Genomic DNA, 72,089 nt, shown 5'->3' with positions numbered 1-72,089 from the left:
ATGGTTTCTAATCGCAACCAAATAACCAATTAAACAGCCGGTAACCTTAGATCTGGCATTAATATAGCTCGTATCTTCTTCTTTTTGTTCCATCTTGTCTCACAGATCTAGATCTGGGCATCTTCTATAGCCAATCCGATCAATGATGAATTGAATCTTTTAAAAGAGTGAAGATGATAACCAGTTGCGGATGAAGACGCTATTTATGTTTTGAGTGTATGTAGATTTTGATTTTTTTTTAATTAAAGACTAAAAAAAATGGATTTACCGGTTCACCCGGTGGTTCACCGGGTCCGGTTCGACCGCGAACCGTTAAAACCGTCCTGGTTTTTAGAAAACGGGTCAAATACCATGACCCGACCCGGTATAGGTCCCGGGTCCCGGTCCGACCGGCCGGGCCGGGTTTCAAAACAGTGGCAAGAATCTTTTTACAAATCTTTTAAAATAAAGGTATTTGTTGCACTAAAAAAGAGTAAAGTAATATGTATATTTATAATAATTAATAAAATTAAATGTTATTGAGACAGGGGTGCATTAGAAAATGATTTGAGTAGTTGCACATTTACTTAATTGCAGTATGGTGCTGCAGCTTTATTGCAAACATTTATTACAAAATTAATTTCTAGTTTTCTTATTGACAAATATGGACCGTTCATATATGCTAGGGTTGTAGTCTCCCACTCTCCCTCTGCTCTATCTTCTTCTCCATCTCATATCTTCCTATTTGTTTTGTTCATGGACATACTCTCATCATGGTTTCCGGGTCGGGTTGGTTTTTTCTAGACAAAGACCGAGACAATATAGATAGATTCGGTTCGGTTTTGGTCTTTTCTAGGGTCGGGTTTTGGGTTTTTTCGGTCTAGACCGAAATGTGCTCACCCCTACTACCAAATCAGGGGACTGCAATCATCGGAGCTTATGCCATCTGGCCTTCAAGCGTCATCGAAATCCAATCATTATCGACCTAGCAGGTTCTTCTTGTTCCTTTCTCAATCTCTGCTTCGTTATTTCTGTTTATTTATCTGCAAATAACCAGGTTTTGATCAAATTGAGATTAAGAATTGTTGACTTTGTTTAATTTAGTGACAGAATAATGCTGTGATTTGGGAGATATGAATTAGGGTTGGTTGTTGATTTATTTAGAAAAGTTTAATTACATACAAGAGTATTCACTTGACAATGTAGAAAGTAATATAAAAAAACACAAATAAGCCAGAAGCTAACCAAAATAACTCCAAATCAACCCGAAAAAAAAATCCAAGACACCAAAATTACTTATATCAAACCATTGCAATTTGTACGAACTTTCAACCCTAAATTTCCAAACACCCTTGCAATAAAAAATGTAAAACTTTTTAAACCAAAACTGATATTGTACTTCAAACAACTTCTTTGACCCGTAGTCAAAATATACACTAACTTTGTTTCATTTTTTCTAAATGCCCTTTTAATTCGAATGCAGTGACCCGAACTAACTGCATTTAATGTGAACCCAAAATATCAAAATCTTGGAAAATACCCAAATCGCCCTTTGTAGTCAAATTAACCCGTATTAGCTTTGACCAGTTTGTAACCTGCCTGAAATAACACAAGATAACTTTTTTAGACCCGTTTACTTTGACCCGTATTCAACTTCTTCAAAATTTTGAGCCTTAATATTTACCCCATATATGCATCTTTCATTTGTAACTACTAACATTAATTTCTATGGAGATATCTAAACAGAATAAATAAAAGAGTAACTATATATCAAGTAACCACAAATTAAATTGATGGTCGGGTATTTTGTATACATATTAGTGTATTAATTATGTAGTTTTATTGATTATATTGTTAGAACTTTGGTACTTCATACGTGCTTTTGTATTTCAGGTAATTGATCGTTAAAGGTGCTAAATGCGAGACCTGTACGAGCATGGAATGATATCTCGGGAAGACCGAAGCATGATTTGATGTCTTGGGAAGTGTTACAAGGATTCGGGAAGAGTATGGATGAGAAATCATAAGCCAATGCTAAAACTGAACAAGATGGGTTGACAAAATGCGATCTTGAAATAAAACGAGCATATCCTGAGCTAGAAAATGAGTTACAGGAGCCATAATATATGAATTTTGGGTTTCTCGACGAGAGGAATCCAAATATGAGGTTTTCTTAGGTCGCGGTACGCGACGGGTAGGGTCTATGGCCATCGCGATACGCGATGGTCTTAAAAAACGTGAAAAAACGGATTTTGACCTATATCTTCTATTTTCCGAACCCTAATCAGGATTGACGACTTCCAGCAGCTATTAGGTGATTTTTGGTGAATTCCAGGGCTACCAATCATCTCTTGATCAATCCTAATGGCCTCCCTCATCATAATTGAAGATCTATCGATTACGATGCTCGGCTAGTCTTCTCCGAATCATACCCGGGATGTATAGTTTGTAACTTTTACAGTTTTTCTCATGTGATTAAGAACACTATGTATAATTGTTTATGGTTGATATATGATTACTGATGTTTAGTTTATCTGTGTGTTCAGTCGGTTTAGGTTTACGTTGGTCTGAACGATTTGTTACCAATTGCTAGATAATTGATCATATGATTGTTTGATTAGATTGAATACGATAAAACATATAATTACCCTTAACTGAGTCACACTGGCAAGGACCGTTTGATAACCAGTGCCGTGTGTAAAGCGATTATTGATGTCTAAGGTTTTGTCTGATTGATCAGTCTGTAGTTAACCAGTAATAATTAATCTGCTAGGTTGCATGAGATTACAATAGGTTGCTTACTTGAATTCCTGGGTGTGATTTGCTTTGTTAATTGATTGAAACTTCTTTACTCGTTTGCTTGTTTAACTCTAAATTTAAATCATTGCTTGTGTGATCAGCACTAAATCTGTTACTTCATAATATTAAAGTTGCTTACACGAATCACATTGACCACATACTCCTGGTGGATACGATACCTTACTTATCCTATCTAGATAGTTTAATTAGGTTTTTGATTGACTCAAACGACGGTCATCATAAATCACCGGCCTTTTGTTTATAAAAATGAAAAAAATTTCACATATTCATATCTTAGAAAAGCTAGAAGTCTAGAACTCATAAGACAAGGCTTTTCAATGGTGAATTTAATTAGCAAGTCTAAGTAATGAATAATTTTATTTGAACTTTCATTTAAATAACCAATTGAAAACTGCAATATTAGATAAGATCACCTGTTAGCAATCTCATTTCTTCCATTTCTAGCTCTTCCCGTGTTCTTCATTTCTCTAGAAAATGTCTCAACGCTACTTGTTTTCTTTCGACACAGGTCTTTGTCATATGTATTGTGCCAGGTCATCTTACATAGATCTCAGAATTATAACTGATCTGTTTGGTATTAGCCTTCTTAGTATAGCAATTTCACTTAAAAAAACAAAAACAAAGGCTTAATGGTAACCTGAAGAACCTATCATAAGTAGAAAGACTTTAAAAGGTTTCTTTCAACACTATGTCGCTCTGCATCTGTACACAGAATCAGAAACCGAATTGCTTACAAAAATCACCAAAAGTAAATAAACTTATATCATCATTTATCACATTAAAACCAACATAAAATCCACAATTACTTAGAACTCCTGTTTCTACATTCTAAACGCAGTACCTTGAATCTCACATAGAAAAAATAAAAAAAAAAACCTATTACATATTTACATTCATATCAACATACAACAACCAAAACTAAATTGACAAAAATCTTTCTGGTTCTTAGTAAACCATTGAAACACTATATATATTTGCAGCAATCCTTCCTCTAGTCTGTAAATAATGTACCCTTTCCATTTTCACTCATTTAATGACTTACAGGCCATGTCTTTCAAATATTAAATGATTTGCTGGTCATCCCTTAGAAAGAAAAAAACAGCTAAGAATAAAACAAATTCAACTTTGTTATACATGCATAATCAGCACCAGAACATTAATAAATTAAAAGCTCAGTTTCATTTACCTAGCATTCATACAACTCTATTACACCCATGAGCTGGTTTCGTATCATGCCAAATGGCTCATTAACCATGATCCAGTACCATATTATAACATAATTAAATTAAAGCTACCAAATGGCAGAATTAGAAACTTTTCATTAGTGTTGGAATCCATAGTTCATTTTGTTAAACTTTTACTAAAGCTACCAGCCTACCAAACTGCACCATGTAAAAGAGTTCCCAACAGAAAAAAAGCCTGATGAAAGTAGAGAAATTGTACCCGTTAAACTACACCATGTATAAGAGTTCACGTATTCAAAATTTCTATGAAACTTGCACATATACATGTTTGATACAATCTAAATCTAAATACATGAATAACATCGGCTACAACACAACTACAGGAAGAAATTCGTATATGATATATAAACAAACGGATATTTAATTTAGCAAAAGATAATTGAAAATTACCTTCTCCATAGTAATTCAGAAACGTTGGTGTTGTCTAAGAACACAATAGAATTGAAATAGATGTTAAAATGGGAAAGATGGAGATTGATGTATATACCTTGAAGATTGATTAGCAATCCCTTTCAAACATCAGGGATTTTTGGTTGTTCGATGTTTAAAACTGGTAGAAGATTTAGGGTTTTTTTCATGTGCTTCATTGGAGGGCTTTTTTGAGAAAGAATTGTCCAATAAGTTGTAACCACGTGTCAGATTGGGAGCGAATAGAGAAGGTTTGACTGTATTAGCGTAAAAAACAACCCTTAAAATCTCTCTCCGATCAACAAGTGTCCTCTAAGATTTTATTTTATTAGAAAAGTACGATAGGATAGGGATAGGATAGTCAAATTATAATAATAAAAAATAATTAAATAATAGGCCTGCTCAGGATCAAGCTCGTTTAGTGTCCGTTTAGTTACAGTTTGTTTACGAGTCCAAATTATTTGAATCAACATATTATGTGGGTATTTTTCGTGTAATCTACAAATATTATCAGATCAAATGTGTGGCTTGAAGTTTTTTTTTCAATCTCAGGTTTTTAAACAAGGGACGTGTTGTATTTTTTAAGTAGGGGCGGTGTGTAAAGAAGCCGAACTAAGCCGAGCCTTAGCTTGACTATGCTTGAGCTCGACTTGTTTTCACTTATGTGCAAGCGAGCGAGCTCGAAGTAGTCTCATTTCGAGCTCCTTTTCTAAAGCTCGAGTTTGGTTCATCAAATTATTTTTCAAGTATGGTCTCAGATCGTTTATTATTTATTAGTTATATAAATTTTCATTAAATTCCATATAATTTGAGAAAACAATTAAACATGCCTAAGCTCAGCTCGACCTTGGGTTAATATTTTGTTGTGAGATGCACGTGCACCATCAATTGTTAAAGAAGCTAGCTAGCAATTAGTTAAACAAGTATCTCAAACCATAGAAATGAATCTGTTATCATACTCTTTCAACATCACCAACTAACATCAACCACAATCACATTCCTTTAAAACAATTACATATGAAATCGCATACCTTTAAAACCATTCGCCCCCCCCCCCCCCTCTCCCATTCAATTCATATTTCACCATACTCTCTCAACATCACCAACAAACATCCACCACTTGACCACCACCGACGCCACCTGGCCACCGCCACCACCGTCACTACTACAATTGTCACAACCACCTTATCACCACAACTACCACCATCGCCGTAGCTGGCGCCCCCACCACTGTCGCCATAACAAATTTAGTTTGGTATTTTTTTTATTTTGAGATAGATGTATTTTTGTTATTTTTATTTCATTTGTGTGTTTTTTTTCCGACCGTCGCCATAATCCATTTCTTTCCTTTGTCTATTATATTCTTTCATTTCCTTCTTTCCTCATTTCATTACAGCGACTAAATATATCCTAAATTTTGTTTTTTTGTGACTTTGGTCACTTTGAGTGCACGTGCTTAATCCATTATTGCGGATCAAGTCCACTTTAGTAAAAAAAAAGAGTAAAGAATACACAAATTGATGACTAAATGTTGATCTCAAAAAGTATTTTGATCAAATTAAATTCCCGAGAGTTTTGTTACATCTTTAAACATATGACTTAAATAAGGTTATGCTTGCCCCTGATATATAGAAGTGGATGGGAGCTTAAACTTTAATTTATCATTTTAACTTATTTTTATCTTACCCACGTGATAATAAAACTACATCAAACAATCATATTTACAATACTATCAATGAATTTATAACATAGTTAATATAAGATAAAGTGTACATAAAATGCACCAATCAAATGAGACGAAAATAGACTATATTTTCTAACAAGACAGTTGAAGGAAAACATACATGGTCACACCAACTATAAAAAGATAAGAAACACAAATTATGTTTGCATCAAAGTGATTCTTTGTTTCTAAATTTTTTGAGATAGCATGGATCCAGTGTTCATTTAGCAATTTGAATCTAATATTATTTTTTATTATTTATTTCTTTATGAATCTAGCCAATTTAAATCCTTAACTAAATGTCGCATTTCAAACAATAACTGCTAACATTTTGATTGCATATATTTTTCAAAACATAAAAGCACCTTCCTTTATATATTCAAGCCAAAAACCAAACTAAGAAGGAATTGATTGTGCTGACATAGTGTATGAAGTTTGAATCTGCATAATTTTTAATTATAGACATAGTGATCTTAAACAAAATAAAAATTGACATGTTTACAAATTCGCATCAAAGTTGAGACGTATTGGTATCAATTTCCATGGTACAACACATGAAATTTCGACTTATTAGCATTGTTGGCATAGTTATTAAAAGCGTCAGGTGCACTTAAGGCGCATAGGCCTCTCTAAGGGCATAGGCGTTTGGCGCAAAAAAAGCATGGACCTCAAAAAAATTAAGCGCACTTAAATTAAAAATTGGAAAAGAAAATTGTAATGGAAAATGTCATTTTTTTAAATACCAAAATATTTCAAAAACATAATCCTCGAAACAACCAAATTGTTCATACTTGAAAATGAAATTTTAAAATAATAAACATTAAAACAAAAGCCAAAAGATCTTGTTTTGTGATATTCATTATTATTAACAAATGTCATTCATTAAAGTCCTTAACAAACGACATTGCATATGCAAATCACAAAGCAAGATCTTTTGGCTTTTGTTTTAATATTTATTGTTTTATGAAATTTCATTTTCAAGTATGAACAATTTGTTTGTTTTGAGGATTATGGTTTTGAAATATTTTGGTATTTAAAAAATTTACATTTTTCATTACAATTCCAATTTTTAAATTAGTTGCGCTTAATTTTTTTTGAGGCCCACGCTTTTTTGCGCCTAGCGTCTAGGTGCTCAGAGAGGCCTACGCGCCTGACGCTTTTAATAACTATGCCAATACTGCTAATGAGTCGAAATTTCATGTATTGTACCATGGAAATTGATACCAATACGTCCCAACTTTGCTGCGAATTTGTAAACATGTCAATTTTGATTTTGTTTAAGATCACTACGTCTGTAATTAGTAATTATGCAGATTCAAGCTTCATACACTACGTCAACACAATCAATTGCTTCTTAGTTTGGTTTTGACTTGAATATATAAAAGATGGTGCCTTCAAAACATATATGCAATCATAATGTTAGTAGTTATTGTTTGAAAAATACACTATGTGTTTTTAGTTTAGGATTTAAATTGCCTAGATTTTTTTTCATAAAAAAATAAATTAGATTCAAATTCCTAAATGCACATCGGAATCATGCTATGCCAAAAAAATTATAAACAAAAGATCTCTCTGATGCAAACATGATGTGTGTTTCTTACCTTTTTTATAGCTGGCGTGATCATGTATCTTTTTCTTCAAACGTCTTGTTAGAAAACATAGTCTTTTTTCGTCTCATTTGATTGGTGCATTTTTAGGTACACTTTATCTTATATTAACTATGTTATAAATTCATTGATAGTATTGTAAACTATGATTGTTTGATGTAGTTTTATTATCACGCGGGTTAAGATAAAATACTTTTTTGACTAAAGTGGACTTGATATGCAATCATTGATATTAGTGGCAAGTGTAACCTTATTTAAGTTATATGATCAAATACTTTTTGAGATCAACATTTAGTCATCAATTTAGATATTCTTTACTTTTCTTTTGACTAAAGTGGACTTGATACAATATTTATGGTATATTAAGTCGGCTGTAATGAAATGAAAGAAATAATAGAATGGAAAAAGGAAAAAATGAATTATTACAATTTCTTTCTCTTGTTTGTTTGGTTAACATATTAAATAAAATAAACTATCACTTTATGTTGTTTGGTAGAAAAAAAACAAACATAAATGAAATAAAAATAACAAAAATAGATTTATCTAAAAAAATAATTACCAAAATAAATTTGTAATAGCGGCGGTGGTGGTGGTGGTGCCAGCTACGGCGATGGTGTAGCGGTGGCGATGATGTAGCGGTGGCGACGGTGGTAGCAGTGTTGATTTGGTGGTTGTGACGATTGTAGTCTTGATGGTGGTGGTCCAGGTGGTTTTGATGATTCTAGTAGCGATGGTGATGGCGGCGGTGGTGGTGGTGGATGTTAGTTGGTGTTGTTGAGGGAGTATGGTGAAAGATTGAATGAAATGGAAAAAAAAGGGGAGGGGATGGCTTTTCGAAGATATGTGATGATTTCATTTCATTGATAAACCAAACACTTAATTTTTCATCCCCTCACAATGACTCATTCCATTCCTTCATATCAAACGCTATCTTAGTTTTTCTAGAGGGCACACACAATTGTGACGGCTGATTTTGGAGTTTGACGGCTTGGTAGAGAGCAAGGGTAGGAGTAGCAATGAGTTGGTTTGGGAAGGGTTTATGCATTCCCAAAACCCATATTTAGTTAGTAAAGTCCATACTAATTCCTAAACCCGCCAAGCAATTACCTAAAGCGTATTTTTGACCGAAAACTCATCGGGTACTTGTCGGGTTTTGATAAATTATAACTAGTCAATTACATTGGGTAAGTAACTATTAATTAATTACAAAACATAATTGTTATAAACAAGTATTAATGAATAAGACTCCAATTTTCATATGATACTTTCAATTCTACTAAAAAATATAACAGGATCGGGGGTCGGATGCCCCTTGTTTGCCCCGCTAGGCCCTATTTTTTTTTAAATGTATATGTTTTTCTATGTAAACGATATGTATTTTTAATGTTTAAAGTCAATTATATAACCAGTTTGATCTAGTTGCAAAGGTGTATAACTTCCAACCAAAATGTTGTGTGTTCTAGTCTCATTTGAGTCATGTTTAAGCCTATTTTTATACTAAAGTTTTTACACAACTCAAATCATAACTAAGTAACCCCATTTAAAAATTTTAATTAAACCCAACAAAATACTCATTTTACTTAATGCCCAAAATATTTTTCACCTTCAGCCCAAAATATGTTTTCAATTCTCGGAAATGGGCCTTAAATACAATTAAAGGGAAAAACAATTCCACCAAAAATAAATAATTATTTTTAAGGTATAATGTCGTGTTCTTTAGGTATATAATCAGGTAGGTGGGGTTATGTTACGTGTAATAAGACATGTTACAAATCTCATACATGTCTCAAACTTACGAAAATGCCAAACCCGTACCATACCCTGATAATAAATAATATTAAAGAAAAAACTTCACCTATGGCGACAACATGTTGTCGCTGACCCTTGCAGATGCAAAGTTTGAAGGATTTTAGATGAAAATAAAAATTGTTGTTAAACAATTGTATATTATTAGTTGTTTTCTTTTGGTATTGAGACGAGCCACGTCGGATACATATCGCCGCTAAAACCGCTAATCATTCCAATTATTGACCCATACACATTCTAACCCTCTATTTTAAACACCCATCATGACCGGTATCCATCTTGACCCAAACACATTCTAACTCACCACCCAATCCAACCCAACCCATTCGTATTGCCGTATGTAATATATATATATATATATATTCAGTGTTATGAATTTTCCAATATGTATGCAAGCTAAATGAACGTGGGTTTGTGATGAAAGTGGGGATTGGTGACGTATCATATACCTTATAAAAATGAAAGCTGGTTAACAAATCTTCTTCCTCCATTATTTTTACCACAACAGTTACAAGATAGAATGGTAATCAAACAAGATTAACCATGCATACAGATTGAGCTTTGGTTCCAACTTGTGTAACCATTATTACAGAATGACAATAAAAACAACTCCTCGGGTCTACCACCGGTTTCATCATGTAAATATGTTGTGATCAAGCACTGTAACCGACAATAGCAGGATTCCATCGCCCCATTTTGTACGCGCTGCATGCGTGCTTTGAAGCTTCGTTCATGGCATTGTTAGTAACTCCATTGTTACATAAGTTAGCGAATGTTCGAGTATGTTTCATGCCATACTGAGTCAATGATCCACAATATTTCTCATACGTTCGAACCTTAATCAGTCAAAACGTTCAATAAGTTAACAACCAACGTCAAGAAATTAAATTACGATAATATAAAAGAGAGATTTTGTATTTGCACCATAGATTTGAGACATCCCCAATCGTCCACAAGGGCTGATCCTTCGTTTCTCACTGATTGATGTCCGTTACTTAAATAACTTTTGATCATATCGACACTACTATCCAAATGCGCCCTATGTGCCGTTATTTCCTTGATTTGCTTGGATAGTTCTTCCTTTTGTTGTGACCCTTCTGTTAATTTCTTGTGCTACAAAGAATATGAAATGACATTCATCAATCCGATGCTATAAAGGGGTTGATCAGATCGAATAAGTATCACATGTATTTTGAGTATACATACCCTTAGCCACATTGAATAAAGATCCGCATCTCTTTCGTTAATTACACCCATTGGGTCCGAAGATTGAAATGGGTTTGCGGATAAGTTACCAGGAGTAGAACCTTGATAAACCGAAACAGTCTCATTGGTTATTCCTAGTACTGTACCATATTGCATCACATGAGATCCCTCATCAGAACCGTTATTGTAAGTCCTTGTCTTCACCTATATAATATTGTATGCACTTTTGTTTCAATTAAACACTTGCTAATTCATTAACATTAAGTATATAAAGCTAAAATAAAAGCTCTAATATCAACCTTTAAGTATTGTTGTTCCAAAGTTTCTTGCCTTAAATCATGAGAGTCACTAAGAACCAAAAGACATGAACAAGAGGCCAAATCAATAGCATAATTAATAATAACCACAAGAAAATACTACTCATTCTAATGCTAACATTTGCTAAATTTAATAAATTATGTAAGACACAAGGGCCGTCCCTGAAAATCGTTATAATTTTTTGGCCAAGGGCGAGTAGAAATATGGGTCCTTAAGTTCAAACTTTTTTATTAGCGTTTAAAGTTTTAAATGGACTTAAATTGGGACTTATAAAATGCGCTTAAATGTGCGTATTTTTTTAAATGGGCTTAAACTTGGGCTGCGATTGGTTCTCTTTAAAATATACAGATTTTATATATAATTTCTGAAAATGATCTTGGAGATCAGGCCTCGGACCGTCACCTACCCCGCCCTCCCCAGGGCCAGCCCTGCAATCACTCTATATATGTAAAAAGAAACCAAAAAATAATACCTGTCTTCCATCCATGAAACACTGAATAAGTCACCTAAGCAAGTATCGAACCCCGGAGGTGGAGGAGGGTTCATACCAGGACAATATGTGGCCCAGCCGAGTTCATCTGGTTTAGTTGATGTTATCACATACATGTTTATTTCAGTAGGCATCAGACCTTGAAAAATACTTCCACTATCACATGCTTCAACATATAAAACCTACATTCAACATTCAAATTATTACTTTCTTTATCCAGATCAATAATTAGTGTTAAATTAATCACTAGCAATATGCATATCTTACCATCTCATCATATGTTCCCATTGCATGTTTGGTCTCCAAAACACTGATAAAATCATTTGCGTAAATGTAAGGTCCGCTTGGCGTACCTTTGGTAATAATTAACACAGCAATTTTGTCAATAAAGAATAAACATTAATTTTCATATTAGTTAGAGAACCAAAAATGATGAAAACATGTTTACCAAGAATTCCAGGGCCACCATGATCTGTGTAATACACAAATATCCTATCCTCGGGTTTGCTTGCTACAACTTTCCCACTTCCACCCTGCACCCCCGTTTCATTGCCAAGAAGCACAGCATAGAAATTTTCCGCGGTCACACTTTCACCAGTATAATCCTAACATGATTTAAAGAAAACATTAATGCACTTTTTTTAAGTTTTCACAAGCAATTTATGCATTGTATTAAACTGTGTTTAAACCTTTGGCACACCGGCGTAGACATCTGAGCCGTTGGGACTGTTGATTATGACTCCTGGCCGTGGATTGCTTGGATCATTGGCAATATCATCGTACATAAACACAATTATATTTTCATCCTTCAACCCACCACGTTTTAGTATCTGGTATGCGTGACAAACATTTGCCTGGATTGATGTAAGAAGTATGTTATGTTTAAGTCATCTAGTGATTGATCAATCCATGAGGAATGTTATATTTATTAAATGATGGTTTGAGAAAATAAAATAGAAAAAATAATCTAGACTTATATTAATGGAATTATACTAAGGATTAAAGGGCATAATTAGTGTCACAAAACCTTGTATACCACATGATGTCAAGATCCTATTAAGCCACATCATTAAATTATTTTCTTTTCTTTTTAGTATTTTTTCGTGGTCTTTATTAATATGTTAATTTTTAATGTTTGGGTCATTGGGTGTTGGCGAATTTACTTTTTTTAGTTTACCTACAGTAACATCACAAACCTATCTGATATCATCGACATTGTGCTCACTTTCCTTTTTGTAATATGTGGGTTGAACTGACTGAATAAATATTGTTTTAAATATGTTGTAATATTTTTTTTTGTAGCGTGATCTATATGTATTAATGGCATTTATCATCACGAATAACCGATCGACTTAATTATTGTCGCTTTGATCATAAGTTGTACAAGTGTCAATGAACCAATGTGATGGTTCGTGAAAGCAGTGATAATTAGCATGCATAAATACGCATGCAATCGATCGGAACATGTACGTGTGTACCTTTACTTAGAAATACTCACCTGATGACGATAATTTCCGTACCCATTTGAACCCGCAAAAAGAACTGCCCACGTAGTGCTATCGTCTTGTGGTTCATTAGAGAGGAATCGATGGAACAAGCTTGGCCGCGTAGCATTGGAGTGATGCGCAACAAGCACAATTAGTAGTAACAACTTGAGTTGGAAAACTATGTTCGGGTTCGTCATATTGAACAAGAAGATTGCTGATATAAATGGATTCATGTTGACATATATATATATATATATATATACTGTAAAGCTTTGCTTAGGTTTTCTCAAACAAGAAACTCTAGCTGGCTAAAAATATTACAGACAAAAAGAGTGTACCAGAAACAATGGTCAATGATAATATTACAAACACTATATGTTCATTTGGTACGAAGATATCAATGTCCAAACTTTGTTTTTGGCTTCATTAGTCGAAAAACTTCACTTTAATTAATCGAGTTACAACGACATATTTAACCCGAGAAAAGGTAAAATATCCATCTTTAGATTTGGCGTAGGCGTCTATAACAATAGAAACGTTTTTTTAAAGACAAACTCACACACCCATAAATATAGTGGTTTTTTTTTGTCTTTTTAAAATGGTGTTATTGTAAAAAGTATTTTTCCAGTTGGTTTCTTAGAAAATAGAATGATCTAGTGACATGATTAACGTGAATGACATAATTACCAAAAACTCATAGCCTAATATTATTAAGGTGTGTTAAAATGTGTTCGTATTCAAGTGGTTGAATGTTCTAGTCTTATGATAGATTGTTCAGAATTAGAAGCATTTAATTAGAGAGTGCGTGAGTTAGCCGTTATAGAAGAAAATTGACATATAAATAAAAGTATACCATTAGCACGTGTTGGATAGATTGGTAAAACTTAAAGCTCTTCTCAACTTCACAAGTTCGAATCATTTGAGGGTTTGAACAATTTTCAATTTCCTTGTAGCTTCATATTTACATTTTCACTTCTTTATAGAAGTGACTCCCTTTAAAAACTAACAACACACTAACCAACAACCGAATCAACCGTTCAACAATTTAGCACATGTTAACTGGTTTTCTCCTCGCTTAAAATTAATCATTCGTGTTTATTCCATTCTCTTTTAAATGAATTGGTGGTACCTAGTATGGTCTAGTCCAGTTCTCATAATAACTAAAAAGATACTGTCATTTTGATATTAAAGATGATGTATACTTATAGTTTGAAGTTAATGTATCAAAAATGCTTCTAGCTAAAAAGTTTGGTTAAACGAAGCTTTGATTAATTTTATAAACTCCGCCTCGATTTCTTCTGTGTATTGACGATCTGTGTCAAAAGCTCCGATTGAAATAAAGAGTTTTCTTACATTTTCTACCTTATATTAGACATTACATGTAATAATATCGTATCCATTAATCAAATAGAGATATTGTAAAAGACAGTGTTATTGATTAATAAAAATGAAGGTTGGTTAGAATATCTTCTTCATGCATTTATTATTACTACAACAATTACAAGAATACAATAGATCAGTAATCCAACAAGAAAAGGTTCAATTTGATCTTTGGTTCCAACTTGGGCAACCATTATTAATCATTGACAATTTTTAACAACTAAAAAAACAGTTCTTCGTTCCTTTGATGATCAACGAGTGGTTTCAAAGGTAAAAATCAAGCACTGTAACCGACAAGAGCAGGATTCCATCGCCCCATTTTGTACGAGCTACATATGTGCTTTGTGGCTTTATCCATGTCTACATCGGTAAATCCATTGTTACATAAATCAGCAAATGTTCGTGTATGTTTCACGCCATATTGAGTCAATGATCCACAATATTTTTCATATGTCCGAACCTTAATCAGTCAAAGCGATGAATAAGTTAACGCACAATGTCAACAAATTAAATTTTGATAAAAATAAAATAAAGAATTGTATTTTCACCATAGATTTGAGACATCCCCAATCCTCAACAAGGGCCGATCCGTCGTGTCTCAGTAATCCTTGTTCGTTACCTAATAAATAACTTTTGATCATACCGACACTACTATCCAAATGTACCCTATGTGCCGTTATTTCCTTAATTTTCTTGTATAGTTCTTCCTTTTGTTGTGATCCTTCTGCTAATTTCTTGTGCTGCATACAATATGTAATGAAATCAATCCGCTGCTAGAAAGGCGTCAATCATATTTTTTTAAGCATACGTACCGTTTGCCACATTGAATAAAGATCCGCATCTCTTTGGTTAATAACATCCATGGGTCGGAAGATGGGCTTGCGGAGTATTTCCCTGGAGCAGAACCTTGGTAAACCGAAACAGTCTCATTGCTTATTCCTAACGTACCGTATTGCATCACATGAGATCCATAAGAAGAATGGTTATTGTAAGTCCTTATCTTCACCTACATATTATTTTGCATAACTTTGTTTCAAATTAATGCTTGCTCATGATTCATAAAAGTTAAATCAAGAAAATGCAAAAAAAAGAAAAAAATGAAAAACCGAACACCAACCGCTAAGTATTGTTGTTTCAAAGTTTCAACCGTTAGATCTTTCGAGTCGCTAAGAGCCAAAAGTAAAAAATAACAGAACAATCAGCAACTTATATAACACTTCATACTTGTAGCTAGTGTTTATGGTTGGTTTTTAAAAATTAAAAATGTGTACCTGTCTTCCATCCATGAAATACTATATAAATCACCTAAGCAAGTGTCGAACTCCGGATCTGGAGGAGAGTGTTTGTATCAGGACAATATATTGAGGATAATTCAAACATGCAGCGAGCACTTAATCGATTACATACCGTCACAATATGCGGCCCAACTGCTTTCATTTGCATTTGATGCTGTTGTCACATATATGTTCAAATCTGCAGCCGACAGCCCTTCAAAAATACTTCCACTTTCACATGCTTCAACATATAAAACCTACATTTAACATTCAAATTATTAGTTTCTTCGTCTAGATCAATGATCGCTATTATATCGAGAGTAAAATGTATTTTACCATCTCATCATAGGTTCCCATTGCATGCTTTGTCTCCAAAACTTTGATAAAATCATTTGCGTAAATGAAAGGACCGGTCGGCATACCTTTGGCAAGTAACACAACAAGTTTTGTAAATAAAGAAGATACATTTTCATATTAGTTAGAGAAAAACAAATGATGAAAATGTGATTAATTACAAAGAAGTCCAGGGCCGCCATGATCAGTGAAATAGACGAATATCTTATCATCCGGTTTGCTTGCTACAACTTTTCCGCTTCCACCCTGAACCCCCGTTTCATTGCCAAGAAGCACAGCGTAGAAATTGTCCGCGGTCACACTTTCACCAGTATAATCCTGACACGGTTTAAGGAAAACTTTTACGAGCTGTTTTTTCTTCTTTCACAGCTGAACCAATAATATATATGTGACAGAATTTTTTAAAATAAGATAGCGTACCTTTGGCACGCCCGCGTAGACATCTGAGCCGTTGGGTTTGTTGATTATGACACCCGGCCTTGGATTGTTTTGATCATTGGCAATATCATCATACATAAAGACAATTATGTTTTCATCCTTCAACCCTCCACGTTTTAGTATTTGGTACGCGTGACAAACATCTGCCTGAAATAATATAATAAGTTAATAACACATAAGAAAAGACTGGTCAAATGGACATTTTATTTATTTGACTGGTCAAATGGATATTTTGATCATTTTCCCGAAGAAAGTACTCACCTGATGACGATGATTGCCGTACCCGTTTGAACCAGCAACAAGAACCGCCCACGTAGTACCATTTCCTTGTTGGTCATTAGTAGAACTGAATGGGTGGAACAAGCTTGACCGGGTAGCTTTGGAGTATTGTACCACAAACACAATTAGTAGTAATAATTTGAGTTGGAAAACTGTGATCCCGTTTGGCATATTGAACAAGAAGATTGATGATTCGATGAGGTTAAACATATGTGTCGATACATATATAGTGTAGAGGTTTGCTTAGGTTTTCCCGAACACGAACAAAAGTACTCTAGCTGTCTAAGAATATTACAGCAAAAGTATTGTACGGCCGTACGGGTCAAGGAACAATGGTCGCAACAATAATAAGATTACAAAAACTTTGTTAATAACTTCATTTGGTACGAAGATATCAATGTCCATATTTTGTTTTTGTGCTTCATTACTACAGAAACTTCTTTTAGTGAAGTTGCAATGAACCTTTTAACACCCAAGTAAAGGTATAAAATAACCCATCTTAAAATAGGGTCTACCTGGTTGAACCTTTAGCGACAGCATGTCATCACGGCCTAAAAGTAGTTTATTAAATTTTTATCTTTAATAGAAAAATCAAGTCGACCCCTTTTAGCGACAACATACCGATGCAAATGCTTACCTATAGCAATGACCTATGTTGCAATGACAATTCTCCTTTTAGCATCTAGGTTCTACCGACGAAACTTTTGCGACGAAAGCCGTCAACAGAAGCTATCTTGAGAGCATTATACCATGTGTCATAAAACAGTGAATAGGTAGCATGTATAGAGGAGAGAGGATAGAGGGGAGAACACAATTAAATAACTTATTATAGCATCTAATGATATAGAAGCCAAGTCCCATCTTGAATCGGTTTAATGTATGAATTCCAATATTCTTTGGATGTTAATTCGACATTAAATTCATGGGAAACAGATCAAAATGTCCATTTTGACTGAATCCAATTGTGCACGCCGCACGCCTAATGCAAAACCAGGTGGCCCGCCTAAATGCAAATCATCAAATGACGACTTTAATTCAATCGGTGACTGTCACGCCCACACATAGTAATCCAGGTAGGCTTTACAGTTGAAACAATGAAACCAAACGAACGTCTTTCTTTCTAAATTCATCATCTTATGCATTAGATGGGAATTAAGGTAATCGCAACTAATTAGTAAATCATGTAATGTCTTAACACCTAAGTGGCTAAACTTGCCATAAGCCTTATCAAATATAGCAAAAAAACGATAACACGAACATTTGGATGACCCAAAAGTTGAAAACAAAAATCATCACCATCCCTCAACAATACAAAACAAAACAAAAACTTTTATCAGTTTTAATCTACCACCAAACAAATGAATGATCAAGAAACATTTTATCTCATCTGCACAATGCCAGCACTAATCAGTTTCTGTATCTTGTTCATCACAGAAGGATTCTTCATGTGATCCTGCGCAGCCTTCGGGTTCTCTTGTAGATCTTTCAAAACCTGTAACCAAACAAGATCCAAAATTTTACAGCTTAAAAGAAAAAACAACATTTTACAAATGAAGACGGTCAAAGAAACGAAACATACTTGTGCCATAACAGGATCCGTTAGAATATTCTGAATCTCGGGATCTTGCATGGCCTTCGCCTGCAAATATATAACAATTACATGAATTTCAGTATTTGTTTTACACCGCTAATAATGAGAATTTGAGCGTTATAAATAATCAATCCACAAACCTGTCTCTCTTTTAGCTCATCGGGTGTCAAATCCCCACGGGTGGCTCGGTTAATTTGTTGAACACAGCTGCAAATAACAGGAAATCACATTACCCTTTTATTAGCTTAACTGTCACTACAAAAACTAGATAAAGTAATAAAGATGTGTGATTATACCTTCTTACGCCTTCAAGCAACTCGGGGTTTTGAGGATCATGTTTCAAACCCTCCTGATACGTCTCTAAAGCTTTGTCAAATTCTTTCATGAAAAACTGGATTGCACCTTTTCGTGTGTATCCTTTAGAGAACTTCGGATCAATTTCTATGCACTTCTCTGCATCCTTCAAACCTTCTGGCATTGCCCCAAGTTTAGTGTAGCAAGCAGCTCTATTACTGTATGCCTGTTAACAAGAGACCACCCACCATGTAAATGTGCTTATATTTAACAAAAAAGATGAGTTGATCCCACAAGCTTTTCGATTTTGTCACTTACCTTTGCATCTTTGGGATTCCTTCGCAAAGCTTCTGTGTAGTGCTTAATAGCCTCGGGGTATTTCTGCTCCTTAAAGTATTCATTTCCTGAGAGATGTTTGTAATTTAATCAACAAATCAGCGGGTTAAAAATGAAAGATAAACCGAATGAAGCTCTGGAAAAGAAAAACCAAACCTTTTTCACGTTCTTTTTCACCAAGTTCAGGGCTATAATATTCTTGTTGTTCAAGATCCTTCTTTGCTCGCTCTGCATCATTAAGCCTCTTCAATGTGTCGGGATTACGATGCTCTGTCAGAGCTTTTTGGAAAGTTTCAATTGCAGGTTCATAGTCTTTAGAGGTTTTTGCCAGTTTGACCAATGCAGTTCCTTTTCTTGTTAAAGCTCTTGCAACCATCTTGTAATCCGAACGAAGCTCTCTTCCTCTCTCCACGGCTTTTTCACAATCTTTGATGCATTCATCATACTGAGAATTATAGAAACTTGATTTACTACTTCTATAGTGTGACATTAAATTTCAAAGCCAAAAATGATAATCAGAAGACTAGGGGTGTGCACGGTTCGGTTTTGGTCGGTTTTGGGCCAAAATCAAACCAAAAATCAATACTTCAGTTTCTGAGTTTTTTAAAAACATTTGGCTTGGTTTTTTGGTTTTGCCATTTCAAATTGAAATCTTTGGGCCGAAAAATATGGCCCAAAAACATTGAACTTGTCTAAGTTACAACAAATAATTGATTATTATACATCTAGGCTAAAATATTTATATTACATATTTTATTAAATTCCTATAACTACTTAAAATAAATAATAATGAAAATCTGTAAATATGGTTCAATTTTTATTGCATGCAAAACCAAAACCAAGCCATAAGTTCGATTTTTACAAAAAAACATAAAACCAAACAGTCGGTTTTTGTTTCGGTTTGGTTTTTTGGTTTTTTTGGTTTCGGATAGTTGTTTTTGGTTTCATGCACACCCCTACATGAAGGCATCATAATACTTAAAATAAATAATAATGAAAATCTGTAAATATGGTTCAATTTTTATTGCATGCAAAACCAAAACCAAGCCATAAGTTCGATTTTTACAAAAAAACATAAAACCAAACAGTCGGTTTTTGTTTCGGTTTGGTTTTTTGGTTTTTTTGGTTTCGGATAGTTGTTTTTGGTTTCATGCACACCCCTACATGAAGGCATCATAATACTACACATGCATGATGTATAATCAAAATTTCAAACTTTTAGCTTTCACATTCACAAAATTCAGAATAAAAAAATTATAAAAGATGTGCATACCTTTCCCATCTCTAGATACACAGCAGCTCGATTTGTGAGGAATGAAATATCAGCATCATCCAGTTCAATAGCCTTTGTATAATGCGCAATAGCGGTTTCAAAATCCTTCTTCTTGTAAGCAGCATTCCCAGCCTCTTTCTCCTTCTGAGCCTGTACTTTCTTCTCCTTAATCTCCCGCTCCTCCTCAGTCACCATAGCTGATTCCACCTCCTGTTCCAGTGACGCTTCCGGTTCTGGTTCCGGCTCTCGCTTCTTCTCCTTCACCGGCTCAGTTTCATCAGCAGGACGTTTCCTCTCTTTAGACGGAGAATCCGGCATCTCCACGTCATCTCCAGGAGCATGAGCTTGCATCTTGACATTCAACAACACACTCAACGCCTGCATAACTCTTTGATCCTGCAAATACAAATTCAAATTTTATTTTTTATAAAGAGTTCTTATTACTACTATATAAGTATAATTCAAAACTACAATTATAACCTACAACTACATTTTCAAATTATAGTACTTTTTAAAAGAGTTTATTATAATTGGCATATAAGTACAATTTACATCCAAAAACGCAATTAATTTACAATTACATATTCAAATTTTAATACTTTTTAAAAGGGAAATTATAATTGGCATGGTTGTAAAAGTCCCTACTAGTTGCCGAATAATCACCATCTTGTCAAAATTGAAAATTTTATAAAATTTATATATTTTATATATATATATATATATATATATATATATATATATATATATATATATATATGTATATTTGAAAAATTATTTAAAAAATTCAAATTTGAAAAATTGCAAACAAACTCCAATCAAATTAATCGCTAGTCCCTGCCGTACCACCTGTGGCTAAGACTTATCGAGTCCTACAACACTGATTACAATTGGTATATAAACATAACTTTAAACCTAAAAATATAAACTTTTTAGACAACCAAAATACCTGCAAATACAGATTCAAATTGTTCGGGTTCCGCTGCAAATCCTTCATCATGTTAACAAAATCCGGCTGCTGCATATAAACTCTGGTAGCCGGATCCGCCGTAAGCTTGGCCCACATATCCACCCCAAACGCATCACCAAACAAATTATTATTATTATTCGAACCACCCGCACGTGACCTCGCACTCGCCGCACGTGCCGACTCGGCATCCTTAAGTCCAGATTTCAAACTCTCATTACTCGGATCAATTTCCAAACCCTTCTTATACGCCAATACGGCGTCGTCGTATTGCTTCAAGCCGTGGTGAGCCGCGCCGAGCCGCGAGTAGCCTTTGGACCAGTCCGGCTTCAGATCGACTGTTTTGAGTGCGTCTGTGAGAGCTTCAGAATATTGGTTTAAGGAGGCGTATGCGGCTGAGCGGTTGGAGTAGAGGACGTGGTTGGTAGGGTTGAGGCTGATTGCGTCGGTGAAGTGTTGGATGGCGGCGGTGTAGTTGCCGGCGGAGAAGGCGGCGTTGCCTTTGGCTTTGGCTTCGTCGGCCATTGGTGGTTTTGGGGATTAGGGTTTTATATTGTTTTATATAAGTACGTTGGTGACTTCTGGAGAGTTCTGGTTATACTATTGTTAGCTAAGTGAATGATGATTGGTTAAATAATAAATTCATATTTTTCGATTTAATCCATCTAAAATTTGTTTAATTGTAAAGTCTTGGTTTTATATTCCATCCTGGCCTATACGGTTTGGTCAACAAAATCAAAACCAGTATATGATATGTTTTAGTTTGGGTTGAAACCAGTTTTTTATTAGATTTTGATCGGTTTTGGTTTAATTTTTGTCTGGTTTCAGTTTAGTTAGCAAGTTTGGAACACGTTTCAACATAATCGATTTCAAACCGGTTCGATTCCAGTTCGGTTAATCAGTTTATTTGCCCACCTCTAGCATATATGGCTCGTATAACCCTGTATGAGTCATGTAGGTCTTCAATTGCTTGTATAGAGGCTGATAGATTCTGACACAATTCAGGTCATATATGGCATGTATAGCCCTATACGAGGCGAAAGTGGTGTATGAAGATCCTATGTCTTTTGATATTTATTAAAAGTAGAAGGTAAACAGGTAACAAGCTGCATCGCAAGCATCTTTTGAATTGCAAAACTTAATCTTTTAAAATTTATATTGACTGATCTTAGAATTATAACATTACTATGGTATAAACACATGTTGGTTGTCAAGATGCGCATTCTCATGTTTAGTCACCTTGCATGAACCAGCTTTTAAAGCGGTCTGATCGATCGTGAAACCATTACTCCCTAATCCCACTAGAGGGAAACCCATGTTAGATCTATGCACACATGTTTTCCTCATATTCATGCAAAGACCAAAATGTCAGTTGGTCGAAGAGATGATCTTTCATCCACGGGGTCAGTCAAGAAATTCATAGGTGCTTCTTTCTTAATAGAATTTTCGGTCCGCATAAATATGTCAAATAGCACCCCCTAACCAGATCGTGTCGGTACTTAAACCCGGGAACTCTTTACAATGTACCGTGTGCTCCCTATATGAGTCCAAACACTCCTTGCGACAAATATGGCATATCTCATTAACCGGGAATAAAGGAATTATGAACTTGATGTCTAAAATTGATTTATTTTAAGACATGAAACATTAATAATTATATAAGTTTTTCTTTGGTATTTGAATACTTTAATCGAATTTTAGTTTCCTGTTTTGAATTTGGCTTTTGAATCGAATTTGATTTCGATAATCGAATTTCAAATTGAATATAAAATTAAGATATAAGACTTTATCTTTGAAATTCGTAAAAAAAACACACTATATTCGTACATAGTGCGCGGTGTTAAAATGAGAACCATTTTTTACAAACTACTTATTCAGTTATCCTTTTGTATTAATGAATTTTGATAAATGGATGGGACCTAAAGGATTTAAAGATAAGTCAATTTATGATTCAAATAATTGGTCCGGTACTAGATGTAGCTTTTCCGCCAGGCAAAATGCCTAATATTTATAACGCTCTGGTAGTTAAGGGTCGAGATACTGTTGGTCAACCAATTAATGTGACTTGTGAGGCACAACAATTATTAGGAAATAATCGAGTTAGAGCCGTAGCTATGAGTGCTACAGACGGTCTAACGAGAGGAATGGACGTAATTGATACGGGAGCTCCGCTAAGTGTTCCGGTCGGTGGAGCGACTCTCGGACGAATTTTCAATGTGCTTGGGGAGCCTATTGATAATTTAGGTCCTGTAGATAATAGCACAACATTCCCTATTCATAGATCTGTGCCTGCCTTTATACAGTTAGATACAAAACTATCTATTTTTGAAACCGGAATTAAAGTATAGATCTTTTAGCCCCTTATCGCCGTGGAGGAAAAATCGGACTATTCGGGGGAGCTGGCGTGAGTACCTTTACTGATACTTTCAGAAGTGCTAACGATAGGAAAGAGGACACTTAAATCGCTAATGAAGGCCTATATGCTCCACAGGTAGACAATTTCAAGTATATTGGATCGTTTGTTCAGAGTGACGGGACATCAACGACAATGCAATCTATCGCGTTCAAGTAGGTTGATGCAAGTGGAGATGCGGGGACATGAGTATTAGACCATCAAGAAGACAAACACAAAAGTTGAATGTAACATAGAGTAAATCAAAATCGAGCTAGAACAGTTGGATAAAAGATGAATGAGAGCAACTGAGTCATAAAGTAAACACAATGTATAAGTTCAAATGAAACAAAATTTGAACGAAAACAAGTGAATCTAAATTGGACCCGAAGCAAGAATATTTTTTTTAAAACAAATCAAAGGAAAACAAATGAACGAGAACAGTGAAATTGATAAAGATCGATTAATAGAGAACGCAGAGAAAACACATGCATCATCATTAACACATTATAATAGTTTATGCAGTAATGCATACACCATAAAAATATACTCATTTAACACAAGAATATATGCATTGTTGCACACAATATACTAGAAAGGCATATGCATTGTATGCAGCAATGCATACACTGCATATTTGGTAACATATACAAGGTATGCAAAAAAATGATTACTGGTTTGGGTTTCCCTAAGATGTTGAACACATGTATTATTGACGGATAAATAAACATGTTGATTCGTCTAAGGTGCTACAAACAACCAATCCCGAGCTTTTATACCATTTATGTAGCACTCGCCTTTAGTACCAAACAATGTTACCCAATATATCTGCCAGAACATGTTAGCTACTACCTAAGAATTCACAGTTGAGCAAAATAAACACAAATTTATGAATGGATAAATAACCATGTTGCTTCGTATATCTTTCGACGAAAAAAAAATTGGCTGATTTCATATGGTCCTATAAAACATAAGTGAAAAAAATTACAAACATAAAATAGAATTACAGGAAGCAAAATTAAGCTGTAACTGCTTCTTCTTTGGCGGCAGAAAGCTGGTTCTGAATGTGTTGTGGTACCACATCGAATTTCGCTAGTTGCATAGTGTAAGACGCTCGACCTTTTGTCATTCCTCTTAATGTACTCACATACTGAAACATTTCTGCTAGCGGCACAAGTGAATCCACCACCTACACCCCAACACACAAACCATTAATAAAACAAAATATACTATTAATAAATTATTGATAATGTAACATTTTATGTAACAGCTAACAAAGAATGAGTTTAACATATACCTTGAGACCAGCAGGTTTGTCACCAAAGCTATTAATCTGACCTCTTCTAGAATTTAAATCACCAATAACATCTCCCAAATGTTCTTCGGGTGTCACAACTTCAACTCTCATAATCGGTTCCAAAATCTTGGGTGCCGCTTTCCTAACTCCTTCACGGAAAGCGCCTCTAGCTGCCAGCTGGAAGGCGAGTACGCTCGAGTCAACATCATGGTATGACCCATCAGTCAACACTGCACGAAGGTCAACCACAGGGAAGCCCGCGAGTACTCCATTAGACATGGACTCTTCTAACCCTTTCATTACACCAGGGATGTACTCTCTTGGGACTGCACCACCCTTGATCTCACTTTTGAACTCGTATCCGCTACCGGCTTCTAATGGCTCGAACCGCACGGTTATGTCTGCAAACTGTCCTTGACCACCAGATTGTTTCTTATGCACATACTTAACCTCTGACACCCTGGATATGCTCTCACGGTAGTTAACTTGCGGCGCACCTACATTCGCTTCCACCTGACAATTCACACGAAACAAAGCAATTTAATATTATTGTTGCAAATTGTCATAATGCAAACAAAAATAAGTAAACGAACCTTGAATTCCCGCTTGAGCCGATCAACAATAATCTCAAGATGCAATTCACCCATTCCTTCGATAACCGTTTGGTTAATCTCTTCATCACGTGAGAAGTGGAAAGACGGGTCTTCTTGTGCAAGTTTGATCAACCCGTTTGCCATTTTATCAACATCGGCTTTGGTTTTTGGCTCGATAGCAACTTTAATAACGGGATCAGGGAAATCCATTCTTTCAAGCACAATCGGCTTCTCGGGATCACATAAAGTTTCACCAGTAATGGTATCTTTCAACCCCGCAAGAGCCACAATATCACCTGCTAACGCTACTTTAACGTCTTCTCGACTGTTCGCGTGCATTTCAAGCAGCCTCCCGATTCTTTCTTTCTTTCCTTTATTTGCATTCACTACATACGATCCCGCAGCAAGCTTCCCAGCGTATATTCTCACAAACGTAAGTGACCCGACAAACGGGTCGTTCATGATCTTAAACGCCAACCCAGCAAACGGTTCGTTATCATTTGCAACCCGTTCGATTTCAATTTCTGGATTCTCCGGGTCAGTACCCTTCATGGGTGGCAAGTCAAGTGGAGACGGTAAATAGTCAACAACCGCATCAAGCAACGGTTGAACACCTTTGTTTTTAAAAGCCGACCCACATAAAACAGGGACGAAACTACCCCCGATGGTCCCCTTCCTAACCAACCTCTTAATTGTTTCTTCATCTGGCTCGACTCCTTCAAGATACGCTTCCATAACCTCGTCGTCTAATTCAACAATCGTCTCGAGCATTAACGCACGATACTCTTCCGCTAGCTCTTGAAGATCAGAAGGAATGTCTTCATATGAAAATTTAGCACCTAATTCTTCACCGGACCAAACTATCGCTTTCATCCTAACAAGATCAATAACCCCTTTGAACACATCTTCTGCACCAATCGGGAGTTGAAGCACGAGTGGTTTAGCACCCAAATTTGTAACAATCATATCCCGTGTTCTAAAGAAGTTAGCACCGAGCCGGTCCATTTTATTAACAAAACATATTCTCGGCACGCCATACTTATCAGCTTGTCTCCACACCGTTTCCGACTGCGGTTCAACACCAGCAACACTGTCAAACAAACAAATGGCACCATCAAGAACCCGAAGGGCCCGTTCCACCTCAAGTGTGAAGTCCACGTGGCCAGGCGTATCAATAATGTTGATGCGGTGTTTGTTCCAGAACGTGGTGGTTGCAGCTGATGTGATAGTGATTCCTCTTTCTTGTTCCTGTTCCATCCAGTCCATTGTGGCGGTACCCTCGTGTACTTCACCGATTTTGTAGTTTCTACCTGTGTAGTAAAGCACACGCTCGGTTGTGGTGGTTTTTCCCGCGTCTATGTGTGCCATAATTCCGATGTTGCGGTAGTCCTTCAACGGAACCTCGCGTTTTGCATCTGCTGCAGAATATCAAAAATAATATGAATAAACATTGAAAGTAGTTTTTACTAATTTCCTCATAGTACATTATCTCTTCAAATCTAGCATCACAATCTAATACAGATTGCATGATTCAACATCAACAATCATTTATTGCAGTTCACAAACTACGGGTGCGCATAAAACAAAAAAAAGAAACAATTCAAACTAACCGAACTGAAAAAAAAAATTGGCATCCGAGGCTCCGAGTTTTCGGTTCAGTTTCAGTTTTGCGTGTAATGTAACTAAAAAAACTGAACCAAAGTCATAGAATTTCATTTTTTACTTTGAGCTTTATGCTATTTATAATAATTTAATATACAGTGTAACCTGTAGCCTAAATATATAATAATTGAATTATTATTAACTAACTAAAAAATTTAGGCAAAATTCATTACTTTTTGCCAATACTTTCTATCAGCCCAAAATTTTGAAGCCCAGAAAATAACTAAAACTGAACCGAATACAAACCAATAACCAATACTGAACGGTTTCTAAAAACTCAAAAACCGACAAGTTTGATTTAATGATTTTGTGAAACCCGAACTTTATAGATTTTCATTTTTCATTTTCTATTTTAGGTGAAATATAAGAACTTAATAAATAAACATGTAACTCAAATATTTTAGCTCAAATGTATAATAAGCACTTAATTTTATAACATAATGATTTGCTCAAATTCATAATCTTTTTATCATTTTTCTTTCAGCCAAAAATTTTCAAACTCATATGGCAAAACAAAAACCGAAACCCAAAGGTTTTCAAAACCTGAAATTTTGGTTTTCGGTTGAAGCCCAAAACCGAACCAAACTGACCCGAGCACACCCTTATCCCAAACTATCATTACTATGTAAAAAATTTTTAGGGTTTTGTTGCAAGCTTCTAACTTTTATTCAATTGAATTCATTTTCACTTAATTAACAATCAAAACCTTCAATTGAACATGAATTCAAACAGTAAATAATAAACTAGTTTGAAATTACTAAACTGACCTTCAGCAGCCATGGCAAACACCGAAAGATTCCTCTTAGGAAACTGAGAAGACGTCAATTTGGTTGGAACGACGAGTCGTTGGGTTCCGAAGAAGGATGACGTAAGACTACGTGGATAGTGACGGCGGAGAGAGGCGGATGGTGAGAGTATGTGGCGGCGGTTTGAGTTTGAGGGAGTGACATTGGTGCCGGAGAAGTTGCAGAGTGCAGCGGCGGTAACGGATTCGGCCGCCATTATTGTTGTAATACTCACTCGCGCCAATAATAATATTATTATCCGGTGGTGATGAGATAATGGTACGGGAGGGTAATATATGGATTGGGGGAGTTGTGTTGTGTGTGTTTTTGGATAGGAAAATACTTGGAATTGGGATAGTTTTTTTGTGGTAGGGAAAAATTGAGATTATTATTATTCGAAGTTGAAGAGGTAGGTCCCAGTAGAGCCCATTTGGTCCCGCAAGACTCACCTTAAACAGGGACGTCTGCGCAAAAACCAACTGGATCCGCAGGACCAACCATGCTCAGAGACGTGACGTCCTTACGCGCAGTACGCAAGCTGTTCCCGCAGGAAATGCCTCCCATGGTGAAGGACTCCGCCTGTTCCCGCAGCCTCGGATACAAGCCATGAGGGAAGGACACCCGCGCAGCATGGCTACACGCACTAGGTACTTAGCTCTCGATCATTCAGTGTCACCTGAAGGAATGAGCAAAGCCGGGAGCAATCCCGCACAGAGGCGGGAGGGGGAATACTCCCGCCCAAATAAGCCAGTCTGTATACTGAAGGACCTTTTACTGTACCTGACGAGGTATGGGCGAAAGATCTGATCAGAGATACGACAGCTCACTGATACAGCATGGCGAGCAGCATGCTCCTGTACTGTATCACTATTAGCCGCTGCCTACTCACCAACTACTGTCATACCACGTGCGTAGCCGGCAGTTGGTGGAAAGGGAACAGTATACAGCAGGCCTGGTCACTATCAGCCGCTGCCTACCCACCAACTACCAGCAGGGCACGTGCGTAGGCTACTGTTGATGAACAGGAACACTGTTGCAGCCGGCCATACCTCCTTGGAAACCTACCTTCGGCTATAAATACCCCAAATGGTATGATCATCTCAACATGACATTATCATATTATCATCATAATATATACCTGATATCTGCTCTAGCAATCTCTTAATATACTTTTATATTTAAAGAGCAATCTAGTCTGATTCTCACGCCGGAGGGTGGTCACAAGGAGGAACCCCCCCTTCTCAGTGACGAGCTCACGGTGTCTGTTTTGCAGGTTATCAGAAGAACCATCTTCCAAGGGTCTAACCCCTCGTGGGAAACAGCTATCCAACCCCCAGGTTACCAGTAATCTGTCGTGGGTCCGATTGGTGTTTCTTCATTGGCGCCATCCGTGCATAAAGCTAGAACTTTATTTTTCTCCAGTTTTTTCAAACTTCTACAAAGATGGTTAGAGAAATTCCGGTAACCACAACCCCAGCTACTGGGATGAACACCGGCAACACAGTTTTTACGAACACTACCCCGGCTACCGAAGCCGGGGCAAGTGAAGTAAATTTTACGAACACTACCCCACTTACCAAAGCTGGGGCAAGTGCAGTAAATGATCACCTATTGGGATCCACCGATATCCAGTTTGAGAAACGAAGACTCCCCCGCCAGACTCTCGATGAAGTTAAGGCATGGGCGGAGGCACGACAAAAGGAATTCCAGGCTGAGTTGGACGAACGCTTGCGTTCCGTGCAACAGGCCGACGAATTCGAATACTGGGAGGATGACTCGGAGGAATCCGACTCCGACGCGAACCCTCGCCATAGGGCAAAAGGGAAGCGTAAGGAAACGGAATCCCAACCGAAAAGGCATTTTGGACAAGCCTTCAAACCAAAAAGCACAGGTGGAAGTCCACGGGACTTCTCTAAAACGTTCAGACCAAACGTTGCAAATGCAGGAACGTCCAAATTTGCAAGGGACATTGCTGAAGCAATCGCCCCAAAGAGTGCCAAACAAATGCCTAACATAGGCACATATGACGGTATATCTGATCCAGACGATCATTTGAACAGGTTCATAGCGGGGGCAACCGTCAGTAATTGGACGGAACCCACGTGGTGTTACATGTTCCAAATGACGCTGGTGGGGGCTGCTAGAGCATGGTTCGATCGTCTACCGGTCAACCACATCTACGACTGGGCAGACTTCCAACAGAAGTTTAGCCAACACTTCAGCCAGCAACGAAAGTATACCGAGGAGCAATGGACAATCCTCAAATGCATACGAGAGGAAGATGAATCTCTGCCAAACTTCATCACTCGCTTCAACTCAAAGAAGCTAAGTTTGGGCAATATCAGCGAAGATCTCGTTCGCGCTGCCTTCATCCAGGGCGCACATGACCCAGAGCTCATCCGCACCCTAACGGGTAAAGATGGTATGCCATCCACATGGGATGGCATCATGACAGCAGCAAAACGCTATGCGGAAACAGAGAAGCAACTGGGTAGAGATCTCCCACAGAGCACAAACCTCTACACCCAGAGGACGAGAGAAGACAACGTCCTCACCGCCCGACTAAATAAAAAACGAAAGCTAGGCATTTGGCAGTCAAGGGTAAACTTTGACACCTCATCCGGCTTGCAACATCGGTTGGACGGAAGGGATAATGTACAGTCGCACCGGAACTCCAGATGGACGCCACTCACCAAAAGCGTCACTGAGATATTCGCCACTGAAGAGCTCCCATGGCCAAAGCCTCCAATAATCCGACATCGTCACGATGCTGATCGGAGCAAATACTGTGACTTTCACAAGACAAAGGGCCACAACACTGAAGAATGCATAGATGTAAAAGATATGGTCGAAGCATTTGTTAGAGATGGGACGCTCGCGCACCTCGTGGCGTAATAAAGGCTGAGCAGGCGAGTGCGTATAGAACCCCAGCTGGGGAAAACACGAATCAATTCCAGCTTCAAAATCGAGACTACATGCTGCGTAAAGAACGAGATCCCGAACCAGGTGCGTATCGGCTCGATGGCACTCCCATCCCAACAAGGAAGGGAGCTCATTTACACAGTCTGCATGTAAATCAATTCCAATTTGTAAAGAAAAGGCCAAGAGCCACTTCTAATGGAAATGATTCTCTTTAAGAACACCGAAGCTGATGATTTTACATTGATACTTTTCTGAACTAATATGCCGGTTTTCACCGCATAATTACGTCGTCATTGCATGGGAAGGCGGTCCTACCCGCACGAACCCAGCAACGTGACAAACCTTCACGCAGGTCAGTTGAAGGGGAAAAAGTTCAGCACCCAAAAATGAAAGTGCCGGTCTATCCGCATGAATCATTAAGAAAACTGAATAATAACCTATCGACAACCGCGCGTCGAACGGTTCAAAACAAAATTCTTAAAAAAGGATAAGAAAAACCTACACGCAGGTCAGATAAGGGTAAAGTTTTGCCATCCTACTAAGTGCAAGTGACGGTTCTACCCGCACAATCACGAAAGAGGAAGCAAAACTTCACACCTATTATCAACCACGTTCAAAGGTTAACTTATCCTCAAAAGGTAAGAAAAACCTACACGCAGGTCAGATAAGGGTAAAGTTTTGCCATCCTACTAAGTGCAAGTGACGGCTCTACCCGCACAATCACGAAAGAGGAAGCAAGACTTCCTGTTATCAACCACGTTCAAAGGTCAACTTATCTTAATGCCTTAGAAATTTCGAAAAGGAAAACCTACACGCAGGTCAGATATAAGTTGAAGTTTAGCCATCCTACCAAGTGCAAGTGACGGTTCTACCCGCACAATCACGAAGGAGGAAGCGAAACTTTAACCCACTATCAACCACGTTCAAAGGTTCTTATTCTAAACACTTGGAAAATTGCTAATTTAAACTAAGTATGCAAGTCATAAGTTTATAAAGCAAGGAACCCAAAGAAGGAAATAACAATCTTATACGCAAAAAGATTAATATTTCAAGAATATGTTACAAGAATGGCCGGGTAACTACCCGCCTAAAAGAAAAAAAAAAACTATACAAGTCTATCTTAGCAATGGGAAGGGATCTTCAGGATCAAGCTTCAGGGCCGCTTCCACTTGGACCCGCTCCGTCAGAAGAACGGGGTGGTTCGAGGAACGCTTTGAGGACAGTTAACCCATCATCAGCAGCAGCTACTTCGTCCACCTTCTCCACCACTGGATGCGGGAAGGCGGCGTATTGGTTCAATGCTTGGTCATAAATGGCTTCGGTATCCACATTGAACAAAGGGAAGTTGGAAGGCGGGACGCCTTTCTCAACAAACCCTAGACCAAGCAAGAAGCCGGCCTTTTCCCCATCCTCATGAGAAGCGTTGAGGGCTGCGGTCATAGCATCATCGTAAGAGGTCTCTGAAAAGACCCGACGCATAACCTACAAAGAAAACACAAGTATTAGAACCTTTTCTTACAAAAGAAAAGCGTGAAGATAAAACTAAACATACCTGAGGCAACGCTTCTCGAAGAAGCCATTGGAGGGCAGCTTGAGCTTCGTTATGGGCGCGTTCGGCTTCGCTCTTGTTAAGGTTGGCAAGTAAAACTTCCTTTGCGGCAGCCTCTTCGACGCCCTTAAGCTTCCGCTGGGTCTGGTCAAGCACCCCCCTCTGGTCCAGGATTTCCTGGAGTTTCTTGGCATCTTCCATTGCCAAGGCATCATGAGCGCGTTGGAGAGCCTCTAATTTGCCTTTCAGCTCCTCATTCTCCACACGCAAAGGCTCAGCAACGGCTTCAGCCTTGGCAGCCCTCTCGGTTGCGTTTCGCGCAGTCTCCCTGGCCAGCCGAAGCTGTTCATTCACAGCTTGGGCAGCCTTGGAGCGGGCCTCGAGTCGCGCCTGAACTTCAACCTCGAGGGCCTTGAAGGCCTTCTCCTTGTCGGCGGCAGCTGCCGCCAGCTGTTGGTTCTCCTCCCGAAGAGCACGCGCCTCAGATATGTCCTTGGCGCGAGCTGCTTTCAACTTGTCGTTTTCACGACAAAGCAGCTCGACGCGCGGCTGCATCCGGGCCTGGAGAACCCGAAGCTCATTAGTTAGCCTACCCTCCTGGTAGCTAACCATGGCTTCCCCCAACGCACCCGGAGGAGCAGCATGGCGAGCCCAGTCCACGCACTCCACAGGTGTGCGAAGGGTTGTTCCTCGGCGTATGTTCCATCGAGGAACATACACTTCATTGGAATCCGACACTGCAAAAGAAACAAAAGCAGTAAGGAAAAGATGATAAAAAACATAAGGGAAAAAGAAAGGAACCCTACGCACCTGTAGGGTCAATGACAGGCCGATAGCCGCCAAACCCATCACCTGAACCTAAAGGAAATCCATCCAACAGGTCAGGCAGACGGGAAGGTGGCAAAAATCGACGGGAAGCCCTGCGCGTACCTGATGGTCCGGCCATCGGTGCCGGTGGCGCGGGCATGGCGGCAGCCGCCGTGGTCGCCGTTGTGGTCGCCGCCGTGGTCGCCGCCTTGTAAGCAGCAGCAGTAACCGCCGGCTCTGTGAAGGATGCTGTAAAAATCGCACTCACAGCCGGCGGTGACGTCATCTCTGCCGGAACTGTTGGCTCAAAGGAATGAGCAACTGGACTAGCGGATGCAGGCGCAGGCGCCTGGGTCGACGCCTCAGGAAGGCTGACCGAGCCTACCGTCATTGGCGGGGGGATACTCCCCTGCGCTTCACCCCGGAATGCGTCAACACCCACGCCTGCACAAAGAAGAAAGTGTTAGATAAATTTATAGCGATAAATCTGCAGACATTATGATTGTACTTACGGGTTTTCTTGACCCTGAACGTACGGACGGGCGGGGAGGAACCCGATGGAGCCGGCCTCTTGGTACCGGTCACCGTCGTCTTCGTTGGTTCTCCGGAGGTAACGGTCGTAGCCTCCGGAGTAGTGGTCTCCTCACCACCGGGCTTCCCCGCCACCTCTTCACTATCTGACTCAGAGTCAGAGAGAACCACTGGATCAGCTGTGGAGGCCTTCTCCTTCCCCTTCACGCCGGCAGCAGCCTTCTTCTTCCGCACAAGGGGAGGACCATCTGCGGATTCCTCAGAAGAAGACAGGATGTAAGGATTTCCAGCAACGGGTACAGCATTGAGGGGTTCAGGATAGAATATCTCCTTACCTGGCCGCCGGTGGCTCAGGATCTCTTGGCCCGGCGGATAGACCTCCACAAACCTATCCGCCGTTTGCTCCAGGATGGGCAACTCATTGTCGTCCAGAGCACGAGTGCCCACCCGCACGGGACTGTCAGCTTCCCGCGGGAACAGGAGCGACTCCAAATTATTCCCCTCTGAAAGAAAAAGAAACAGTTAGAAAATTAACTAATATCAGCAAGAAAGACAAGACATACCATAAGGAATAGAGTTCAAACCATATTCAAGAAGGATGGGAAACCGGGACGCATCCTTCCATACCCGGCTCATCCCCAGCAGCACCATCCCGGACTCCGCAAACCGGTAAACCGGAGATTGGACCCGGGATATCTTCGCGAACCATTCAGCCTCCTGGTAGCTGGAAGCGTGAAGGCTCGGAAGCGCTTGACCCTTCTTGAACTTCATAGCAATGGGGATGGCGCGGGCAGAGATGTAGAAGAACTCCCGCTTCCACGATCGGAGACTGCGCTCGGTCACGCAGATCTTCAAACCCTTAATACGGGTTGTCAGGGTGTACCACCCCTGGACGCACCTCCAAGTATAAAAGGTCATCAGGCGGTCCACGTAGGGCTCAATACCCAGAATCCGACACACCCACTCGAAGTGCCGGACCTTGGCAATCGCCATCGGATGCACCTCGGTCAGGTGCACCCCGTGCCTCTCCAGGACACGGTACACAAACTTTGTCAATGGGAACCTAAGGTTCCCATAAACAAAGAATGCAGCATATACCCCGATCTTGCCACTGGGGGCATCGTATACAGTCTGGTGGGATTCAGGAAACTCAGGCTCGAGAGACTCGAGCATGAACTTCCTGACGATGTACTGGTACTGATCGACAGGTAGAGCACACTGGCACTCGCCAGCAGTACTCCTATCGTCGGCTACAGCTTCAGCATCATGAGACATTTTTGCAGAAAGAAGAGTGATTTCGGGAAAATGCTTGCCTGAAAAAGGGGAGTATTTGCCGGAAATCACTAAGAAGAAGAAGAAGAGAGGTGAAAGTGTGGATTACAAAGAGGCCTCTCCCCCTTTATATACTAATCGCAATTAATGCGGTGAATTTAATGCGGAGGAGAGAGAAATCGAAGGTGCAATGAAACTATGACACGTGGCAAAAAGCAGGCTGGCAACAGCTGTTGACAGGACGTGTGCCAGTAATTTCGCGGCCACGCGCCCGAAAAATCGTGCCCACGCGCCAGGAAAAACGTCTGGAATGACCATGTTATGTCACGTCACCATAACTTCCTGCACGTCCTGACACAGTCAGAAGAAACCGTCGCACGACGTTTCATAGGTTTGGACTGTTCTTATCTTTTCACCAACTCTTCGAATTTCAAAATTCAAAACATTTGAAAATATTAAAAGGTAAGCGGGAAAATACCCCTTACCCCTTGGCAAACAAGTAACCGTAAGACGGATGCGGGTACAGTGTAAAGGCAAAACCCTTCACATACCTAGCACCCGCAGGGAATTGAAGCCAAATAAACCTTGGCAAACAAGTAACCGTAAGACGGATGCGGGTACAGTGTAAAGGCAAAACCCTTCACATACCTAACACCCGCAGGGAATTGAAGCCAAATAAACCTTGGCAAACAAGTAACCGTAAGACGGCCGCGGGTACAGTGTTAAGGCAAAACCCTTCACATACCTAGCACCCGCAGGGAATTGAAGCCAAGTATTCCTCGGCAACCAAGTAACTACAAGCCGGGTGCGGGTACAGTGTAAAGGCAAAACCCTCCACATACCTAGCACCCGCAGGGAATTGACGCCAGGAATACCTTGGAAGTAAAGTAACCGTAAGACGAGCGCAGGTACAGTGTCAAGGCTTTTCCCTTCACATACCTAGCGCTCCGCTGGGAATTGAAACCAAGAAGGATCTTCTGGGCAATGCTAGCGGAAACGGAAATAACATCCCCGCATAGCGGGAACGTCGAGAACTACGTTGTTTGAAGCTCCAGGATGGAATTGGTGGTCTTAACATAATTGATCACTATGTTCAAAACTACCAAAACCTCATGGAAAATCCATACAACTGGGACTCAATGCTCCTGACTTGCGAGGAGGTTACAGACCTACCCGCATCATACCCAAAGACCAAGCAGGAAACTCGGGCATTTCTGCAAGTGACAAGGACTTCCGCGGAAAGAATCCCCATGGAAAACCTTACAAAACCCTTTTCAAAACCCTTTGCTCAAAGTCCAAAAGTTCACCTCACTTTATTAAACACGCATGAGAAGAACATTGGACTGGGGGGACTTGAAGAGGTAGGTCCCAGTAGAGCCCATTTGGTCCCGCAAGACTCACCTTAAACAGGGACGTCTGCGCAAAAACCAACTGGATCCGCAGGACCAACCATGCTCAGAGACGTGACGTCCTTACGCGCAGTACGCAAGCTGTTCCCGCAGGAAATGCCTCCCATGGTGAAGGACTCCGCCTGTTCCCGCAGCCTCGGATACAAGCCATGAGGGAAGGACACCCGCGCAGCATGGCTACACGCACTAGGTACTTAGCTCTCGATCATTCAGTGTCACCTGAAGGAATGAGCAAAGCCGGGAGCAATCCCGCACAGAGGCGGGAGGGGGAATACTCCCGCCCAAATAAGCCAGTCTGTATACTGAAGGACCTTTTACTGTACCTGACGAGGTATGGGCGAAAGATCTGATCAGAGATACGACAGCTCACTGATACAGCATGGCGAGCAGCATGCTCCTGTACTGTATCACTATTAGCCGCTGCCTACTCACCAACTACTGTCATACCACGTGCGTAGCCGGCAGTTGGTGGAAAGGGAACAGTATACAGCAGGCCTGGTCACTATCAGCCGCTGCCTACCCACCAACTACCAGCAGGGCACGTGCGTAGGCTACTGTTGATGAACAGGAACACTGTTGCAGCCGGCCATACCTCCTTGGAAACCTACATTCGGCTATAAATACCCCAAATGGTATGATCATCTCAACATGACATTATCATCATAATATATACCTGATATCTGCTCTAGCAATCTCTTAATATACTTTTATATTTAAAGAGCAATCTAGTCTGATTCTCACGCCGGAGGGTGGTCACAAGGAGGAACCCCCCCCCCTTCTCAGTGACGAGCTCACGGTGTCTGTTTTGCAGGTTATCAGAAGAACCATCTTCCAAGGGTCTAACCCCTCGTGGGAAACAGCTATCCAACCCCCAGGTTACCAGTAATCTGTCGTGGGTCCGATTGGTGTTTCTTCAGAAGTGTTTATAAAAAGAATTAATATTAAATTGTTGTTGATGAGGGAATTAATGAGATAAATGAATTAAATAGATGATTACGTATGGTTTTGTTAATTGTCAGGCGTGAAATGATTTATGTTGTGCTATTTGGTTGGCAGAAAAAGTTGAATGAATGTAGAATAAATGATAAAAATATCCTCAAAATAAAGAAAAGTTACCGAAATGAAAAAAATGATAATGGTGGCGGTGACGATGGTAGTAGTGGTGCATGTGGTGGCGAGAAAGCAGGATGAAAGAGAGAGTGGAATGAAAAAAAGGTGCGGATGAATAATTTTGATGCATTAAGAGAGAATGAGATGGTAAGTTGGGTGGCCTAAATTAGGGTGGAAGGAACAAGTTCAAGTGGGGTGGGGTTGAGGTGGTAAGACTGTACCGCACGAGAACATCATTCCTCACGTATATGTAGTGTTTGGTATACAGGAATGAGAGGTGGAATGGAATGGATTATTACGAATGAATGAAGAAAGGTGTGTTTAGTTGGCGAAGGGAATGAAATCACCTATTGTCGTGTCCATCACATTCCCTCTAAAATGAGATCACCCATCTAATCCACCCCATTATTTTGTTTTTTCATTTCATCCCCTCTTTTATCCTGCATCATCTCCACCACCCTCCCACGATTACCACTGATCACTATCACCACCGCCACCTAACACCACCACCCTACGTCGCCACCATTGACCACCACCGCCATCACCATCCACAACCATGACCGCCACCCACCATCACTGTAGCCTACACACCACCTCCCACCACCGCCCCCGCCATTACCGCCAACCACCATCATTGACCACCATCCCTGACCACCGTCAAAAACCATCACCGGCTACCTCCCACTCTCGCCATCACAACCCATCGCCCGCCACTGCTCACCCCAATTTTATTTCATTTATGTATTTTTTTTCCCGCCTATTTAGAGCATTCTTAATGGGTTCTTTATCTCCATCTTTAATATTTGACTAAAAACATTATTTCTTTAATCTATACATCATTTTCTAATAACCTCTCCCAACTCATTCTCCATTACCATCTCTATATTCATTTGTCTTATTATTATGTTCAATATAAAATGATTTCTAATCTAAATTTATAGAAGTATAGATGGAAATGGAGTATTAATGTGTAACACTCTAAATTTGGAGGCTTCTTATATCATTTCACTAAAATTTAAAGATGGAGTTTGGAGATAGAGAATGGGTTGGAGTGATTATTTGGATGTTTTTTCTAAATTTTAGAAATGAAGATGGATATAGAGAACCCATTGGGAATGCTCTTAACAACATAAATTAATTATTCATTCCATTACTAGTTTCCTGTATGGTAACCAAACAAGACAATAGAATAGTATTGATCTATTTGAATCCCCATTTCATTTCATTACTCTAAACCAAGCATACCACTAGTTAAGATTAATATAGAAGTGGGATAACTACACCAAGTTGAAGTTGCAACAAGGTTTCAGAGAAAAAAAAAGTGAGCGGGAACATCATTTCCCCTATACAGGACTGGATGTGGTAGATGGAATGCAATTGCTTATATATTGATCCCTTTTTGTTGATCATGATCAAAAGTTGGATGCACAATAATAATGAGAACGGGTTGAAGTAGGCAAAGAATGAGAGTGAAGGATTGAGAGTAGCCTGCGAAGGTGAAGAATGCAAAAAAAATGATGAATATGTGTAATGTTGTAACATGATACATTTAAGAGATGGATACCTAGAAAACATATGCTATACATTACGCAAATTAAGTTATATACAGTAAGTTATGTAAGTGAGACATAATTTGGTTTTTAATGTATATTAAATATTACACTTTGACATAAGATTTACCTGCCCCTCTAGCTTGTTTCTTCCACCAATTTTATTGTGACATGAGATCTTTTTTTACATGTGCTTGAAATAACTTATCATGTGTAAGTCATAAATTATGGACTTATTACTACAGTTAACCTGGTATATTCTTTTAAGCTTCTTTTTCATCTTCCATATAATGAAGTGAAAGAAAGGAAAAGAATAATGCTTTGTACATTTGTTGACAGCATAGCTTTAAAACCGGACCATGAACTGAATACAACTGTTAGATTTGGAGAATGCACTATGCAACATATATTAGATACTCTCTTCACAGCATATTGTATAAAAAATAAATAAATTAAATAAACAAAGATTGTTAAAAATGTGAATGCTTCAAAATTTGGATCTTAAATCCTTTTGAATTATTGATATGTTAATTAGTCGGCGTAAGAAAACACTTTAGGGCCTCAAATAATACCCCACGATATATCATGGTGCCATATATTTGTTGTGCACATCTCCTCTATTAGGATTGGTTAATAAGAGATTAGACGTGTATCACTACGGTATTTATAGTCTATACCATATGTTGATCACAATATTGTCTTATTTCTTAGCTATTGTGGCCGAACGGTTGACTTCTTTCATTTACTTGTCTCAAGTGACATTGTGTCAATCAATTCTTGCTTGGAGACGATATGGTTACATGCAGTGATGCAACTAGTGTACCTTGCTTGTTCACATAAATTTCAAACTCCTATTCTATCAAACTCTGATATTAGATTCTGCCTATATCAAAACCTTTTATGATTGTTACATTGTAAAATTTTATGATGGCCTTCATCTTATCCAAATACTGTTCATGTGGTCGAACATGATTTGACTGCACACGCATGATCTATATATGTGAGTCCTAATTAGATGTGCGTCAACACATTCTTTTTTGTCCACCTAGATTTCTACAATTAATATTGACTAGGCGGGGTGTCTCGTGGACATTCTTTCCATGTCTATCTACTATTTATACCATTGGACAACCTCGTCTTTTGGCGCTCCTTACAACATCGTGTTGTCTCTCATTCTAATGTTAAAGCTAAAGTACATGGACGTCAGAAAACATATTGTTTCTAAAGCAACCTAATATCGCAACATGCTCTTAGAACTATGTTATATGTTGCAAAGTATCGTGTTGCATCTGGCCATTTCGTGTGTTGCATATATGCTCCCTCGGCCCATCGGTGTATAAATAGTTTTACCAAAGGCTTCCTTCAATTGTTCTCAAGTTTAGGTTCACTATGAGCATTTAAACAACTTCAACTTCAACTCCAACTCCAACTCCAACTCCAACTCCAACCATAAGTATCAATCAATCAATCATACCCAGTGAAGTCCCACCAACAGCAAAGCTATAAGTAGGGTATGGGGAGGGTGGGATGTAGGTACGCCGTACCTCTATCCAAAGAGATAAAGAGGTGGCTTTCCAACCATAAGTATGTGTTAAGTAAATACAAGTTCGGTCCTAAATTATTTGTTTATGTTTGTACTCTTTGTATACAGCATCCGGTCCAACAATACGACCCGACCCGAATGGAGAACCGGTTGAAAGAAGATTGGAGTGCAGAACAAGTTAGAGATTTAAATTCAAATCTTTTATTTAATATTCATATTAATTATCTTTTATTATTTGTTAATATTTCAAATGTCTTATTTTTGTTATTTTTATACCCTAATCTGTTTATCATAAATAAGGGAGCAAGGGTTTATTATGTTTTGTTATTTTTATTCCCTAATCGATTATTTTTATTTGTTTATCATATTTATTCTTGAGACCGTGGATTATTTATTTAGATAATAGAATAGTGTTAAGATTTTGGTATGAATAAGACATCTTATTTTCATGGGTTTAAGGAAGTCCACGAGAAGCAGTTGCAAGCCAATGAAAAGAGTGAGTGGTTTGTGGAAAACCTTCAAGGACTATGATACGTGGCCTGAGCCTTGTCTTTCAAAATCCATAAATGTGGGCCGGGCTAAAGTTGTATCCTTACAAATAAATAAATAAATAAATAAATAAATTTAGATGTGAGTTCATTCAAGGGCTGTTTTCATGTTATAATTAGCATATTATCCACATCTATGAAGAAACATGAAATGAATCTGACCTGATCCAAGACAATGTTCCTCGGTGTTCGAGATAAACGAACCACGACTTCATCTTCTTCTCCGGTAGTTCGAGACCTGCCATAGAAATATGGGGGGTGTGGAGGTGACTGCTAAGAAATCTCGAGGATCTCTTGTTTACAGACACAAAAATGGTTATGGTGGTGGCTCTTATTGAGAACAACAACCCTTAATAAGGAGGTGGAGACCTCCTTATATAGGGAGCCTCATGGCCACCATCATGGTACCCTAATGGGCCTAGCCCAGTTAGGGTTACCTCCACAAAACCCCCTCAGCCCAATAATATTGTATTAGTCCATATAATAAAATAAGCCAAACATAATAAATTAAGGTCGTAAGCCGGGTTTAGTACCATACCCCTACAAGCCCCCCAAGTCCAGTGTTGCTCCTAGGCGTGCAAGCGTTTAGGTGGAGCGCTGGACTTCATAAGGTGTGTTAGGATATGAGGCGGTTTTCTCCCCTTTCTTCGGCCTTGTCTTTATTGTCTTTGAGTTTTGAGAGGTTTTCTCCATGATGGTGACATGTTGTGATCCTTATGATAATAATGGTGCACTGGCATGAATAAGATATAGCACGCATCATAACAATAGTGGCGCGGGGCCTGATAAAAGATAGAGTGCGCATCTCGATAATAATGTAATGCAACTTGCGCGCGAGGCAGCTTACGAGCTATAAAAATAATGAAGCTTGTGCGCGAGACGACTTACGAGCTATAAAATAATGGAGCATGCGCGAGTTGCGGCTTATGAGCTATAATATGATGATAATGACTGGCCCACAAGGGCCTCTTCTACGCAGGATGACTATCCCGGCTTGTCTTCAAAATAATAGAGGCACAAACGGCCAGATAATAATAATAATGTCATAGGTGCTTGTGCGACTCGTAGCCGAACCTGCAAAAACATATCAACTAAAAGTGGATGTATTACAAGGTTCCCATCCTCGGGCAAATTATGAGGTGTGCCCAACCTACGTTGGCGCGTGGCCGTTTGGGATATTACTAGGCTCCCGACCTTTATGTTTGGCGCGTGGCCATGTGGGATATTATTAGGCTCCCGACCTTTATGTTTGGCGCGTGGCCATGTGGGATATTATTAGGCTCCCGACCTTTATGTTTGGCGCGTGGCCTTTTGGGATATTATTAGGCTCCCGACCTTTATGTTTGGCACGTGGTCATGTGGGATATTATTAGGCTCCCGACCTTTATGTTTGGCGCGTGGCCGTTTGGGATATTATTGGCTCCCGACCTTTATGTTTGGCGCGTGGCCATGTGGGATATTATTAGGCTCCCGACCTTTATGTTTGGCGCGTAGCCGTATGGGTTTATAAGGATTCCCAACCTTTAAATATGGCGTGTAGCCGTATGGGTTTATGAGGATTCCCAACCTTTAAGTTTGGCGCATGGCCGTATGGGTTTATAAGGATTCCCAACCTATATATTCGGATGTCTTGCATCCTTAGGCGAATTATGAGGTGTGCCCAACCTAATATTCGGCGCGTAGCCGAGCGGGTTTATTAGGATTCCCAACCTATAAGTTTGGCGCGTAGCCATATATTTTTGCATTAATATAAGCACTTTTTGTGCCATTTCATGCAAATCCTATATACTCATACATCAAGAAAACACCTTCATTCATCATACGAAAGACATCCAGATTGCTTCTTCAGTCCCCGATGATGGTGGTAGAGTGAATTTCATCCATGCGGAAGCGTGACGAGCCCCGGTAGTAACCCACAAAAGTTTGTTTATGGACGCGGAATGGCGCGAATCAACCCGCTATGGAACTCTCTCGTGATCTGCGGGAGCCAGAAATGACCCGCGATACATCCATGATGGCTGAAGTTAACTTGTGGGAGTGCGCATGCGGCTCTTTATGGTTGCTAGTTGATCCTCGTGAGTGCCCAGATGACACGCCGTTAGTGTTTCATGGTGGCACTGTGCCGGGGCTGGAATATCTGAGCGCTTATGTCACCCGCGGGAGTTGAGCGCGCACGCATGGCGGAGAGTTGAGCGCGCACGCATGGCGGCGAGTTGAGCGCGCACGCATGGCGTGAGTTGAGCGCGCACGCATGGCGGCGAGTTGAGCGCGCACGCATGGCGGGAGTTGAGCGCGCACGTATGGCGGAGAGTTGAGCGCGCAAGCATGGCGGAGAGTTGAGCGCGCATGCACGGCGAAGGGTTGCGTGCGCATGCATGGCGTTGGAATCTTTCATAGGTGGTGGAATGTGATACGCGACTGCGCGCAAGCATCATGGCGGTGCGCATGTAGAGTGGCGGAAAGGTTGATCTGCGACTGCGGTGGCAGAATGTTGATCCGCGGTGTTGATACGTGGGGGGCTTGTATTTCACCCTGCTATAGTGGCGCTGTTGCGTTACAGTGGCGCTGTTGGTATGCTAGTGTGTATGTGATCCGCGGTAGCGGGTGTTAATCCGCTGTGCCTGTTTTTGTCCGCCTACGCGCATGAGAAAGCGGTTGACACGCCGTGAACGGAATACAAATAACAAACATGGTGGTCTTCATGATGGCGGCCTTCATGTCTTCCCGCTTGAACAGTGATGCGGATGCAAGAAACCAAATTTTTGGAGGCGCCCATCCATAATGACGCGGTGTTGTTCCCCGACGGCGCCCACACATGTGGCGCAGTGTTCTTTTGTGACGTGATTGCGTAGTGGTGATCCGCAAGTATGATGGCGGTGTGTTGTTTAGCGATGCGCATGCACGGTGGCGAGGTGTTGGATCGCGGTGGTGCGGTGCTCGGCGCCAGCGCGCATGCGTGATGGCGCGCTGCTGCTTCATAGCGGTGGAACTCATGCATGGTGGCATGCACCATGGCGGCCAGATGGTTATCCGCGGTGGCGTGTACGCGTGGTGGCGCAATGACATTACCCGGTGGCGAGGTTCACTTGTCGTGGTGCGCATGAATGTTAGCATTGTATTGAACCACGGCGAGCGCATGCGCGGTGGCGGAGAGTTGTGCCACGGTGATCATCACAACTTGCGGCTTGCTTGCCGGAGCAGGAGGCGGCGTGGACTCTAATTGCCCGCCATGTTTTTGTTTTTTTCCGGTGATAGGTTTTTCAATGAAATTCTTGGATGATGATAAGAAAATTGGAAACTAGACCCACCGGGTATTTAGGATCCTACCTCCACTAGTCCCCCTAGTCCAGTGCTGCTCCTGAGCGTGCAAACGGTTAGTTGGAGTTCTGGACTTATTAGGAGTGCTTGTACGGTTTTTTGGACCCGGTGCTTCCCAAATGTACCTTTTTGCATATGTTTACTTTGCTTCGGATTATAAGAGGTTTAATCATGATGGCGTGTTGAGCGGAGCGGAGCCGCGTTCGGTCTTGTATTCGGCGCGAAGCCGTACGAGTTTATGAGGATTCACAACCTTTAAGTTTGGCGCATATTGAGGACCCGCGGATGCGCATACATGGCAGCAGAATGCTGATTCGCGGCGCGCATGCATGGCGGCATACTAAGGATCCGCGGATGCGCATACATGGTAGCAGAATGTTGATTTACGGCGCGCAAGCATGGAAGCGTAGTAAGGATTTGAGGGTGCGCATGCATGGCAGCGTATTGAGGACCCGCGGATGCGCATACATGGCAGCAGAATGCTGATTCGCGGCGCGCATGCATGGCGGCATACTAAGGATCCGCGGATGCGCATACATGGCAGCAGAATGTTGATTTACGGCGCGCAAGCATGGCAGCGTAGTAAGGATTCGCGGGTGCGCATGCATGGCAGCGTATTGAGGACCCGCGGATGCGCATACATGGCAGCAGAATGCTGATTCGCGGCGAGCATGCATGGCGGCATACTAAGGATCCGCGGATGCGCATACATGGCAGCAGAATGTTGATTTACGGCGCGCAAGCATGGCGCGTAGTAAGGATTCGTGGGTGCGCATGCATGGCGGAGGAGTCTTCTGCGTAAAACCGAGGACATGTAGTCGTCTTCCGACCCGCATGGTGGTTTCCGCGGGCGCGCATGCATAATGGTGGAATGCTCCTCTACGGGGACGCATGCATGCATGGTGGCGAAGTCTTCCACAGGTGGTGGAGTGTAGATCCGCGGCTGCACGCATGCATGGTGGCGGGTCCTCTCTCCGCCGCCACGCATGCATGGAAGCGGAGACTTGATCTCCGGTGGCGCGCATGCGTGGTAGCAGAATCTTGATTCTCCGCAGTGCCCTTGCATGGCGGCGGAGTGGTGATTCGCGGGTGCGCATGCACGGCGTCGGGAGTGTTGTTCGCTGGAGCGCACGTGATGACGGAGTACTGATCTGCGATGGCGCACGTGCGGCCATCACATTTTTCCGCGATGGCGATGGCGCAGTATATGATGTCTCTTCCATTTTGAGGATGAGAGAAAGTTAGATCTGTGATTGTAAACCTAAAATCCAGATCTATAACCTAGATCTAGATCTTTTTCAGCTTCATTTTTGCACAGATCTGGAAGCATCTTTTAGATCTATGGATCTTTTTGAGCTTTAATAGAACAAATCTTGAAGCATCTTTCTGTAAACTTCCAGATCTGGATTTTTGTTGGGAGAAAGAAAATCACAGATCTAGAATAATGGATGAACAGATCTGAGAACCGAGACGAAAATCGAAGGGTAGCTCGTTGCCGGTCCCACGGATGGCGCCAATGAAGAAACATGAAATGAATCTGACCTGATCCAAGACAATGTTCCTCGGTGTTCGAGATAAACGAACCACGACTTCATCTTTTTCTCCGGTAGTTCGAGACCTGCCATAGAAATATGGGGGGTGTGGAGGTGACTGCTAAGAAATCTCGAGGATCTCTTGTTTACAGACACAAAAATGGTTATGGTGGTGGCTCTTATTGAGAACAACAACCCTTAATAAGGAGGTGGAGACCTCCTTATATAGGGAGCCTCATGGCTACCATCATGGTACCCTAATGGGCCTAGCCTAGTTAGGGTTACCTCCACAAAACACCCTCAGCCCAATAGTATTGTATTAGTCCATATAATAAAATAAGCCAAACATAATAAATTAAGGTCGTAAGCCGGGTTTAGTACCATACCCCTACAGAAAACCTTCAAGGACTATGATACGTGGCCTGAGCCTTGTCTTTCAAAATCCATAAATGTGGGCCGGGCTAAAGTTGTATCCTTACAAATAAATAAATAAATAAATTTAGATGTGAGTTCATTCAAGGGCTGTTTTCATGTTATAATTAGCATATTATCCACATCTATGTAAAATCCAAAGGAGTTTTCAATAGAGGTGCACAAACTGGTTTCAAACCATAAATCGGCTTATGGTCGGTTTTGATTTGGGTTTAAACTGATTCTTGACTGGTTTACGATATGTTTTTGATTGGTTTTCGCCAGTTTTCGGGTCCGTTAACCGGTTTCGGTAGGGAGATTGAGAGAATTACAAATCGATTTATAAACTACAGTAACCGGTTTTTCTACCCACCTCTAGTTTTCAACCATTTAGAAGTATTAATAGAAACTATTGAATAAAACTATTTTTACCAATAATATGCTGAATATATTTTTTTCTATTTCAATGTATCATTTTGACTTTTTTTGAAATTTAAACTAAAAAAGAGTATTTAAAGAGATCAACATATGATTAGTGAAAAAGGAAAAAAAATACCACTTAAAATTAAAGACTTAGAATTAAGCCTATTCGTGGCATATCTAGGTGAATCCACTATGATCACCACAAGACCAAATAACCAACATAATCAAGTGAGCATAATGATCCACCACATGGAGAAACACCAAACATAACCCAACGTACGAACGATTGTGTCTGTGTGATCAGGATTCGGTATCAACATGTAACATGTGTGTTTGTTTAGACAAACTAAGTTTAGTAATTCAAATTAGCACTAATTGACAAATAATAGCTATAGTGTAATGTGATCACTAACGCTCTTAAGTCTTAACTTTATTTTTGTTAACATGGTAAATGCACTTGCATAATTATTACCCTTTAATTCCACTCAGTTCCGCACATAAAAATGATTATAAGGGCGTGTTTTGTTTCACGGAATGGAATATAATTGGAATTGGAATTTGCATACGATTTGGAATTTGAAGGAATTGGATTTGAAATATGAACATTCTAATAGGAATTTGAATTGTGGGGAATTGAAATCCAAATACATTTTTAATGTGTTCGTTTGACAAATGAATAGAAATCAAGAAGGTTTATTTTTAACAATGATAACGACGAAAACATTTTAGTTTTTAATTTTTTTTTATTTATATTTTGCGTTATGATTTTTTTATTATATTTTTTGAATTTTTTAATGGGTATTCTATTAAGATTTAAAACCCCTCAAAAAAATATTCAAAAATAATAATAAAAACTCATAACTCAAAATATAAATTAAAAACAAAAAAAAGTAAAAAAACTAAAATGTTTTATTCGTTGTCATCGTTAATTAAAAAAATGTGAGATAAATATGAGCATTCACTTTATTTAACATGATAATAAAACTTATAATTGTAATTTAAGTTCTTAACCTTGGTTACTTATAGAAAGGTGAGATAAATATGGTTTGTTCAAATTGCTATTTCCGTCCAAAAGTTTAAAATTTGTTATTTTCGTCTATAGAGTTTCATTTTCGTTGTAAGTTTCGTCTTTCTCGCTAACGCTAACATGTATATTTTGCACTGCAACAGGAGATTTTAACCAACCACGAGGACGAAAATGTATCTCTATGAACGGAAATAACAAATTTAAAACTTTTGAACTAAAATAACAAATTTTAACAAGCCTCACGTACGAAAACCGCGGTTCTTAAAGAAAACACGTTAGGTTTGTATAAAAGATTACATGGCTAATTAAATATTTTATATAATATTAAAATTATTCGTTTTATCTGGGAATAACTTTTAATAAAATGCTGGATCAAACACTAGATGGTACATCAAAAGTAGTAATTCTTTATCTTCATATAAAATGGAAATGCATGGCAAGGCCAATAGGACATGTCCCACAACATTATTGTTTCAAAACGACAAAAATGTATGGTCATAGGAACATAACCTACCGATTTATTTAATGCTTCTAAATATAGTGTATTATTCATTATTGTATTTTATATATGGAATTTCACATTTAAGAAAACAACGTGCATGATTAAATATTTATTCACAAGAGAATAAGATAATAAAATTGATGGTGACTTCATGATCACTTTTAAACTTAAGTTACCACATAAAAATAAACTCTGTCCTTATATACACATGTTTTAATTACGCTACGCACAACGCGTGTAAAAAAAACCCAAACATGTTTGGTAACTATTTGATAAGATCTATGATGATCAAATGATAGTAATATTATTGATAACATTTGAGAAAAAAACATAAACTTAACTATAAATTCGTCGACCCTTGAAATAGCTGATCACCGTTTGCATAGCTGTTAACAAAAGCAAGGGCGATGCTAGCCAAGTGCGCAAACTTTAAGACTTGTTTACGAACCATGGTCTTGACTTCTCCATTGGTACGTATGTCTGAAAAACCATCTAGGCATGTATCGTCATCTGTCTCTGCAGCACTGACCCATGTTTCTATACTGTTCATGTTAAACAAGAAATTGGGTCCAGATCGGACTTTACCCATTTCCACCATGGACTTGTGGAGCTGATAAGTCGAGTCATCAATCTCCTCAAAGCAATCTTGTATCGCACCAAGTTCCCTTTTGGTTAACTTGTGTGTTTTCGAGTAAGCCCTCAGTGTTCTCAAAGTGGACCGTGTCTTGCTAAGGGTTGTGGCTAAAGCGGTTTGTGCCAAGAGTCTCGGGCTGGTCCCGATCCTGGTAGAGAACCGCGAGAGGTACAAATAACAAAGCTCAGGGTACAATGTTGTGTTGCATGATTTGTGGATGAATTGAGTGTTGGATCTTGTTGGACTTATGGCTAGAGTGAATATGAGCAATGTTAAGATTGCCTGCCACATCTCTTTCTCTCTCTCTAGAAGAATGATGATAAGATAGGAATAGGTTCCAATATATGGGCAAAGATTGATAAATTATGAAAAGATTGAATTTTATGTCGCCATCCAACGTTGTATACTTGTGATACAATATTAAACTTCTAATTGGATGCATGCTTTGGTTCAAATAAGGTTTTATTATATGGTTTGGTTCTATAATCATAAAATTTAATGGACTGTCTTCTTATATTAAGCATATTTAGGTGTACCAAATTACTAATTAATATGCATTTTCGATTCAACAAATAATAACAAGCCACCGATTGTAATACTAAATATGGGTTAACGATTTTTAGTAAAAGTTTCTTTGATAAGAATAACGAGTTTTTTATCCGCATGTACATGTTTGGGTGCGCGGGTTGTAGAAAATGAAAACATATACCAATACTGGCACATTGTTTGGTTAGTATTGGTTTGGCATATATTATTATTGGTAGGGTGCCAACAATCTATATGTTTATGACACACAAAAAAAATACATTATATTGAACACAACCCGTACAATAAAAAAAAGTTTGTTTAGTATAAATTTATTACACAAAAGTTGTCCAATCTAACTGAAAAAAATAAAGTCGTGTAACCCAAACAATAAAATCGTGTTTTACATCGACCGGAAAGATAAAGAAACAAAATATTGATATTGGTTTGGAATAGCGAAACTGGTACTGATGTTAGTTTGGTTGTTCTGTTAATGACGGTACATGTACAACATCGCCACTCGATACAGTCTACAATACAATGTATATGTATACTAAAAAAAGTCATATTCATGGTGACACATGCGTATTATTAGAAGAAAACCAACCGATTCTAAAAAAATCTATTTCAAACCGGTCAAAACTTTGAGAGAGAGAGAAAAAAAGACAACAACGTATTCGTTTTTTTAAGATAACACACGGGTTATTAGAGAACACCCAATAACTAAATAATTAAATAGGTTAAAAATGTATATTATTACATTAATAATGAATACCTGTGTTTTATGAGTGCAACAATTCGCAGAATAACTAGTAAATACAAACAATACAACAATTATTATTACATTAATAATAACTAATAATTACCAGTAATACTTTCTTCCACTAGTCCGCGACTAACGGAGTACTACGGTCCTAGCTCTACGCACCCAACACGCATCGCCCGAAGAACGAACTTGTTCCAGTCACTTCTTCATGGCCATTCCAGAAGTGGGTCATCGATGTGACAGACTCATTTCCCACAGCAGCAGGGAACGTTCAGTTCCTAGTGGTAGCCATCGACTACTTCACCAAGTGGATAGAAGCAAAACCCTTAGCCCAAACAACCGCAAAACATATCAAAAAATTTATTTGGGAATTTATTATTTGTCGTTTTGGACTTCCACAGAATTTGGTGAGCGATAACGGCACCAACTTTGCTGACCAGAAGCTACAAAAGTGGCTGAAAGAACTTCAAATCACCCACACCTTTACCTCAGTGGCACACCCGTAGGGTAATGGTGAGGTGGAAAGAGCAAACAAGAGCATCGTCGACGGCATAAAGAAAAGACTCTTAGAGCATAGATCCGGCTGGGTGGACGAAGTTCCACACGTCCTTTGGGCGAACAGAACGCTAAAAAAGGCAAGCACGGGCGAAACCCCGTTCAGCCTCACCTGTGGCACTGAAGCCATGGTTCCAGTCGATATCGGTCTACCCTCACCAAGAGTCATAACTCAACCAGAAGACAATGATGCGGAAAGACGGTTAGACCTTATGCTAACCGAATAACGCAGAGACTTAGCCGCAACGCGTGAAGAGAACTACAAGCGACAAATGCGAAAGTACTACAACACGCGGGTAAAACTCTGCAACTTCAATGTCGGAGACTACATACTGCGTAACAACGAGGCTTCGAACCAATTGCGCCCAGGAAAGCTGGCCCCGGTCTGGGAGGGGCCATACATTATTAAAGAATTTTGGGAAAGGGCGCATACCGGCTCGAAAGGCTCGATGGCACCCCCATCCCAAGAACATGGAATGGAGCTCAATTACGCAGATGTTACATGTAAATCAATTCCAAACTTGTAAAGAAAAGGCCTAGAGCCACTTCTAATGGAAATGATTCTCCTTATCACATTGTGTTGATAGCCTTACCTTTATACTTATGAACTGACCACACTGATATGCCGGTATTCACCGCATAAATAAGTGAGGAAGTAAGTCGTTGCGTGTAGAAAGCGACATAACCCGCATAAACACAAAAACAGTAAATATTTCTAAGGGGAAGATGAGGAAAACCTTCACGCAGGTCAGATATAGGTAAAGTTTGGTCATCCTACTAAGTGAAAGTGACGGTCCTACCCGCACAATCATGATAGAGGAAACAGAACATTAACCTATCATCTGACACGCGTCGAAAGGTTAACTTATTCAAAACACTTAGAAAATTGCTAAGTTAAACTAAAATATGCATGAGCAAATCATATAATGTTTACAAGGCAAGGCGTTAACAAAACATTTATATTCACAACAAAAATTCAAACATTACAAAATGGCTAGGTATTTACCCGCCTATAAAAATACAAATCTACCCAAACGGTTGGAAGGGATCTCAAGGTTCAAGCTTCGGGACCACTCCCTCCAAACCCACTTGAACCCGCACCATCAGTTGGCTGCGGCGGTTCAAGGAAAGCTTTGAGAACAGCTAGCCCGTCATCAGCAGCAGCAATTTCATTCACCTTCTCCACAACCGGATGCGGGAAGACAGCATACTGGTTCACAGCTTGGTCGTAGGCAGCTTCAGTGTCAACATCGTGTAAAGGAAAGTTGGAAGGCGGGATGCCCTTCTCTGCAAATCCTAGACCAAGCAGGAAACCAGCTTTCTCCCCATCCTCATGAGAAGCGTTGAGGGCTGCACTCATGGCATCGTCATAAGATGTGTTCGCGAAAATCCGATGCACAACCAACAAATATATATATATAAGAAACTTTAAGTATAAAGAAGCGTAAAGCAAAGAACTTATGGAACTATGCGTACCTGCGGCAACGCTTCTCGTAGAAGCCATCCCTTATTGGTCAGAGCTTCTTGAAGGGTAGCTTGAGCTTGATCGCGGGCGCGTTCGGCTTCATTCTTGTTGAGGTTGGCAAGCAACACATCCTTGGCAGCAGCCTCTTCAACGCCCTTAAGCTTGCGCTCAGTGCGATCAAGCATACCCTTCTGATCCAAGAGCTCTTGCAGCTTCTTGGCATCTTCTAAAGCCAAAGCATCATGAGCCTGCTGAAGCTTCTCTAGTTTGGCTTTAAGCTCTTCGTTCTCAGCGCGTAGAGGCTCAGCAACGGCTTCAGCTTTGGTGGCCCTTTCGGTCGCATTACGCGCAGTTTCCTTGGCCAACCTAAGCTGTTCGTTAACAGCTTAGGTAGCCTTGGAACGGGCCTCATGCCTAGCCTGGATCTCGACCTCAAGGTCCTTGAAGGCCTTCTCCTTCTCCGCAGCGGTGGCAGCAAGCTTCTTATTCTCCTCCTGCAGTGATCGCACTTGAGCCACTTCCAGGCTACGCGCAGTCTTTAACTTGTCGTTTTCACGACAAAGTAACTCGACACGCGGGTGCATCCTTGCGAGAAGGATTCGGAGCTCGTTGGACAACCTGCCCTCCTGTTAGCTAGCCATTGCCTCCCCCAACGCACCGCTTGGGGTGGCATGGCGCGCCCAGTCAACGCAGTCCGCAGTCGTCCGGAGGGTCGTTCCCCGGCGGATATTCCACCGTGGAGCATACACCTCATTGGAATCCGAAACTGCAAAAACAAAAAACAGTTAGGAAAAAAATGATAAGTATGAATAATAGGCCAAAGTAACCCCACGCACCTGTAGGGTCGATAACAGGCCGGTAGCTGCCAAACCCATCACCCGAACCTAAGGGATATCCATCCAAGAGGTCAAGGAGATGGGAAGAAAGCAAATATTGGACCCCCTCATCAACAGAGGTAAGTCTAGAGGTCCCAACCCCAAACATACCTGAAGAACCGGCCAAGGACGAGGCAGTCGCTGACACCGGATGGGGCACGGTAGAAGCCACTGTGGTAGAGACCATCGGAGATGAACTCATTTGAGATGAACTCATAACCGTGGTCGCCGCTGCGGAGGAGCTCGGAGAAAAAGTCACCGCCGGCCCAGTGAAGGATGTGGTAAAGATGGCACTGACGGCCGGCGGAGATGACGTCATAACTGGAACAGTTGCTTCAACAGTATGAGCAACTGAACCAGCACCGGAAACAGGCACAGCCGCCTGGGTCATCGCCTCGGATAGGTTGACCAAACCTATCGTCGTGGGTCCTGAACTGCTTCCTCCCGCACCGCTCTGGAAAGCGGATACGTCCACTCCTGCATAAAGAACAAAATATTAAAAACAACGGTGGAAAGAAATGCGGAAAAGGTACACAAAAAATATACTTACGGGTTTTCTTAATCTTGAAAGACCTGACAGGCGGAGACGAACCCGATGAAACTGGCCTCTTCACGCCAGTCACCGTCACAACGCTTGGTTGCTTGGAGGTGACAGCCGTCTCAACCTCCGAGACAATGGTCTCGCCACCACCAAGGTTTTCCGCCGCCTCCTCACTTTCAGTCTCGGAATCAGACTGATTTCCCAGGTCGACGACGGAAGTAACCTTCACCTTGCCCTTCACGCCAGCAGCCTTCTTCTTCCTCACAAAGAAAGGCCCATCTGCGGATCCCTCATCAGAAGATGACAAAATCAGAGGAATTCCAGCAGAAGTTTGAGCATGAAGAGGACGAGGATTAAAAAACTCCTTACCTGGCCGAGTGGCACTCAAAATTTCGTGGCCCGGCGGGTAGACCTCTACGAATCTATCCGTCGTTTGCTCCAGAATGGGCAACTCGTTCTCATCGAGATCACGAGTACCCAACCGTGCGGGACCACCAGTCTCCCGCGGATGCAAGAGCGACTGTAAGTCGTTCCCCTCTGAAATAAAAAAGATAATGTTAGAAGAAATACCCTAAACCAACACAAAAGACAGAGCATACCGTAAGGGAAATAGTTCAAACCGTATTCAAGGATGATGGGTATTTGCGGCGTCCCAGACCCAACATCCTTCCACACGCGGCTCATCCCGAGCATCACCATCCCAGACTCCGCGAAGCGATAGACCGGAGTCTGGATCTGGGAGATCTTGGCGAACCATTCCGCCTCCTGGTAATTGGAGGCGTGAAGGTTGGGGAGCGCCCGCCCATTCTTGAACATCATCGCGATGGGGACGACGCGAGCGGAGATGAAGAAAAACTCCCGCTTCCAAGAACGAAGACTACGCTCGGTAGCGCAGATCTTCAACCCCTTGATCCGAGTAACAAGGGTATACCAACCCTGGATGCACCTCCAGGTGTAGAAGGTCATTAGAAGGTCGACGCGGGGCTCGATGCCCAAAATACGGCACACCCATTCGAAATGGTGAACTTTAGGAATCGCCATTGGGTGCACCTCCGTCAAATGCACACCGTGTTTCTCCAAAACACGGTATACGAACTTCGTTAATGGGAATCTTAGATTCCCATATATGAAGAACGAGGCGTAAACCCCTATCTTGCCCTTTGGGGCATCGTACACCGTCTGATGGGGCTCCGGAAACTCTGGCTCGTACGGCTCCAGCATGAACTTCTTGACGATGTAATGATACACATCGACAGAAAGAGTACACTGGCACTCGCCAGCAGTACTCTTGTCGTCCTTATCGGACGTAGACGTCGGGTTCTCGAGGTAAACGTCAGACTCCTCGACGTTAACCTCAGGATCGTAAGTGGAAGAAGCCATTTTCTTTTCTAAGAAAGTTAAAAGAAAGCGGTTTCAGAAGAATGCTCGCCGGAAAAGATGAGTATTCGCCGGAAATCGCTTAAAAGGGAAAGAGTGAAGTGAAGGTAAGGGATGAGATGCACCCTCTACCCCCTTATATACTCATCGCAATGAATGCGATGAATTTAATACGGAGGAGAGAGAGAGAGCGCAGGTGCAATGAAACGGCGACACGTGGATAAAGCAAGCTGGCAACAGGTGTCAGAATGGCGCGTGACATGAAACTCGCGCCCACGCGCCTGAAAAAGCGTCCTGATTGACCACATGCTGTCACGTCGTCATAACTTCCTGCACGTCCTGAAACCGTCAGAAGACGCCAACGTCCCTTCAGCCATTTGGATTGTCCTTATCCTTTCACCAACTCTTCGAATTTCAGAAAGATTCAAAAAGATTCAAAAATAAGAGGAAATATACCCCCTTACCTTGGAAAACAAGAAACCGTAAGACAAGTGCGGGTACAGTGTTAATGCGAAACCCTTCACATACTTAGCACTTGCAGGGAATTGAAGCCAAGATACCTTGGAAAACAAGGAACCGTAAGACAAGTGCGGGTACAGTGTCAAGGCGAAACCCTTCACATACTTAGCACTTGCAGGGAATTGAAGCCAAGATACCTTGGAAAACAAGGAACCGTAAGACAAGTGCGGGTACAGTGTCAAGGCGAAACCCTTCACATACTCAACACTTGCAGGGAATTGAACCCAAGATGGATCTTATGGATCATGCTTGCGGAAAGGGAAATAACACCCACGCATTGCGGGAACGTTGAGGACTAGATTGTCTGAAGCTTCAAGGTGGAATTGGTTGTTTAACATAACTGATCACTATGTCTAAAACTACCAATACCCCGTGGAGAATCTATACAAGTGAAACACAACGCTCCCGACTTGCAGAGAGGTTACGCACCTACCCGCATCATACCCAAAGATCATGCAGAAAAAGTCGGGAATTTTCTGCAAGTGACATCAGGAAAACCGCGGGAAGAATCCCCACGGAAAACCTTAAAAAACGAAAACCCCCTTTTCAAAACCCCTTGCTTAAAGTCCAAAAGTTCACCTCACTTATTAAAAATTCATGAGAAGAACAATGGACTGGGGGGACTTGAAGAGGTAGGTCCTAGCAAAGCCCAGTTGGACCCGCAAGACTCACCTTAAAGAGGTACGTCTGCGCAAAGACCAACTGGATCCGCAGGACCCACCATGCTCAGAGAGATGAAGACCTTACATGCAGTAAGCCAGCTGTTCCCGCAGGAAAGCCTCCCTTGGTACAGTACCCTGCCTGTTCCCGCAGCTGTGGGTACAAACCAAGAAGGAAGGCTACCCGCACTAATAGTAAAGCTACACGCATAAGGCACTAACTCTTATACTTCAGCAATGTCACCTGAAGAAGGAATGAGCAGGGCGGGAATATTCCCGCCCAAAAGAGCCAATCCGTACGCTTCTAGAAGATTTTTTGTACTATACCTGCCAAGGTGTAGACAAATAGACAAGATCTGACAAAAGCAGCCCATGAACCAATCACAGGGTGACAGCTCACCGACAATAGTACGAGGAGGAGCACGCTCCAGTACAAAATGTCACTATCAGCCGCTGCCTACCCACCAACTCCCATCGTGGCACGAACGTAGCCCGTAGTTGGTGGAAAAGGAATATTATACAGCTGGCCGTACCTGCTTGGAAACCTACCTTCGGCTATAAATACTCCAACACCTTGGAACGGTATCATTATCTTATCTTCTCTCTAGCTATTTCTCTCAATATACACTTATATTCAGAGCAATCTAGTCTGATTCTCACGCCGGAGGGTGGTCACAAGGAGGAACCCCCCCCTTCTCAGTGACGAGCTCACGGTGTCTGTTTTGCAGGTCGAGAAGAATAACCATCTTTGCCGGACCTAACCCTCGTGGGAAACATCTACTTAACCCTAAGATTATCCTTAATCTGCCTGGGTCACTTAGTGTTTCTTCACATTTGTATTAGGAAAATTGGTTTTTATTGGTCCCAACTATTTCATTTTTGTCGGCGCTGGTCCCAACTTTCATTTTGGCTGGCAACGGTCCCAACTTTCACATACGTTTCTTCCACCAGTCCGCGACTAACGGAGTACTAACTCCGTTATGTCAATACTGACGTGTCCATCCAACTTGTCAAAAAAATATTACGTGGCAGCCAACGTGGATATTATGTCTGTTTATGTATATTACACTTAAGCACTAATCTCTCTCCCAACTTTCATTCACTCTCAAGCCCTAATTCTCAAAATCCCCAAATTGATCACACCTCAATAAGCAATCTCCTAGATTATACGAGCTTCATCCGCCGGGTATTCCTAAACCCATTCTCCTTCAGCTCAGCCTCTGTCATCGCATCCACCTCAATTGAACCCAAATCAGTGGTAATTGTGATCGGTTTGGTTCAGTTGTTGATTATGTGATCCATGGTTAAGCACGAGGCTCCGGGGTTGTTGTCGGATGCTGCGGAGACTAGAAGGAGTGGTTTTGATGGGCGTTTGGTGATGAGGAAGATGCGAAGAGAGGTTTGGGATGTGGGTTTGGTGTATTGGTAGTGTGTGAGGTCAAGTGAGTGGGGGGTTGTTGATATGGTGAAGTTCAGAGAGTGAGCCATTGATGGTGGTTCATGGAAGAACAATAGAGAGTTGAAGAAGACAACGAGGAGGTTGAGTACTGCTTGTTGTTGGAGAGGTTGAGTTTGACAAGTAGGCAGCCATGTCATTTGTTTTTGACAAGTTGGATGGACACATCAGCATTGACATAACGGAGTTAGTACTCCGTTAGTCGCGGACTAGTGGAAGAAACGTATGTGAAAGTTGGGACCGTTGCCAGCCAAAATGAAAGTTGGGACCAGCGCCGACAAAAATGAAATAGTTGGGACCAATAAAAACCAATTTTCCTAATACAAATGATAACAAATTAAAACTAAATTAAATGAATGGCAAGAAAGGAGGACCGTAAAGAGTGAGCACCTGGAAAAAAAATATTCGGTGATGAGAATTTATACTATGCACCACTCAGTATTCGGTGATGAAATAGTTGGGACCGTAGTACTCCGTTAGTCGCGGACTGGTGGAAGAAACGTATGTGAAAGTTGGGACCGTTGCCAGCCAAAATGAAAGTTGGGACCAGCGCCGACAAAAATGAAATAGTTGGGACCAATAAAAACCAATTTTCCTAATACAAATGATAACAAATTAAAACTAAATTAAATGAATGGCAAGAAAGGAGGACCGTAAAGAGTGAAAGTTGGGACCGTTGCCAGCCAAAATGAAAGTTGGGACCAGCGCCGACAAAAATGAAATAGTTGGGACCAATAAAAACCAATTTTCCTAATACAAATGATTACAAATTAAAACTAAATTAAATGAATGGCAAGAAAGGAGGACCGTAAAGAGTGAGCACCTGGAAAAAAAATATTCGGTGATGAGAATTGATACTATGCACCACTCAGTATTGATCAACTGAGCATCTGGCTATAAATCTTTTGGTATGTTTTGCCGGTCAATTATGAATAATACACGGACCCCGCACGGTTTTAGTAATTTTTTATACATATCCATCTAATAACATTCAAAGTATTATCATATAGTGACACGTAGGCGTAAAATATAATCAAAATAGAAATAAAATAATTGTTGTTGGGACCAATAAAAACCAATTTTCCTAATACAAATGATAACAAATTAAAACTAAATTAAATGAATGGCAAGAAAGGAGGACCGTAAAGAGTGAAAGTTGGGACCGTTGCCAGCCAAAATGAAAGTTGAGACCAGAGCCGACAAAAATGAAATAGTTGGGACCAATAAACACCAATTTTCCTAATACAAATGATAACAAATTAAAACTAAATTAAATGAATGGCAAGAAAGGAGGACCGTAAAGAGTGAGCACCTGGAAAAAAAATATTCGGTGATGAGAATTGATACTATGCACCACTCAGTATTGATCAACTGAGCATCTGGCTATAAATCTTTTGGTATGTTTTGCCGGTCAATTATGAATAATACACGGACCCCGCACGGTTTTAGTAATTTTTTATACATATCCATCTAATAACATTCAAAGTATTATTATATAGTGACACGTAGGCGTAAAATATAATCAAAATAGAAATAAAAGCTGCAAGAATCGTATAGGGTATTTATACATAATGCATTATAAATAATTACATCAAGAAACAATTATAAAGTCGTATTTTTACAGCAACAATAATACATGTATTTGATTTTCTTGTTCTCTAAATCCTAAATCGATGTATTCTAAAAAATAAGAAATTAATAACTTTTACTTTAATCAAATGTAGATAACTTATTCTTTAAAAGAAAGGTTTATTGGATTTTTATAATCCTTATTGAACAGTATTGACCGATAATAATCCTTATTTATTTTATTGCTACTAGCGGTCCCAAATTTAAAAAAATTGCCCCCTAATGGCGTTATACTTTTTCCGAATTTCAAATTAATGTTTTAGGGCTTTTGATCAGAATGAGGTTACGAATCGATTGATGTAAAAATATTAGCTCGAAACGGCGATCCAGACGACTTGATTTTGTTAATTGTAAGTTCAAACACTCGAATTGAATCATTATTTCATCGTTTTGGAGCACCGTTTCGAACTAAGTTTACATCAATTGACTCGTATCATCCTTCCGATCAAACACCCTAAAACATTAGTTTGAAATTCATAAAAAAGTATAATGTCGTTAAGTTCTTTTTAACCGGGGATCATTGGGGGCTAACTTTATTAAATTTGGGACTGTCTGTGGCGATAAAATGAACGAGATTATTATCATCCAATTCCATTCGATAAGGATTATTAAAATCTAGTAAATCTAAAAGAAATAATCTTGTAAATCTTACTATACTAATAAAAAAATAGTGAAGCTTAGGTGTCAATCCTACATTTCTCATAATTCATAATCTTCCATCTCATTCATTTAAGTTATCCATGGGTTATGAGTCAAGATCATTTTGTCAAGTGGGTTATAACTTATAATAGTGGAATTTTATTTATTATTGTATTAAGTGTCCTTTTCATACTCGAGATTTTACCAATTATGCAACTTCAATATTTTTTTATTTTCTTGCAAATCAACACCTGAAGTTTCTAAAGTCATGCTATTTTAGTATATTCGTTAACCCTGTTTGTTTTTTTTTTTTACTAAGTCTACATTAAATTAATTCAATAAGTTATTTTTATCATTTGACCAATCTCGTGTAATACACGGGTTCAAAAGCTAGTTCTCATGTAAACATAAAGAGGTATTTGATATCCTTTACAAAAACAATTAATTTTAGTAATCTTATCTTTAAGATAATAAAAAGGAAGGCCCATTAATACCATAGTAGGCCTAGTCGCCTAGACATTTCAAGATAACAACTCATTGTCCTTGCATTCCAATTAAATTGCATTCCAATTAAATTCAAGAGTGCCAAAAATATTTATTATGATTTCTCTCACTTTTTTTTAATCTTTTATTGGAATAACTATCGAAACCTGATAATAGCGTATGCAACTGTAGGTAACGAAATTGTGACATAGATTATTAGCCGAATAGTATAATCACTATCAAATAAACTTATTTGTGATTACACACAATATTTTGCATAGAGAATTAAATTTTGATTGTTTATGTAAATTGATGAAGATCCAGAGAGGAGGTACTGTGTTCTTTGTTCTATATCTATTCGATCGAGAGATTCATCAGAAGTCCCATATAGATTTCATGCATGGGATATTTTAACCAATGCTTATTAAAAACTAGACGGGTGCCCGTGCGATGCAGCGGAAAACACATAATTTGGTAATCACGTAACAGATTTATGGCCGTTTATTGTTTTATTTGAAACAGTGAAATCGTTTGTTGGTATATGTAGACTAATAATTCTTATTTTAAACTCAATTTATTATTGAAATCGGAACCAAATCGTTGGTAATGATTCAGTTTGGTTGGTTTCAATTTTCAACGGTTCCGTTTCAGTTTTCAACGATAAAATACCATTATTAACGATGTGGCTCACATTTTAATTCAAAACCATCAAAAGCGGACCACAAACACCTACACATAGAATGCTATTTTTATAAGTTACACAAACTATGGCAATATCATACTCAAATTAAAAAGAATAAAATCCTCGTTTTTATAGTGTAATTTTTTTAAAAAAATATTAACGTACGAAAAAGTTATGTCCGTTTAAAAATAACGGGGGAAGTTGAGTTAAAAGTGAAATTTAAAAGAGTAAATATATAAAAGATAGAGATTAAATTTGTAACTACTCTTTACATTTGCATGAAGTTGGTTAAAGTAGAGGGACTAAAACTGTAATTATATTGGTAAAATAAGAAATACACATGATATTTGTGTTTCAAATTAAAAGTTTTAACTAATTAAACTCTTAAAAGTATGCAGTGGTTAACTAACCACTTTAGTAAAATAGTTTCTAAAAATAAATAAATAAATAAATAAATAAAAATTAGGCTTAAGAGGTGTTATGTGTAATTTTTATGTTGGAGCATCAAACTAATTGGATGGAGTAAATAGCGCATGGGTATGATTTTTTATCTTTAATATGAGTATGATTTTTGTTATATAAAATTTAAAACAAAAATCATGCCATTGTGTCTTTTCGCACACCATTGTGCCTTTTCGCTTATCATTGTGTCTTTTTTCGTCATTGTGTCTTTTCGCACACCATTGTGTCTTTTCACTTATCATTGTGTTTTTTTCGTCATCGTGTCTTTTCGCACACCATTGTGTCTTTTTGCTTATCATTGTGTCTTTTTTCGTCATTGTGTCTTTTCGCACACCATTGTGTCTTTTCACTGATCATTGTGTCTTTTTTCGTCATTGTGTCTTTTCGCACAACATTGTGTCTTTTTGCTTACCATTGTGTCTTTTTTCGTCATTGTGTCTTTTCGCACACCATTGTGTCTTTTTGCTTATCATTGTGTCTTTTTTCGTCATTGTGTCTTTTCGACACCATTGTGTCTTGTTATCTAATACATAAAACACAATGCTTAATACATGTTACACAATAACTTGAAACGTAAAACAAAATGGTTAATACGTATAACACAATGACCTAAAACTAAGACACAATGGTGAATACGTATAACACAATGACCTAAAACGTAAGACACAATGGTGAATACGTATAACACAATGACTTGAAACGTAAAACACAATAGAAACAACACATTAATGACACAACGAACAACAAAAAATCACAATTAAAAAAACCCATTAATTTTTTTTTATTTTTATATAACAATATGATACTCATATTAAAGATAAAAAAACGCTTATTATTATGGTGAATTTTTTTTTAAAATAATGTCGTATGAAAAAGTTATGGGCATTTTAAAATGATGGGGGAATTGACATGTGCCTTGCATGTGGAGAGAGAAAGTCAACAAAGATGAGTTAAATTAATCTCAGTCATTCAAATCTAAGATAACTGAATTCCTTCTCATCCTTCTCATTTTTGTTGTACTTTGTATTTTAACTTAACCCATAAAGAAAGGATCAAATAAGAAGTTTGGTTTTCCTAAGAAGGCTATGAAGGAGGGTATTTTAGTCTACTACCTTAATTAAAACCCACTTAAATTTCAAAAACCCACTTAATTAAAACCCACTTAAATTTTCACTCATCTCCTACAACTACCACCACCCACCGCCACCACCTTGCCGGAAAAGTCTTCGGAAATTTCGTCGGAAAATAAAACACTATGAAAAACACAATGAAAAGACACAATGTAAAAAACACAATGGAAAAAACACTATGAAAATAAAAACACAATGAAAACACAATTAAATAACACAATGTAAAAAACACAATGCAAAAAACACTATGAAAAAATAAAACACAATTGTATAACACAATTTTATAAAACACAATTATGATAAAACACACCTTGCAAAAACCCACGAATTTTTTTTGTTTTTATAAAGCAATATGGTACTCATATAAAAGATAAAAAAAACACTCGTTTTTATGGTGAAATTGTTTTGAAAAAAAATGTCGTATAAAAAGTTATGGACGTTTTAAAATGATGGGGAATTTGACATGTGCCTTGCATGTGGAGAGAGAAAGTCAACAAATGTGTTATCCCTATTATGTCCTTACCCTTGTTTTACACTTGATGATCTCTCTAATCTAATCTCAAATAAATGGACAAGATTATTTCCTATCCTTCCTAGAAAAACTAATCTTTTTATTATAACTCAACCTTAACCCATATTATATAATAAAAAATATAAATGATGTTATAAAGTTGTTAAAAACTCAAAATTATTAAAAATATGTAATTTGATAAATTATAGAGGCATATTTGGTATTCTAACTTAATTTTTAGGTAAGCTTGATTTCATGTGATGTCATATCTGACGAGTAAATTTTAACCATCTAATAATAAATTGAGATACCTAACACAAGAGATAGTCAATAACCCTGACATATAAAGAGTAAGTGACGTGTCCCGAAGAGATATCTGGTTGTTTAAGTGGTGTTCTTCACAAACAAAAGGTTCACGATACATGTTGTAGTGAATTTATCGTATAAAATCTAGGAATCGTCATTAAAAAAAATTATTGCACGAAGACTATACGACGATTGAGTTTAGATAAAGTTGTTCTAGATCAACGTCATTTTTGTTGTCTATGATCAGAAAAGGAAAGGTACATAAAGAACTAAAGAAGAATAGAAAAAGATAATTTGATTGCTAATTATATAATTTTAGTTTTATTTGTCTATAATATTTTTGTTAGACCTGCTTTTTGTGTTTAGAACTAACGTGTTATTGTCATCCGTCTGCTTTTGGCGTGATCGATGATAACTACGTTTTAGTCCCCCACATACAAGATAAGAAAAGATTAAAAATTCCAACTTTCTAATTGAAAACAAAAGCTTATCGCTAGAAAAGAGTGAAAACAACATTTATGTTCGAATAAATAATATGATATAAGTAAACAATATTTATTTAAGTATTTTACTATTCAACTCATGATATTCTGAACTTCTTGATGAAATCTATTTAATATGAAGATAATGTGAACGAGATGTTGACGTTCAAAGTTTTATTTTTAGAACGAAAGTGCTATGAATAATTAAACAGATAGAGAAATAGTTACTATTCAACATATGTGGGACAAACCTTAAATGCTTTTTGAAGTATATAGTTAATATACTTTATAAATATACACCTTATATAGAGATGACTAATGAGTCAATTCTTGTATAATCTATCGAGTAGTTGATATCATTATCTACTACTTCTTGTAGATTACATGCTTTTAGTCTGAAATAGAAATAAGTTATGTTAGGCATTAAGAAAATTTATATTAATTGTTTATCATAATGATCATATAGAATATAGAATATGTTACTAACAAGTGTAATGAGACGTGGTTTTCTGTAAGCTTGCGTAGTAAATAAATCCAATTAGAATCATGCATTATTTTGGTATAAAAATATTTAGACATATCACAAAAAGGAATATTTGACAATAGAGTAAAAATTTGTTTATATCCAAATCTTGTTTCTCTTTATTTTTTAACGGTAATTTTCTTTTTAATTCTTATCGTTGTGAGACTTGAACCTAAGAAAATGACGTCCTGAGGTAAGGTAGGAAAACAAGATAGATGAGACAACGTACCCAAGAGTCTTTAAATTAAACAAACTTCTAATGCAACGTGAAGTAATGAAGAGACATCAAGGATAACAATACACTAAATTACAATAACATATAATCATGATAACAAGACACACGCACATATATTCTACGTACACGCATGAATCTCTAATCCATGTTTAATACCATGATAATTTGTCTTCTTCAACGACTATACAAAAGTCCAAGCAAAACAATAACCAACAAACACACAAGTTACATTGTTGTGAATACGATAAATAAAAAAAATGCCTTCTGATTTTGTGATTTTCTAAGCATTTCACTTGATCAACCACATAATGCATACGAAATAAAAATATGTATAAATATTATGTACCGCCGCATCAATTGCCTTATCCCTGTCTATGTTAACATGTGGGAAAACATGAAGGTACACAATAATATCGTACTACATTTGAGTCCTCAATTATACACAGTGTACCACAAAATAATAAAGACCTCAAACATAATCAACATTCACTTATTACAAGTTTAATATCAACCATTTGAATCAATTGGTAACAGTCAAATCCTAATAATATTGGTTGTGGTGGAAGTGAGGGTGACGGAGGTGCGCACCCTTATAAATGAATAGGAATTAGATGGATTCATTGTTAATCGGGACGATATTTAAGGGCGGTTCAGTAAATCTTATGGGGTGGCTTGGAGGAGATTTTAAATAATAATTCGTTTATTATTTATTAATAAGTTTGTCTTATTTTAATTAAGTTAGTCTTATCATAAATCCTATTTGAGTTGGGTTCAAATTGTGTATTTGAATACGAGTAGGACTCGAATTAAGGGTGTTATATAAACCCTTGGTTCACGTAAGTTTATTAAATTTTTTTTTTTGTGTGTTCGTTTTCTTAATAAACATTATCGGAAGTTTTTTGTTTGTCAAAAAGAAAAGATCCATATTTCCTGCAATTTAATATAGTGCAGCCCAATAAAGTTTTGTACTCTGTTTCTTTTTGTTCGACTAAGAGACAATAGTAGGTTCAAGGTTGAAGCATCTTTGGGCTGTGAATAACAAAGTCAAGAAGAAGTGTTAATTTTCTTGTTTTGCAAACTAATCAAGATCAGTTCTTGATAATATTAGTTTTGCATCGGCTCCACTTTGTTATATTTAACATTTATCACAAAACTTACATCGACCTGATTGATATACATAAATACTTGGATTCGGCAACACTTATTACCACAAGCTGTTATGGACCCCAAAGGGCAAAAAGGTAAAAAGAATATATCTCTTCAACCAATCAAATTCCATATGTTAGTATCACATCCCGATAGGCCGTTACCACTAAGTGGAAATCAACGGACGTGATCAGTGACATCAACCATACTCTACATCACTATAGTTATTACAGAGTAAAAAAAGTTCAACTGTTCAAGTATGCTTTTACTCACTGACACTTATAATCTCATACTATTCCTTAAAAAATAATAATGATTTTCACGCCGGATGATGGCTACATGAAAAACTCCCTTCGTGTAACGAGGCTAACGATGCTTGTTTTGCAGGATTAGCTGTTGAAATTTGCTAACGTTCTCATTAGGAAGGTCACATTATTGAAAGGTTTTGGATATTGTACTATTTGTACCCGGATTCCCTTCTTTACCATCTCTCTCATCATTTGGATGGTTTTATATATGTTGTAGGGGTATGGTACTAAACCCGGTTTTACGACCCTAAATTTATTATGTTTGGCTTATTTTATTATACGGACTAATACAATGTTATTGGGCTGAGGGGGTTGTGTGGAGGTAACCCTAACTGGGCTAGGCCCATTAGGGTACCATGATGGTGGCCATGAGGCTCTCTATATAAGGAGGTCTTCACCTCCTTATTAAGGGATGGCTCAATAAGAGCTGCCATCATATATTTTTGTGTCTGTAAACAAGAAATCCTTGAGATTTCTTAGCAGTCACCTCCACACCCCCAAAAAGCCATTGCAGATCTCAAGCAACCGGAGAAGAAAATCAAGATGTGGTTCGTTCATCTCGAAATCCGTGGAAACATCGTCATGGATCAGGTCAGATTCATTTCATGCTTCGACATTGGCGCCATCCGTGGGACGGTAACGAACTACCCTTCGATTTTCGTCTCGGCTCTCAGATCTCTCCCAAGAAAAACCCAGATCTGGAAGTTTACAGAAAAAGGCTTCAAGGCTTGTTCTATTAAAGCTCTAAAAGATCCATAGATCTAAAAGAGGCTTCCAGATCTGTGCAAAAAAGAAACTACCTGATTCGGATGATCAAGCCTCCGGATCTATGATGGTTTTAAATTCTCTCCGCTCCGAGCTTCAGATCTATCTAGATCTGATTTACAGATCTAGATCTAGATTACAGACCTGGATTTTAGGTTTAAAGTTACAGATCTAACTCTCAAATTGCAGATCCAAAAATTACCAGACTTCCGCCGCCATGCACGCGCGCTCGCGGATTCTCACTCCGCAGCCATGCATGTGCCACCGCGGGAACCACCATGTGGGTTTCGCGCAAAAGACCTCCACCATGTGGGTTTTGCGCAGAAGACTGCCACCACGCATGCTCGCCAGCGGGTCACCATTCCGCCGACATGCGTGAGCGCCCGTGGGAACCACCGCGGAAACCACCATGTGGGTTTTGCGCAAAAGACTGCCGCCATGCACGAGCGCTCGCGGATCCTCACTCCACAGCCATGCATGCACGCCCGCGAAAACCACCATGTGAGTTCGAAAGACGACTCCATGCTTTTGGTTTTACGTAAAGTCTCCAACGCCATGCAGGTGCGCGCAACCCTCTACCATGCGTGTGCGCAACTCTCCGCCATGCACGCGCGCCCGCAAGTCACCACTCTGTCGCCGTGCATGCGCACATAAGGCCAAGCGCCAAACTAAAGGTTGGGAATCCTCATAAACCCATAAGGCCACGCGCCAAACTTAAAGGTTGGAATCCTCATAAACCCATAAGGCCACGCGCCAAACTTAAAGGTTGGGAATCCTCATAAACCCATAAGGCCACGCGCCAAACTTAAAGGTTGGGAATCCTCATAAACCCATAAGGCCAAGCGCCAAACTTAAAGGTTGGGAATCCTTAAACCCATAAGGCCAAGCGCTAAACTTAAAGGTAGGGAATCCTCATAAACCCATAAGGCCAAGCGCCAAACTTAAAGGTTGGGAATCCTCATAAACCAATAAGGCCACGCGCCAAACTTAAAGGTTGGGAATCCTTAAACCCATAAGGCCAAGCGCCAAACTTAAAGGTTGGGAATCCTCATAAACCCATAAGGCCACGCGCCAAACTTAAAGGTTGGGAATCCTCAAACCCATAAGGTCAAGCGCCAAACTTAAAGGTTGGGAATCCTCATAAACCCATAAGGCCAAGCGCCAAACTTAAAGGTTGGGAATCCTTAAACCCATAAGGCCAAGCGCCAAACTTAAAGGTTGGGAATCCTCATAAACCCATAAGGCCACGCGCCAAACTTAAAGGTTGGGAATCCTCAAACCCATAAGGTCAAGCGCCAAACTTAAAGGTAGGGAATCCTCATAAACCCATAAGGCCAAGCGCCAAACTTAAAGGTTGGGAATCCTCAAACCCATAAGGCCACGCGCCAAACTTAAAGGTTGGGAATCCTCATAAACCCATAAGGCCACGCGCCAAACTTAAAGGTTGGGAATCCTCATAAACCCATAAGGCCAAGCGCCAAACTTAAAGGTTGGGAATTCGCATATCACATGTGCTCACACATCACATATGCTCACGCATCACAAGTACTCGCATGACATATGCTCACGCATCACATGCTCACGCATATCACATCAGCGCATGCAACGTCGGCACTTGGCGCTTGACAAAAAGTCTACGCGCAAGCGCATGCAACGTCTGCGCGTGGCGCATGACAAAAAGTCTACGCGCAGGCGCATGCAACGTCTGCGCTTGGCGCATGACAAAAAGTCTACGCGCAGGCGCATGCAACGTCTGCGCTTGGCGCATGACAAAAAACCTAAACGCAAGCGCATGCAACATCTGCGCGTGGCGCATGACACAGCCTATGCGCAAGCGCATAAAACATCTGCGCATGACACAAAGCCAAAACCTATGCGTAAGCGACGCAACAAATGAGAATAGTCTAATCCAAATCAGGATAAGGACAACATTATTTAGCAGCAATGAACTAGGGGACTATCGTGGTATACCACCACTGCATTATCGCGATGGAAGACATCCGAATCTTAGGGCGGGAGCCTAACAATATCCCAAACGGCCATGCGCCAATTTGATATGTTTTTGCAGGTTCGGCTACGAGTCGCACAAGCACATATGACATTATTATTATCTGGCCGATTGCGCCTCCATTATCATTTTGAAAACAAGCTGGGATAGTCATCCTGCGTAGAAGAGGCCCTTGTGGGCCAGTCATTATCATCATATTATAGCTCATAAGCCGCAACTCGCGCATGCTTCATAGCTCGTAAGTCGCCTCGCGCGCAAGCTTAATTATTTTTATAGCTCGTAAGTCGCCTCGCGCGCAAGCTTTATTATTTTACAGCTCGTAAGTCGCCTCGCGCGCAAGCTTAATTATTCTTATAGCTCGTAAGTCGCCTCACGCGCAAGCCTAATTATTCTTATAGCTCGTAAGTCGCCTCGCGCGCAAGCTTTATTATTTTACAGCTCGTAAGTCGCCTCGCGCGCAAGCATTATTATTTTTCAGCTCGTAAGTCGCCTCGCGCGCAAGCTTTATTATCTTACAGCTCGTAAGTCGCCTCGAGCGCAAGCCCTATTATTTTATAGCTCGTAAGTCGCCTCGCGCGCAAGCCCTATTATTTTATAGCTCGTAAGTCGCCTCACGCGCAAGCTTAATTATTTTTATAACTCGTAAGCTGCCTCGCGCGCAAGTTACATTACGTTATTATCGAGACGCGCACTCTATCTTTTATCAGGCCCCGCACCAGTATTGTTATGATGCGTGCTATATCTTATTCATGCTAGTGCACCATCATTATCATAAGGACCACAACACGTCACCATCATGGAGAAAACCTCCCAAAACTCAAAGACAATAAAGACAAGGCCGAAGAAAAGGGAAAAAACCGCCTCACGTCCTAACACACCTTATAAAGTCCAGCGCTCCACCTAAACGCTTGCACGCCTAGGAGCAACACTGGACTTGGGGGGCTTGTAGGGTTATGGTACTAAACCCGGTTTTACGACCCTAAATTTATTATGTTTGGCTTATTTTATTATACGGACTAATACAATGTTATTGGGCTGAGGGGGTTTTGTGGAGGTAACCCTAACTGGGCTAGGCCCATTAGGGTACCATGATGGTGGCCATGAGGCTCTCTATATAAGGAGGTCTTCACCTCCTTATTAAGGGATGGCTCAATAAGAGCTGCCATCATATATTTTTGTGTCTGTAAACAAGAAATCCTTGAGATTTCTTAGCAGTCACCTCCACACCCCCAAAAAGCCATTGCAGATCTCAAGCAACCGGAGAAGAAGATCAAGACGTGGTTCGTTCATCTCGAAATCCGTGGAAACATCGTCATGGATCATGTCAGATTCATTTCATGCTTCGACATATGTATTGTATGTTTTGTAAGCGTAACAAAACTTGTAAATTTGTAACCATTTTGCATTAAAACCGATGGAAAAAAGAACACCTTCACAACACCGGTGGTGAAACTTCTAGACATGAGGACATTAATTATTCTCATAATCAAAACAAAACAAAACAAAACAAAACAAAACAAATCTGTAACAATCTATAGTGTTTGTTGAATTGGTGCATGACTACAAAATATTATTAACCTAGACAAACTGAATAACCTGATATTAGTCTAGTATCTAACACAAAACTCAGATTGATTTCTATAACATTTTTCTCATTAGAAACCATTAATCCTCATGGCATGTGAGTACCAGCTTTATGTCTTAAAGCAAATCTATTAATCAACGCAAGTGCATTGCTAGTGAGTTGTGCTAAATAATTCATCCTCCTAATCACAGCATCCTTCACAGGTCCATTCATGGATCCATCAGAGAATCCACTAGCACAAGTGTATTGATTTGTTAGCGCCGAACTCACCCACGTTTCAACGTTACTCATGTGCCATTCGAAATTCTGACCCCTAAACCGAGCCATTTTCCCAAACTCCAGAACCGACTGGTTCAGGCTCGGGACACAGCTGTTCATGTTGTTGATACAATCTTTCACTGCTTGGCGCACACTCGGTTTTAGTCCCGATGACATGGCCAGTTTGGAAATGTATGCCGCGGTTGACTTGGCATTGTTTAGACTGACTGAAGTGGCTGCTTTTGCAAGCTGTTGATCGTTTCCTTGAATGGAATCAGCGTAAGGTGAGAGACAACGAATGCATAGAGCGGGGTAGCGGGTGTTTCTGCATGAGGCGTTGACGTAGTTTGTAGCGGCGTGGTCGGTGGCCGCATTGCTGGTGGTGTAGTGGTGGGTGAGTAGAAGAACTAGCAAGTAAAACTCTAAGTTGACCATAACTTATTAGAGTGTAACAAGTTGTGAGTTATGTAGGAATATTAATAAAGATATGAAGTGAGTTTGAATGGAGAAAATGAGATGGGTTAAAGCGTTTATATACAACTTTCAAAAAATCTTAAACCGTTGCACTTCTTAGTTTAGTAAGGTTGACTAATAACTTAAAAATCATCCATAAGATTTATTAAGAAGTAGTCACCTACTTTTTTTTTTTTAACTCGAATATAAAACCATCAATGGGATCTAATCAGGAGTAGTCACGTGCACTTATTTAATATTCATGTCTATTACCACTAGCTTTCTCTCATGTTCTGACTTACCGACTTTGTGATACTTATCAAGACTAATTAGCCATATATTTTGCGACAAGCTGTACATATAACTTATATCAATTTTAACACACTTGTATTTTTTGGAATGTAGATCTCATTTAGAAAAAAAAACACACACACACACACAACTAGCAAGGAACTAGAAAATGCGACACCATGGTAAACAAGTTCGATTTTAAACGACCAGTTTTTCCTAAGTTTATGTCTCTGGCTTGATTTTTGATCCACGAGTAGCTAGTGATCTTTAGTTTCTTACTAACCTATTGACTGGAGGGTTTTTCAATTGAAAACGACGTTATTATGGGGTTTACAAATGCACCAACAAGCCGAAAGAATCACCGCGT

General features: G+C 39.5%; 3 protein-coding genes and 3 pseudogenes across 4 annotated transcripts; all 6 read right to left on the bottom strand.

Annotated features, from left to right (window-relative positions):
* Positions 1-10,225: 10,225 nt before the first annotated feature.
* Positions 10,226-13,310, bottom strand: LOC143627138 (vacuolar-processing enzyme-like). The gene is made up of 9 exons (XM_077097030.1): positions 13,100-13,310; positions 12,291-12,455; positions 12,050-12,206; positions 11,869-11,954; positions 11,584-11,783; positions 11,093-11,141; positions 10,794-10,997; positions 10,512-10,700; positions 10,226-10,423 (listed from the first exon to the last, which is right to left on the bottom strand). Exons 1-9 carry the CDS (start codon positions 13,283-13,285, stop codon positions 10,241-10,243), a joined length of 1,419 nt encoding a protein of 472 aa, XP_076953145.1. The 5' UTR covers positions 13,286-13,310; the 3' UTR covers positions 10,226-10,240.
* A 1,274-nt stretch (positions 13,311-14,584) lies between these two features.
* On the bottom strand, positions 14,585-17,028 carry LOC143627137 (vacuolar-processing enzyme beta-isozyme-like; annotated as a pseudogene). The gene is made up of 9 exons (XR_013152542.1): positions 16,796-17,028; positions 16,517-16,681; positions 16,258-16,414; positions 16,079-16,164; positions 15,740-15,999; positions 15,586-15,634; positions 15,281-15,474; positions 15,017-15,208; positions 14,585-14,928 (listed from the first exon to the last, which is right to left on the bottom strand). The product of XR_013152542.1 is annotated as a vacuolar-processing enzyme beta-isozyme-like (transcript).
* A 1,066-nt stretch (positions 17,029-18,094) lies between these two features.
* On the bottom strand, positions 18,095-21,803 carry LOC143627135 (hsp70-Hsp90 organizing protein 3-like). Its single transcript, XM_077097026.1, has 8 exons — positions 21,254-21,803; positions 20,308-20,703; positions 19,191-19,479; positions 19,017-19,102; positions 18,701-18,924; positions 18,545-18,611; positions 18,393-18,452; positions 18,095-18,305 (listed from the first exon to the last, which is right to left on the bottom strand). The coding sequence occupies exons 1-8, from the start codon at positions 21,794-21,796 to the stop codon at positions 18,192-18,194; spliced, it is 1,779 nt and encodes a 592-aa protein (XP_076953141.1). The 5' UTR covers positions 21,797-21,803; the 3' UTR covers positions 18,095-18,191.
* A 2,803-nt stretch (positions 21,804-24,606) lies between these two features.
* Positions 24,607-28,217, bottom strand: LOC143627134 (elongation factor G-2, chloroplastic). Its single transcript, XM_077097025.1, has 4 exons — positions 27,983-28,217; positions 25,554-26,968; positions 24,961-25,473; positions 24,607-24,852 (listed from the first exon to the last, which is right to left on the bottom strand). The coding sequence occupies exons 1-4, from the start codon at positions 28,215-28,217 to the stop codon at positions 24,682-24,684; spliced, it is 2,334 nt and encodes a 777-aa protein (XP_076953140.1). The 3' UTR covers positions 24,607-24,681.
* A 20,477-nt stretch (positions 28,218-48,694) lies between these two features.
* Positions 48,695-49,533, bottom strand: LOC143627114 (21 kDa protein pseudogene; annotated as a pseudogene).
* Positions 49,534-70,720: 21,187 nt separating this feature from the next.
* Positions 70,721-71,821, bottom strand: LOC143627113 (21 kDa protein pseudogene; annotated as a pseudogene).
* Positions 71,822-72,089: the final 268 nt, after the last annotated feature.

This window comes from Bidens hawaiensis, unplaced genomic scaffold (assembly GCF_021521415.1).
Source record: "Bidens hawaiensis isolate Kalapana, Puna unplaced genomic scaffold, B.hawaiensis_p1.1 tig00004599_1, whole genome shotgun sequence".
In the NCBI taxonomy this organism is placed as follows: Eukaryota; Viridiplantae; Streptophyta; class Magnoliopsida; order Asterales; family Asteraceae; genus Bidens; species Bidens hawaiensis.
Note: the sequence above shows the minus strand (reverse complement) of the source record. Positions and strands in the feature narration are given on the sequence as shown.

Bases quoted from the DNA above. Each gene is read 5' to 3' on its own strand.
- LOC143627138 (XM_077097030.1), bottom strand. From the start codon at position 13,285: ATGACGAACCCGAACATAGTTTTCCAACTCAAGTTGTTACTACTAATT. The intron at 12,207-12,290 runs GTTTAAACACAG...AAATCATGTTAG, and splicing joins TCTACGCCGGTGTGCCAAAG to GATTATACTGGTGAAAGTGT. The intron at 10,424-10,511 runs GTGCAAATACAA...TGACTGATTAAG, and splicing joins GGGGATGTCTCAAATCTATG to GTTCGAACGTATGAGAAATA.
- LOC143627135 (XM_077097026.1), bottom strand. From the start codon at position 21,796: ATGGCCGACGAAGCCAAAGCCAAAGGCAACGCCGCCTTCTCCGCCGGC. The intron at 20,704-21,253 runs GTATTTTGGTTG...TTGTATTTGCAG, and splicing joins ATTTGAATCTGTATTTGCAG to GATCAAAGAGTTATGCAGGC. The intron at 19,103-19,190 runs GTTTGGTTTTTC...AACATCTCTCAG, and splicing joins TGAAAAAGAACGTGAAAAAG to GAAATGAATACTTTAAGGAG.
- LOC143627134 (XM_077097025.1), bottom strand. From the start codon at position 28,217: ATGGCGGCCGAATCCGTTACCGCCGCTGCACTCTGCAACTTCTCCGGC. The intron at 25,474-25,553 runs GTTCGTTTACTT...GTGAATTGTCAG, and splicing joins GGCTCAAGCGGGAATTCAAG to GTGGAAGCGAATGTAGGTGC. The intron at 24,853-24,960 runs GTATATGTTAAA...GTTGGGGTGTAG, and splicing joins ACAAACCTGCTGGTCTCAAG to GTGGTGGATTCACTTGTGCC.